Source organism: Arachis hypogaea, chromosome 8, assembly GCF_003086295.3.
Source record: "Arachis hypogaea cultivar Tifrunner chromosome 8, arahy.Tifrunner.gnm2.J5K5, whole genome shotgun sequence".
NCBI lineage: Eukaryota > Viridiplantae > Streptophyta > Magnoliopsida > Fabales > Fabaceae > Arachis > Arachis hypogaea.
The window spans coordinates 11,008,627-11,080,715 of NC_092043.1; the positions used below are offsets into that span (position 1 = coordinate 11,008,627).

Sequence of the window (72,089 nt, forward strand, 5' to 3'; positions counted from 1 at the left end):
AGGAGGGATTTCTTTAGAAAGAAAGTAGGTAACGTTCTGTTTCTTTCTATATGCGCCATGCATGCTTTTGTTTTGAGCAATAATTGCATTTTATTTGTACGAATTCGCAAAATAGATATGCATCCATCTTAATGTGCTATTCATTCGTGTCCAATTAAGTTTATAGCTACCCAATTCTACTTTTAATGATAAAGCATTGCCATTATTGATACTAGCGGCTCAACAGGCACTATTATTTTTAAAAAATTAATTTTATTTTTTTATTAATATATTATTTTTTCTTTAAATTTATTAGATAAGTTTTTTTATTTTAATATTGATATGATCTTATTTATATCATATTTTATTAAAATTAAAATTACTATAAAAAATCTTTAAATATTAAATTATAAGAGCTCGCAATAGAAAGGTATATATATTATCAGAAAAAATATAATTTAAAAAATGATAATAACATTATCCTAATTTAAAAAGAGTATACATAAACCAAAATATATGTTAGTTATTTACAAAAAATAATTTTTACTTAAATATCATGAATATTCATATTTGTCTTCGTATATTTTAAGTGGTAGGTCAAAATATGAATCAAAATATGAAGAGGCCTTCATTTTTTTTGAAAGATAGAAGAAATATGAATGCTTATTTTTTTCGTTTTAAATATCAAACTGTAAGAATAATTAATAAAAAAAATAGGAGAGTATAAAAATTGTGTATTTAGAAAAAATCATTCATAATTCATTATACATCTTCTTATCAATAACTTTTCGAGTTTTGAAAAACTGTCAGATTTATTGACCATAAAAATAATTATATAACCGCTTCAATATTATTCAATTAAAAATTATGTGTAACAAAATCAAAATATAATTTAAAAATATTATTTACAAATTTAATATTTATAAACGTTATTAAGTTTAATTATTTATTTTTAATAGTATTTAATTTGAGACCGAGATAAAAATTTATATTCAAAAGACTCTTTATCTTCGTGCATAATTCCAATTGTTAAAAAATATTTTATTTTTTTAAATTTTATATTTAATTTTTAGATTTTGTTAATCTCATTAATTTTTTAAAATTTTTAATTTATATTTTTATTATATCCCCTTACTATATTAAACACTATTCTTTCTCTTACTATCTTTCTCTAAACACATACTTGTCATTGTCTCATCACCATTATTATATTTCCTTGTTTTCCTTTCTCATTTTTTCCTTCTCCTTCCACCTTCTCTTCACCCGACCGTAATTAATTATTACCAAGTATTATTATCGCAACTTTTAATCTTGTCTATCACTTCGATTTATAACCATCTATTATATTAACTTTTATGAGTTGTTAAAATTTCGCTAAAAGAAGTAAGAAATAAAGCATTTAAAATTTTTATCCAAATTATCAAATTAACTTTTAGAACGTATAAAATTTATAAATTTAAATTAAATAAGATATTAAACAAATTTAGTATGTTGTTATTATAGGTAACAAAATCAAAATAAAAATTTAAAAGCATTATTTACAAATTAACTATTTATAAACGTTATTAAGTTTAGTTATTTATTTTTAATAGTATTTAATTTGAAGTTGAGATAAAAATTTATATTTAAAACACTATTTATCTTCATGCATATTTCTAATTGATAAAAAATATTTTAATTTTCTTTTTAATTTTATATTTAATTTTTTTAAATTATCTTTAATTTTGTTATTTTTCAAAATTATTACTTTATATTTTTATTATATCCTTTTACTATATCAAACACTTTTTTTTCTTATTATTATTCTTTATACACATACTTGTTATGGTCTCATCGCCATTATTATATTACCTTGTTCTCCTTTCTCATTTTTTTTTCTTCTCCTTCCACCTTCTCTTCACCCGACCGTAATTAATTATCACCAAGTATTATTATTGCAACTTTCAATCTTGTCTATCACTTTGATTTATAACTATCTATCCTGTTAACTTTTATGAGTTGTTGAAGTTTTGTTAAAAGAAGTAAGACATAAAGCATTTAAATTTTTTTTTCAAATTATCAAAATTTGATGTCAATAATTCTAAAAAACAATATCAAAATATATTACTTTTAACTAAAATAATAAAAAAATAATAATTGTAAGTTTTTAAACTAATAATTATAAATTTAAGTCGCAATTTAATATAGTACATTGGGACAAAAAGGCAACCATTGCTATTCATATTTGACTGCTATTATCTAAGTTTTACATTTATTTTATTGTGCACATTAATTTAAGTGTACTTTATTATTTTATTTTACATGTTTTGAAATAATGCCATTGTATTATAAGGATGAGATTAACTTTCATAATCTAATGCGAATCTTTTTATTATTTTGTTTGTTATTTGAATACTATCTATTTAAAATAGTTACTTAAAGTGAAACACTATATAAAGAGAGATAAAAAAACTTTTAGATTTATCGTTCTGGTTTGCTTCTTATTAATCCTCACTTAATATACTCAAATTTAATGGCTTTGATGGTGGTGAATTTTTGTAATTAGTTAAAAAATTTTAACTTTTTCTTTCTCTCTCTCCGATCTTGAACAAACTCAATTTTATTATTAAATAATTTTTTAAGTTCAGACTTCAGAATATTTTTAACTTTTTGTATAAAGGTTAGACTTAATAAATTACCAAAATTCAAACCTATTCTCTTAAACTACTTCTTGATCGTATAATTAGAATCGTTTAAACGGAAGATTATTAGACCCTTAAAGTTTTTAAAGTAAAAGAAAAATACAATAAAATAAATTAATTAAAAAATCTATTAAAATAAAATGGTTTACAAAATAGAATATATATATATATATATATATATATATATATATATATATATAAAATAATAAATTAAAACTTACATTACATGGCTCATGAGTTAGACAAATAAAGAGAAGAAAATAATTATAAAGGTTGAAATAATAAAAAATGTATAACATAATTTTTATTTTGTCACATTTAAATGTTATTATACGTAAATCTAATAATTAATAAAAAATAATATTATCTAATGTAAAATAGATTAAAAATAAAAAAGAGATTAACAAAATCAATTAACAAAATTCTAAAAAATTAATTAACAAAGTTTTTATATTGCTACATTTGTTGTGTTATATGTCGAACTAATAATTAATAAAAATAATATTATCCAATGTAAAATAGAATACAAATAAAAAAAAGAAGTTAACAAAATATGTGTGAGAAATTTTCATTCTACTGATAGGTGTAGGCTTTTTTTTTATCTTTTATATGTTAATTATGTGACAAATAAATAATATAAAATTAACTAATTTTTTTGCAATACAATTTAGGAAATTAATAAATGTCAACCATAGTACTCTATATAATTAAATATTAAATCCAGTACTCTACATAATTAATAGCTTAGATAGTTTAGGAAATTAACATATTAATGTTTTTAACGAATGTTTGATGGGTGCGAATTTTCTTGCGTCCTATATATATGCCAATCAAATAACTTAGCCAATATGTAAAATAAATAATATTGTGGTAGACAAAATTAATAATTTAATTTATTTTCAAAATAAATATTTATGTATTCAAATTTTGAACATAATACTCTACATAATCAATATTTAAAAAAATAAAAAAATATTATTACAAAGTAATTTAAAACAATAAGTTAACAAAATATTTATAGAACTCTTTCATTCAATTACTGATAGGTAAGGACATATAAAAAACATAAAACACATATCAAATAAAAAAAAATGTTTTCTTTCTGCATCAAATTGATAAGACAAAAAAATATTTCTTTCTACATTATAATTGATAAAAAAAAGACATAGTAGTATTTTCATATGTCAAAATTTGAGAATAAATTAAAAAGGCAGATGAATGATTGAAAATATAGATTAGATAAGTAAACTAAAGAGAAGAAAAGATATAAGTGGATGTTATATGTGAAAATAGTAACCGCTGTAAGACTAAATGAAATTAACAACTGCAGTTGATGAAGGCAATGAAAGAAGACGAAGGCGAGAGTGTTGAAGAAAGGAGAATAATAGAATAGCAAGAAAAATACCGAAAAGTAAAAACTAAACTACTGAAAGGATAACGTACTCAAAACAAAAGGATATAAATTAAAATTAATATAAGATTAAACAAAATATGAACATGATAAAAAATGAAGACAATGACAGAACAAACGATATAAACTAAAACTAACATAGAATTAAACAAAGCATGAAGATGATGAAGAATGTGAAGATATTGATATTCATACCAGTCCATTTTCTTTTTATTTATTAGTAATTTACAGACTGTCTTACATTTTTTAAAACTGTCATTTTAGTGGGAAGTTATTGGATTTTTCAAAATAAATTTTATGTCTATTTTGTCATTATAATTTAGTTTCCAAAATAGTTTATTGTAGGATTAATATAGTCCAAAAAATTGGACACCAAAATCATAGTCAACTCTCTGTATTGGCTTTATATATTGTTGTTAGACGTATATAATATATATATATATATATATATATATATATATATATATAGAAAAAATAATAAATTAAAACTTACACGGCTCATGAAATAGAAAAATAAAGAGAAGAAAATAATCATAAAGGTTGAAACAATAAAAAAATGTATACCATAGTTCTTATCTTGCCACATTTAAATGTTATATGTCAATCTAATAATTAATAAAAAATAATATATTATCTAATGTAAAATAGATTAAAAATAAAAAAAAAATTAATAAAATCAATTAACAAAATTTTTATTTTAGGTCGTCAAATTATTTGAAAAATCAATTAACAAAGTTTTTATATTGCTACATTTATTGTGTTATCTGTCAAACTAATAATTAATAAAAAATAATATTGTGGTAGACAAAATTAATAATTTAATTTAGTTTTAAAGTAAATATTTATGTATTCAAATTTCGAACATAATACTCTACATAATCAATATTTTAGAAAATTAAAAAAAATTATTACAAAGCATTTAAAAATAATTAACAAAATATTTATGAAACTTTTCATTCAATTATTAATAGTCAAAGACATATAAAAATATAAAAACAGATATCAAATAAAAAGAAACTGTTTTCTTTCTGCATCAAATTGATAAGACAAAAAAATTATTTTTTTTACATTAAATTGATAAAAATAAAAGGAGATACAGTACTATTTTCATACGTCAAAAGTTGGGAATAAATTAAAAAAGCAGAGAAATAACTGAAAATATAGATTAGATAAGTAAACTAAAGAGAAGAGATATAAGTAAATGTTATGCGTAAAAGTAGTAACTCAATGAAATTTGCAACTGCAATGGATGAATGCAATGGAAGAGGATGGAGGCGAGAGTGTTGAAGAAAGGAGAAGAACAGAACAGCAAGAAAAATATAGAAAAGTAAAATCCAAACTGCAGTGGATGGAGGCAATGGAAGATGCGTTGTTATATTTATAGAAGTAACAAAATTGTTTTCATTTTAGTGGGAAGTTAATAGAAGTAACAAAACTGTTTTTATTTTAGTGGGAAGTTATTAGATTTTTTAAAATAAATTTTATGTCTATTTTGTCCTTATAATTTGCTTTATTAAATAGTTTATTGTAGGGTTAATATAGTCCAAAAAAATTAGACACCAAAGTCATGGTCAACTCTCTGTATTGGTTTATATATTGTTATAGATATTAATATTATACATTTTTTTTATTAATCACAACTTAGGTGATTTATTCAAGAAACTGACAAAAGCGTAAAGTTGAAGCAAATTTTTTTCATGTAAATTTAATTTTAATGTAATGACAGTGTAAAATATTTTATACAATATTTTATATAAATTTATAATTTTATTTATTTTTTTGATAATTATTTATGCGATTAATTAAAAGATAGTTATTTTTGTTGATTAGACATCATGTTATATATTGAATGTATATATAAAATTATTTTATACTAATTAATAGTGTATTAAAATTAAATTCTTTTTTATATATAATAAATATGATGAACTTATTACACTCTCATTTTTAGGGATATCTTTTGTAAAGGCTCTAAATTAAAGCCATTTGATAAATATTTGAAAAAATATCTTTGAATGGTTTTTAATATATTTAATACGTTCAAAAGTTAATACTTTTAATATCAATACTACTTGTGATAATTTTGATTTTTTTAACAAGTGGATTTTATTTAAAGATATTTATTAGGTAAACCATACCCTACTTTATTATTAGAATTTTAATGTGATTTTACAGGAAATTCTTTACTAGCATAACAAATTATAATGGGCTGAAAACATTTACATCAATACCATATATCAAATTTGATATGAAGAAAAAGACTGAATAATGTTATTAATTTACAATAATCACTACAATAAAAATAAAGTTAGTGGCAATAACATAATTATCACTGTATGTCTTATTTAACATATATTTTTACGATAATTATATATTTATAGTTATTATTATATGTTATAATTTTAATTATATATTTTAATTTTTGCGATCATTAAAAAATTTTTTATCAGCAATTGTATTCGCTAAAATTTTTTAACGACAAAACATAAGATGACTAATATTTAATTGTCATAAAATATGTTAACGGGTATTTTATTGCTATTAAAAGCAAGAAAAATGAGAGATAATCCAATCGAAAATTGGAATGCTACATGTGCGAAAACTTAAGAGTTAGATTTTATCTAAACTAGACCATATACTTTTTGATAACATGAGGTTACGTATTTTCTATTTTTCTTGCTTGCATAATTGCTCCATTTTCTTTTTCCCTTAAAAGAAATTGGAAAGAAGGAAACGTATCTTAATTATGGCAAAGTTTTTCTTTGGAGTTGATGCGGATATCTAATTCAAACACGTTTTATAAATATATTTCTTTAGAAAAAAAAATATTAAGTGATCTAATAATAATACTTTTTTTTATCTTATCTTATATTTAAATCAACAGTAATTTCCTCTCTTTTTTATACAGTAAAAGTGTTCATCCTATAATATTTTCTCTTCTTAAATTTCGATGGAAACTATATATTAGTATTCTCAATTCAAACTAATCATCAAAGATTTTGTATGAGACATTTTTTATATCGATTATATTTAAACTCATAAAGGCTACTCTAGTTATCAAAACGAATAAGATGTCATGTGTTAAAAGGTTTTGAAAATTGAATTTGCATTGTCATTAAAGCGACAATTTTAAAAATTTTAAGGTTTAAAAATTCAACCGAATTTCAATCGAAATTGAATTCGATATAATACACTAATATGTTTATATGTATAAAGTATATAATTTTTAAAAAAATTAATTTTCTTACATAATTTATTATTTTAAATTGATTAACCATTAAAAAATTACATTGATTCAATTGGTTAATTAATTTTTTAACCTATTTTTCAGTTTTTTGACTAATCTATAGTCAAATGATTTTTATCTTGAACTAAATTGGTCTAATGATCAATTTTTAATTAACTAAATTGAACCGATTGATTTAATCCAGTTCTCATAATCATGCATTATGTATTAGTTTTACCAACATATTTCTAAATTCTAATGAAAGCTAAGAAATTGTGGTGTTGACTATGCATGCAAGTTACGTTAAATGATTTGACTCAGCTTCACTTTTTTGTGATAGATAAGGCAGCAGATTTGGTAAGCATATGGAAGAAGGGACCTACAAATCAGCAACTAAGACACGCAACTTGGAAGTAATTTTTGCTCACTTGCAATTAATTGATTGATCAAAATTAAAGAGGTTGGATATGAAGACCAATCAGCCACTTGTCCATAAGAGGAATGCCCAGACAAATATAAAGGGAATGCTTTTTGAATGCCTGCAAATTGTTAGAATAAGTTAATTAATAGAGACTTTATTTTTTGATTCTGTATTGAATGTGAAAGAAGCATGTACGTTCTTGTAATTCTTTCATATTATATGGAGATAGGATGAGATGGAACGATGTGAAATTAGAAAAGTATGGTTAGAATGTTACGGAGTTTTGTTATATGCGTGGTCAACAGATATCTTTAATATGTTAGGAGGTCAATAGAAGAAAGTAGTCGGTTGTGACAAAGTGACAGAATCGTACATGTCTTTTAATATTGGACGAGTGTAAATTGATACTTGTATTATGGATATTATTAATGAATGGGTCCATATCATAATAGGTATAAGTGGATTTGATGTGCTAGTAAAAGAAATGGGACGGGAGGCTTTTGGATTGAATTATTATGAAGAAGCTAATGAAAAAAGTGACTATAATTGTGAACAACGAAAAACAATTACGGAAAGGGAGTGTGTGGGTACGAGCTTAAGGAGTGCACGGGCTACAAAATCGACGATTTTCAGCGACCAGGTTGCCGATGTGGTGATGGAGGAGCTGAGGGAAGGCGGAGAAGATAAGGACAGGTTGGTAATTCCTAAAATTATTTTGAATGAGTGGATTAATGATCATTCAAAACAAAATCAGGTAAACGGTAACATATCAACCAATTTATGAAAGAATTGAAAGGAGAGTGGATTGTGTGGGATGTGATTATATTAATTATGAAGCTGATTCTAAAGATACAATAACATGGATTTATGAAGGTAACTTTAATGGATTAGAAAGGAGGGACAAAAGGAATAAAAAAAAGAAGGTTCGTTGTAGGCTTACTTGGTGCTAGGCCCAACAATTTAAAGATGTCCAAAAAAGATAGAGAAGGATCTTTGGACCCAACTTCCTCAATTAACCGGTTCGATGATGTTGGATTGGGTCTAGAATCTGAGTCAGGCTTGATGGAAATAGAGCACGGTTTTCACGATAGGGATGAGCATGCTAGAGAAGGGTCTACGACAAGTGTGCAGGAAGCTGCATCTGCAAAATTTGCGCTAGAAACCGGCGCGGAGAAGATCGAAGGAGACCGAATCGGTGTTGAAGGAGGAAAGCTAAAGACTGACCACGACAAAAGAAGTTCAACATGGCAAAAAAATGCACAACTCTAATGCCACCTATGTTGGGTCATGAGATCGAGGAAGAGTTGGTGGCGGAGAACCAAGCCGCTACTCTCCCGGTGATGACATTGAATAAAGGGACTGGTGGGTTGGGTGTGTATGTTGATGATGATGGTGCAGAAGACGTTGATGAAGAAACACGTGATAGGGATGACATTGTGAATAATAGTGATATGAGTCTCAGCACAAAGGGAACAACATTGACAAAGAGACAGGAAGAGCTATCGAAAAATGATGAAGAAGTAGTTGGAAAGAGGGTGGTTGATGATGGTGGTTTCGACAAGAATGAAGGAAGTGAGGAAAACATAAATAATATTTTAAAAGAACAGATGCTTGAAAACAGAAAAATTTAAAATTGAGTGCAATTTATCAATTTTGATATGACCTAAATTAAATAACCCTAATCTTACTTTTAGCATATGTTAATATGACCTAAGTTAAATAATGGTATTTATCAATTTTGATTTAATCAAGTTATATGAACAAAAACTATATCTATCAAGTAACTGTGACAATATCAAAATGATATTTAACTGTCCACATCAATAATTCAGCAACAAATATGTGATTAGGGTTGATCTTGATGAACTAATGAAAATCCCCATCTTTGAAAATGGAAACTTAATTGATTATTAAAGGACTCAATGCAGTTTCAAACACTAAAATGCTTTATCTTGTAATGTATATGACCAATAAATTCGAATAAAAATAAAACGTAGCATTGTAGGATAAGCTAGCTAGGGACATTTGAGGGGGAAAAGTAGCACACCAATTGATAAAAAAGTGAACAAGCTAGGTGGAAAACACAAATAATTCATCACCCCTTTGGGATGCAAATGTTCATCTTATTGAGAGAGAATCTAAAATTATTCTAGATTTCTAATACATGCATAGCTAGGTCCTCATTCATTATAGCATTATACTATTATTGTTTTAGGCCTCGTGAAGTTGACCAGTCGTCAGAGAAGATATAAACTAATGGATGTACCAACATTTCGGAATCTAATGGATTTTTTTTTTTTTTTTTTTGGCTAGATGGAATCTAGTGGAACTTGATTGTATCCTGCTTTGCGCTATAATTTGTTTTTTTATTCTCATGAACGTAATGGAATTGCCTGATACAAGCATGCACCACCGCATAAAGATTTAATATTCTTAAAGTATTTTTTTTCCGATATGTTATTTATTTATTGTTAATTAATTAACATTAAGAGAAAATATCTGTAAGGCATAATATACATCCCCAAAATTATTATTCCTCATTCTTTCGCATTGGAAAAGTCAAAGCTTCTCTAAACAAACAAAAAAAAATGTTAAAGACAGAAAATTTTTTTGCTCTATATCTTAGAGACGAAAATCATACTTAACCTTAATAAAATTGATTACAAAATATTTTAAATGAGATGTAATTTGAAATATTCTTTCCATTTAAGAAATATGACCCATAGTAACAAATTGAATGGTTACTAATCAATTTAAGTTGATCTATTCAATAATTAATTTATTTGTCTATTTAAATAAATATTAAAATTTAAATATCACATTATGTATGTAATAATTTATTGTCTTTTTAAAATGAAATTCAGATTTACCGAAAAAAAATTGTGAGAAATAATTTTTTTTTTGAATGGTTAGTGATGAATTAGTCGACACTAATAATATATATTTTCTCTAGTTTATTATTATTTCTCCTTCAGGTGCTACTAAAAAATTTATTTTTAATAGTCATTTATTTTATTTTTAGAGATAATAAAATAAATGATAATAATATATTTAGCGTCAATTAAATATTAATTATCTTTATTTTGTTGCTAAAAGGTTGTCAGTAAAAAAAAATTTAATAGTCGCAAAAAAAATATAATTGTCACTATAATATATAATAATAATGAGAAATACATAATCATTACAAAAATAATAGGTTAAATATAATATATAATAATTATTTTGTTATTATCGATAAAAAAATTTATCACTAAAAGTTGTTTTTGTTGAAGCATAGTGTATGTAGGGTCCTGAGTAATAAGTTGCATAAGGAATCTGAATTTGATTCTGTTGGTTGGATTCATCAATGGAAATTGGGAATTGCTGACACAAACACCACACTGTCAAATCCTTGAATACTTTGCCATATATGAATCCAATGACCTCATCATTCATGGAATAATATATGAATATTATGTGTAGGATCATAGATCAATCATTCTTTTTCTTTTCCACCTAGCTAGCTAGCTTCTAAGTAAAGTAATTAAGGAACTATACCTGAATTGAAGGATCTTTTTTGACCAATTTTAACTGTTTAAGCCTTTGATTTGATTTCATCTTGTTTCTTCAGAAACTAATTTTTTTTTCAATAAACAAAAAAATATATTATTTTAACTTTGTATTGCGAAGAACATATTTATTTTATTTCATTAAACAATATTATTTTCATCGTTTGATTAATCATTGATTAATTAAGCACATCCCATTAGATTATATATATTGGATTTTAACACATGAATTAATTAGGAGGGAATAAAGAATGAAGAATATGAGAAAGAACATTCGGACAATAATGACAGAGACAAAATTAAAGCCTCATTACATTATTTGATGCACACTATAAGTTCAAGGAACAAGAACAAAAAAAAAAAGAAGAGGGTTAAAGAAAAAGGACAAAAAAAAGTTACATATATATATAAAGATGACTGAAAAGCCAGTGAAACATGTGGGTTAAGAAAGATTTTTGGTGTCACAAAATCTTTCTATAACCTCTCTATCTTAAGTAGTAATTAATAATGGGGATGGAAAATTTAATTGATTGTTACAATATCCATGATGATTAATTAAGGACACCCCCAGGTTCAAGTTATTCATAATGCTGGTGCATGAGGTGGAACACCAGTACTACTCTTATTCCCTGCACCTTTCTTGAACATCGTTGGATCATGGCCGTTGATCTCGATGCCGTCGAAAACGTCCGGTTCTGATGATCTTATACCATCCTTGATTGGCAACCCTTGATCTTTACCTTTTCCTATCTCGCTTGTGTTATGGTCTTTGCTTTTCGCCCACACAAACGTGTACAACCCGCACACTATTAAAATCGCTCCAAACACACTGCAAAATGATGTATTAACAGTGTAAAATATTTTATATAAATATTAAAAAAATATTGTGATAATAATAAAAGTTTTTTTTTGTTCTTTTACCTTCCCATATGAACTTTTTCAGCTAAGACAAGGGAACCCAATGCAGCAGTGATGATCATACATAGAGGGCTGAAAGAAGTCAAGAAAACTGGTCCACGCTCCCTGCTCACAACACCTTGTACATAGTATGCCATTCCAGAACATACTACCCCCTATATTTATTGTTACAAAAATTAATTAATCTTTTATTCTAACTAGTATTTAACTCTAGAAATAAATAAAAAATTATACTAAAAAAATAATAATGTCATAAAATTATTCATTTTAAAAATTTAAGATAATAAAAAAAAAATATAAATAGTTATATTTTTAATAATTTTAAATTTATTGGGACACAAATCTCAAATGACTCATTTTAAAAACTTAAACTGATAGAAGAATATAACATGAATAATACTCACAGAATAAACACAAGCAAGGAGCCTTGAATCCCAGCCTATGACCCAAACGCTTAAGTCTCTCTCAAATATAAAAGATGCAATTGAACCTTCAATAATACCCATCACGCAAATCCAAGCTGTAAGGGATAATTCAGCTGGGTACTTCTTCAAAGTGAATGACTATAATTCAAAAAACAAATATATGTATTAATTAAAATGGTGAAATATTTGGATAATATATATGACATATGATATGAGCTTATTACTTGTAAAATAAAGAAGCCGGCCCAACTAACTAAGCTGGCAATGAGCTCAAGTGTTCCCAAGGCCCAGTGCTGATCGGTGGGCTCGGTGTCGGCGCTGCCGTGGTGGGCGAAGGCTCCTCCTCCCTTGATGAGCTGAAAGGCTGGGCCTTTGTACAAGGTCATAACCATGGCTCCGGATACCGTTATTGCCGTTCCAATCACCTTGGCTACACTCTGGAATTTTTTGAAGTTCACTGACTCTAACCTGGTTAATTAATTACCACAACAAAATTTAACTTATTATGTTAGACGGAAATATTTGATAACAAAAAAAAATAGTCAAAATTTATCTTATTATTTAATATTTATTAATTCTAAGAACAACTAATAAATATTAAATAATACAAATTCTGACTATTTTTTCCGTGATTAAGAATTTAAACTTTATTTGAAATAAAAGGTGTTTGGTGACAGATGCAACTATACATAAGAATATAGCTTTAATGTTATGGCGAAGAAGTTATAGAGAAATTGTTTTACCTGAAAATGAGTGCCATTATAAAAGTAATGGCTGGGAGGACATTAACTGTGGCGGATGCAAACGTTGTTGAGGTTGTCTTCATCCCCATGTTATACAAATTCTGATCTAGCACTGGCCTGTTCCATTTCCATTGTAACAATTAATATTTTTCATAAATCAAAATAAAAATAATTTTTAATAACTACAAACTACAAATAACTGCGAACTGTTAAATAATTTTTAATAAGTACAAACTATAAATATTCTTTACGTGAAGTTAATAAGTGAATACCTAAATTTCTACTTAAATAAATTTTATAATAAGTAATTTTTATCTTTATTATCATTAATTTTTTTTTAAATTGCTATAATGAAATTATCACGCACCAAAGAGACAACTTGGTTATCTGGCGCCTCTACTAATTATCTAGTCTTTAGCCAAAATTAAGAGTAAAATTATAATTGATTGTAATAATTATAATGTGTTTCTATCACAACAAACACGTTAGTTATATTTATATTTAGGAATCCTTGTATGATCCTACGGAGACATCAAATTGGCCTTATTATGTAAATATGTGGAGCATGATATATACATATTACTAACGCCAAATCTAAGTGCCTGCCTACTAGCTTTTGCATGGCTTGATTAATATATTAATATTATTATTGGCAGCAGGTGAGAAATGAACATTTCTTGTGGAAACTAAACGCTGCGTTTTGTTGTTTTCTTACTTTCTTCAACATCATCTCTCCACTATAAAAAGGTGTGGGCCAATAAGAGACGTCATTTTTATTATTTAGTTATTTATTGTTAACAAAGAAATATACTTTAAAATAAGTTGCTACTATACGATGTACAAAACTTTTTAAAAACTATCATTACAAAAATTAAGTATTATGTTAGATAATTTGAAGTCTTAAAAAAATTATTTCAAATATTAATATAAAAATAATAAAAATACACAAAAAATTCTTCTATAAAAAAATCTATTAAAAATATAACCATTCATATATTTTTTTATATTAGTTTAAATTTATATATAAAAAAACTTTTTATGGCAATTTTATATTAAACAGAGGTAGACAGAGGTAGTTAGTCCTGCATGCATGCATGTGAAGATAAAAACATTTTTGACACATTTCATGAAGATAATCAGAGAGAATGAGGTAGAAGATGGTTTTTGAGGAAGAGAAACTTACTCAAGTAAACCAAGCGCCACTATTCTGAGGAAGATTGGAAGGGTCATCTTTGGCCTTATTTTTCTGCAAACATACAATGAAATTAAAACGAAGTTACCCTAATTAACTTAGAATTTAATTTTGATACAGTCATATTATAAAATAATTTTACACGTCTATTTAATTATATTAAACTATTTTAAATAATTATAAAAAAATAAATATGATTTAATTATTGTATAAAATATTTTATAATATTAGTGCATCAAAATTAAAGTGCGAGAAAGAAGAATAAGGGTATATATACTTTTCGAGAACAAGAGCAAAAGGGGTTATGATGACAGCAGCAACAACATGGCGATAAACAGAGAGAATCCAATGACTCATGCCATGCTTGAATGAAACCATGGTTATTATATACATCCCTGAATAACCAAATTGCAGGGATATTATTGCTAGGTATGGCTTCAATCTATGAAACCCCTCACTCCATTTTCCACCACCATTTTGCTCCTCCATGTTGATGATGGATATGATATCACACACAAAACACACCTCTCTCTCTCTCTGTGTATATATAAATGGGAAGGAGAGAAGAGCTTTTAGTTTGTGTGAGTTTGTGGGTGACACAATGAAATGAGAAATGGGGGTTCTTATAGAACAAAAAAGGCAATTAAAAAGAAGCACCAGTTTCACACAACACTACTTCTGCCACTAACTCTCTCACCTCAATATTTTTTCACCCCCAACACAGATTCCCCTTATCCATTCATTTTTCCAATTACATTAACCCGCTTCCTTGTTCCTACAAATTACTAGAATACTCTTTTAACCATTACAATTACAAGCAAGATCTCTATAGTGTCTGCAAAAAAATATAATTGTTAAGCAACTTAAATTGTTTTAAAATATTAGAGGAGTGTAGGGCCAGTAGTCATGAAGTAACCATCAATAATTCAATAATGTTTGTAATGGTGTGAGATTTCATTTAATAGTGTAGAATTATTCACTTTTTTTTGCTGATTATATATTGGCCAGAATTTAATAAAATTGCTGGCCTCTAAACTTTTTTTTTTGTTATATAATATATCAAATTGCATGACAAAATATATTAGATATATAATTATTCATAAATTTTCATTTAAAAAGTTAAATGTTTAAAATAAATTATTTCATTAAACTCCTTTAATTTAATTTGTCTCATATCACTTTTTTATTTTAAATAATTTGATATTTTATAAAGATATATTTTATATGAATGGTTGATTTAACAAATGATATTTGTGTATATATACACTAAATAATTTTATATGAACTAACGTTTTTTAGCCAATGAGTTATAACTCAAACGACAAAGTCTCTCTATACTCACCTAAGAGATCGCGGATTTGAATCTCCCAATTTTCAGTAAAAAAAAAAAAACTTTTTTAAAATATTTTGTTTGATAACTTAGCGAGGTCTCTCTATAATCACATGTTACTCTAAAGTCTAAAGGCTTTTTGTTCTAATTTAATAACATATGAGCTAGAATTCAATAGTTTTTTACTTTTTTTTCACATAATCTGTATCATGTCTGTGTGCTCCTATTGTGTAAATTTGTTATTATTCTATTTCTTTCTGTGTTTGTTTCATTTTGGGAAGTGGGAGGATATTATTGACCACCAAATGAAAATTATGCTTAGTGCTGGATCCATGACGCAAGCAATAATTAATTTTGTGTTCCCAGCAGGTGGTGTTAAGTAAGTAGAGTGGGTGCTGTATATGTGGACACCATTTAGAAGAAAGAAGAAGCTAAGGATGAGTGAAATTTTTCATTATTCGTTTAACTTGGTGGATGCATTCTAGCATATATGTCTCTTAATTATTGAGCATATGATAACATAATTTAGTGTTTGTCAAAAAGTAATGTAATATATATGTCTGTATCTCATTAATCTTAATTTTATTTTTATACGTAATGCGTGTTAAAGATATAATCATTCAGATATTTTTTTTATTAATTTAATTTTTTTTTAAAATAATTTTATGATATCGTATCAAAACTTCTATTTCAATATTTGTTAAACTTAAAAAAAATAGCATAAAATAAAAACAAAAATAAAAAAAATTATGAAAAAGTTTAAACAAATTCAAAAGGAGCTCTTTTAATTTTCTTAGATGAAATAGTTTTATGACAATATAAAATACTAATTTATAACAATTAATCATGATTTTAATTAAAATAATTTAAATTATTTTCTTATAATAGTTAGTTGTTAACTTTTTTATAATCATTATAAATTAGATTTTTTTTTATAGATATACGCACGTCATTATTTGTCATCATAATCCAGCATAATAATGGAATTATATTTTATTTGAGAATATGGAATATTACTCAAATCTCATTTTGTGGGAGTGTGGATTAACCTAATGAGGTTATATTATGTATATTATTATAAATATGTATACAAGATAAATATAAGCATTAAAGCATATTAATATTAATGCATGGTACATATTTTGACTTTGGAGAATTTGGTGCCCTCACATCATCTTATATTCCTTTCATCCAAAATGCGACACGATGGAATCTGATAGATGCTGATGATGATGCAAGGACTTACCATTAATAATGGAGTTAATGATAACTGAGCCACAACATACATATGAATGGAGGAGTCTACACAATTTACTTAATTAGGGTTCATGGCCGTTCTTTCCATTGCTATGGTTGAAATAGTTAATTAGTTGTTTATAATTTAACTTACTAAGTTAGTTAATTTGTTAATAATTAGTTGCACTTGTTAGTTAACATGTTAGTTATATTTTACCGATGTAATCTTTACGGTGAAAACTCAAGTGCAGTTAACTTTACATGAAGTTAATAACTAAGAATGATTACATGAAAATTTAGTCAAATCATTCAAATTATTTAACGACTCTCATCTATTAACTTCACGTAAAGTTAACTGCACTTAAATTTGTACCAATTTTTATATAACAACACGTATTTTAGAATCAATTATACTCTAATTTTTTTCTACTTTGAGTTCAATTATCATTAATCTTTAATTCAATATGTTATCAGAAGATATTTTTTTTAATCTTCCGCACAATCAACTATCTTTCTCTGTCTTTCATCTTCCTCAATCTCTTATCTCCCTCTTTTTTCTCTATTTTTTTCTTTTCATTGTCTTTCTTCAGTGCACACGATAAAGTTTGATGAAAATTTGTTAATGTTATTCTTTCATTATGATATGACAGTTACAAATACGAGTTATAATTCGACCGAATGATACCCACGATCCTAACGTCTGACCAAACAGTACAATAATCGAATACATTACGAATCTTCTCAAGACCGATATAATTACACGAAATATAACTGACAAAGACCTCGCCGTATATAAAAATAAGATAAACAGGACTAGAACATAATATTAACTTAAGTATTAGAGTACCTTTGCAGGTACACTTTCCTCCTCTTCATCGCTCACAAGTCACATCTTGTTGAAAGAAAAACTCAGACTAGTAGAACTCATAATTCGACATTGAAAGTGGAAGTTCGGCAATCGTTCGTCACTGAAAGCTGACTTGTCTCTCAAAACGTACAGGCAGAACACATTCTATGGAATGAAACCTTCTGTCCACAATGTTGTTGCCTCGCAGCTAATTTAAGAGTAAAGTGGAACCTCATCTCAAAACCTCGCCCCAGCACTAGTCCAACAATGTCTAAATTTGTTGAACAATCACAATATTAAATTTGTCTAGCTTTGTCCTGTATAAAATTTTATATATAAAAAAGTTAAATTATTAAATAAAAACACATAAATAATAATATATCAAACTTAGAACATATAATATTGGAGGCGTTCTATTATTTGATGTTGTATTTGTGTTGCTTTTCATGTTTTTTTTTTAATAATTTTCTAATCGTGTTATGATTGAAATCAACAATGTTTAATCGCAGCAATGTGTATTAAGAAGATAATAATTTAAAATTATTTTATTTAATTTAATATTTATAATTTTATGCATGTAATATTTATAATTATTATACTTATTACAACTAATACTACTCAATTATTTCAACCGCAATTAAGGAATGCAAAATAAGATAGATGGTAATTAAGAAATACTAAATAAATAAACTTTGGATTACTTTTGGCTGATTTTGTATTATCTCTCAAATATTTTTTAGTTTAATTATTACTTTTTTATAGGAGTGAAAAATAGATCATCTAAACTCCTTATTAAGTAAAATGTGTTGCACTGTTTATTAATTAAATAAATTTTAATTTTTTATTATATTTTATATCAATAATTTAGATCTAGAATCACTACAACAATATAGATTATTTTTTAGGGTTATAATGTGTAAAAGAAAATTAAAATTTGTCAAAAAAATAAATTTTGACACTATTTTAACTATGAAAATATGTTAATAAAAGTTTTGTCAAAAATAGTATTTTTAACATATAAGCGATTGTGAAAAAAATTTAAATCTTATTTTGATAAATATTGGCTGTCAAAAATAATTTGTTAGAAAATTTTGAGAATATATTTTCTGTGATACTTATTAATTGTCAAAAATACTATTTATTTTGACATTTATTGACTATAAAATATTCTCAACAAAAAATTTTAACAAAGAATGAGATGTGATCTTGAAACTAAAGAATAAATTGAGATTTTGAAAATAAAGAATGAGTTGTATAATCCTAAACTGAGAGCAGTGTGATGTCAAAATTAACAGAACCCAAAGAAGAAAAAAATAGTAGAGTAGATTGAAAACAAATGAATGTTAAAATTGAGGAGTAATTTTCTACGGTCAAATTTTTCGTCAAGAAAATATAAAAAATTTGACATTTGTGATATTTGTCAAAAATATATATTAATTTTGACATTTAATTATGGTCGGTGTTAAAAAATAAAGTGTCAAAATAACTCTATTTTCTTGTAGTAAATATTGGTTTTTTATTTTATGTTTTTTACTTTTTTTCTTTTTTATTTTTAATAATAAGTTAATTCTCAAAAATTTTTTGCACTTTTTAATTCTTTTTTTTTTGTAGCGAATTAGCATTAGCCAACAAAAATATTTAAAAGAAAAAAAAACTACTTTAATAAAAGCAAATGAACTCTTTCGATCGAACTTCAGACACTTATATAATATTACAAAAAAAATTTATTAATCCAATTTAATCTTACTAAATTTTTTCAAAAAAAAAAAAGGAAGGAACTATTTTTTTCTCTCTCTATTATTTCACCTTAACTTAGCCTTGGAATATCTAGTTAATTAGTATACATTGTCAAATTGTTAGCGTCTATATGATACTCTCTTCTGGTTGATATCTAACCCTAATTAAGAAAATAACAATTATTGGAGTAAGCAGTAAATAACAGCGAGTGGATTTGGAAAAAAAACATGTTACATGTAATAATAATGATAACACACATGTTTATCAACATCTGAGGGGTCATAATCAGTTAAATTTAAAGAATGAAAAAGGAACATTAAGGTTGAATTTTATTTTCTTAAGCATGTCTTTTCTAGCCAATTAATTACTCTGTGGCCTCTTTGGATTTCAATTATTACAACAGATCCCACACTCTGGAAAATATAAACAAATAAATAAACAAAAATATTTAATAACAAAAAAAATTTGACTAAAATCAATCAAAACTTATCTTATTTAACAATTAATGAATATTAAATAAAACAAATTCTAACTGTTTTTTTTTTCTTTAATATCCCGACTCACCATTATTTGTGTTCATATACGTGATGTCATTTTCGTATGAAATTATTCATAACTTTATTAGTTGCCTTCTTTTCGAAACAAAATTTAATTTAAACCAAAATTTCTTCCCCCTTTTTTTGAGATATGAAAATAAACATTTTTTAAAACATTATGAATTTGTAGAATGCATAACTACGTATATTGCTTTTCCCTTTCTTTCAACTTTGATTTTCCTTTATAAAGTTCAGTTAGGCTTCCACTTATAATAGAGTTGCTAGAGGCATCTAAAAAGGAAAATGGATATATCAAAAAACGACATTTTCGTCCCATTGTGATTATTGATACCTAATATCCTAATAAATATGAGGATAATTTACTTATTTAATCGAAATGAGTTACAAATTTGTCAAATTGCTCTAAAATTCAATTCATTATAATTTTTTCTTCTCATTTATTATATAAATTGTAGACTGTAGATTCTCACCAAGTTTTAAAATATTATGTAAAACACCAAAAATCACCATAATTTATGTGCTGAAAACGATTCAATAAATAAATGGTACCAATGGATGTATCATAGTGTTTAGAAATCTGAACTTAAAACACATGAAAGCACCACGATTTAGGTGCAGCATAAGCGTGTCAGAAATTGCCATGGGCTACACATAAATAAGTCGTGGGATATTCTTGGATTTTAAAAGAAGGAGAAGCCACCAATGTTGTAGTAGCTAATTGTGCCCACGGGCTGAAAATTTGGAGCCGATCATTGGAAACTTGCAATCACATCTTGAAGTTTCGGATATGAATCTCCAAAAAGTTTCTATGGCAATGAAATATTACTTGCAAACTAAGTCATCGTCGTTCTATAATTTAAAGGAATTACTACGAGAGAAAAACGTTGAGTACTATTGGATTTATTGTCGGATTTAGTGTCGGCCGTTAGCGACGAAATTTCTGTCGGATTTATTGGCAGCAATGATGTCGAATTTGTAAAGTTTAGTAATTACTAGCGGATTTTGGAATCCGACGGTAATTATTGGAGAGAAACAAAAATAAAATGACGCATTATTTACTGTCGGATTTATCAGCGAATTTTTCTGACGGTAAAATCAATTAATGAAACGATGCATTTTGGTGACCGCAAAGTTTTATCGTCAAAAAAGTTCGACGGTAACTGAGATGTAAATTCAAAATACGAACTCTCTTCCCCCTCGTTCAGATTCACTCCTTCTCTCACTAAACCACCATCTCCTTCCCTCTCCCTTTCCTCTCCCCAAAATGATCCTCTGCCGCCACCGACACTGACATTGCCACCACCAGAGCCCCTCTCCGTCGCCGTCAGCCCACCCATCCCCGACGAGACCCCTTCATTCTTCTTCTTCTCCCTCTTCTCTCTGTTCCACTTCACCGTTAACCTTTTCCGTTCTTCGAACCGCCGCGCCACACCATAGAGCCACCACCGTGCTCCCCAGCTTCGCCTTTCTAGTGTCTGCTCGTCACTGCCACCACTACCGCCACTGTCCAATTTGTCCTCTTCGAATCAATTTTGCCTCTACAATAATAGGTAATAGATTCAAATGTGAATATTAAAAATAGAAGCTTGTATTCTTAATGCTGATGCATGTTGAAATTTGATTAGATTATAATTTGTTTTGTTCATTGAAATCTCTATAATAGGCTAAAATATTTTGTTGTAAATTAAAAAAATTGCTAAACTATCCATTTTAACAGATCCAAAAATAATGAGAAATAAAGTTATATTGAAGCATATGTTGCTTAATAAGGATGCATATTTGAAAAAGAAAACTAGTTTAACCTATTCTTCTGTTTGATGAAAGTAAAAATGGGTATTTATGTATGATTATTTTATCCAACTGCTTTTCTTTTAATATATTATATCTACATGTATGTAAACTATATATTGAAAGAAATATTTTCCTAACAGATTTTGTTTATAGAGTGAAAAATTTTTTGTTTTTTATTTAATTATTTTTTCCTTTTTCCTATGATTATGGAGACTGTATTTTTATACGTGTTTAAAGATGGTTGAATTTGAGTTTACAAATATGTTGAAGTTTTATTGATTGTTGAATTGATTTTTCTTATTTTCATTTTGAATTTGAACTTTGAAAAAATGTTTTGATTATTGAACTGAATTGCTGAATATTGTTGCTGGAGTTATTTGACATTATATGGAAGATGTGCATTGACTGTGTTACGACTAGTTTTGATACATGCAGATATGGCGATAGGAAGAGGTGCAGCGGATCAGGCTGCCAGTCGTGGTCGCAGCTGTGGTTGGGGTAGAGGTAGGGTTTTCTCCAGTATCCCCAAGACTTCTGGATCCTTTCCCTCTACTCTGACCACCCTGGTCATGCCACAGGTTGCAAGTTTAGCAGACCAACCTTTCATCATGGTCCCTCACTCAAACTACGTTCCGCCATCCACAGTGATGCCACCGCCTTCTATTGCTCAACAGCCCGCATCCACGATAATGCCGAGTCCAGTGACGGACGCCGCGGCCCCGGAGTCTATCCATGGCAATGAGGCAGCAACTGATGCCCCTCCACCACCTACTATCGTATAGTTGCGCATTTGGCCTGATGACGGCACGGGGTAAGTATCACGTTCAATGCTCATGTATTTCCTGTTTATTATTTTCTAGTTTTATTTATTATGATTCCTCTTGTTGCGTAGATTTCCAGAAAATTGATTCCTTTTTATTGGATTTAGGTTGATTTGGAATGCTACTGGCTATTATTTTCTAGTTTTATTGAATATGATTCCTGTTGTTGCTGATATTTCCTAAAAATTTATTCTTATTTAGTAGATTTATGTTAATTTGGAATGCTGATGGTTATTATTTTCTAGTTTTATTGATTATGATTCTCGTTGTTGCTAAGATTTTTTGAAAATTGATTCCTATTTAGTGGATTTAGGTTGATTTGGAATGCTGCTGGTTCTTGTTTTCTAGTTTTATTGATTATGAATCCTGTTGTTGTTGAGATTTCCTAAAAATTAATTCCTGTTGAGTGAATTTAGATTGATTTTGGTTTGTGGGTTGTTGTTAGGTTTTTGTCGAACCCAAACGCATGTACTTAGGAGATGACGAATGTCATCAAGCTGATGTACGACCAGCCCTAGTCCAGCTATACAAATATCTCCGCTGAGACCAGACAGTGCTGGTTTGAGAAATGGGCAGTAATTACTTTTATTGTTTCTGTTTTAATTCTTTTTAGCTAGTTTATATCCTCTATCTTGTCTAAATGAATTTAGAGCTTCGTTGTGCAGCTGCACTTCATTTGGGATGCTTAGCATGACCTGGCCATCTGGAATATATTCGACTACAGGATGGGTCGACGGTTCCAGCAGATGTTGGATGATGTTCACCACAGCCGGGAACAGTAGACGTGCTGCACTACAAGAAATAGGCGCATTTGTAACAAAACATATTGTTACAAAACGTCAAAATTTTAAAACAAAAGTTTTTTGTAACAAAAAAAGGGTCCATTGTAGTAAGTCCCGTTACAAAAAGTTTTTGTAACGAAAAATGGAACTGTTACAATTCAATACCATATTTTGTAACAATTTTTTCTGATACAAAAAACCAGAAACTTTTACAAAGTGATAATAAATTTTGATTTTGAATGTATTTTTCGTGACTGTTAATTTTTTTCCTATCAAAAAATTTTGTTACAAAATGTAACATGATTTTGTAACATTTTTTTCTTTAGTTACGAAAGCAAATTAATTATTTTGTAACAACTTTTTTTATTACAAATTACATGCATAATTTACTAAATTATTTTTTAAATTAACTAATATATTAACGATTTTAATAAGCAAGTTTACATGTATATAATATGCAAAAACATACATAAGTCAAACAAGATCTTTTTAGCTAAAATTGTCTTGAAACAAAATAACATTAGCTAGTGAGTACATTGATTAGTTCAACCAAAACATAAAAGTTCTAACATAGATTAGTGTCTCTATGCATCAAAACATTCTTGAGCCCTCAAGGTAGCATATGATCACCATTTCAGCACTCCTGTAAATAAGAAAAATTGAAACAAAAAAGTTAGAAACAAGATATAATACTAATTATAATTTTTCCACTAAGTTTTATCCAAAATATTTAGAAAAATTTTGGCAAAACCTCCCCTAAAACTTGGATATTTTCACTGTCCACGGTTCCAACAAACACAACCAATTCACAACTTATGTCTCAGCCATACCCAACCAAATTTATCAAACCAAATAATAGGACATTTGTCATTTTTCAACCATGACACAAGTAAAATGTGATAAATAGATCCATATACAAATTAAAGTATACTAATATAAAATGGGAATCATCTGCGAAAATGTATTAAAACTATAAGCAACTTTAGGAGTACCTTTAGGGTCTAGTTTGTTTCATTGTCAAAGCGCGCTATGAGAGAGTTCACAACAGCTTGTTAAGCTTCCAATTGAGCTTTCACTCGAGCATATTCTTCCTTTTGGCGTGTTTGTTGCTTTTTAAGTTTTTTTTTAGCACATCTATTTCTTTTGTTAGCTCCTCACGGTCTTGTATTGCCTCTTGAAATTGTACTTGAATCCTTAACTTAGATTTTTAAGCCTTTATGCCATAACCTAGCATCACAGCGACTATCACTTTTAAAGGGCTCTATGTAAACTAAATTTCAAGGCGGTTCTCTATAACTCCACAATACAAACTATCCTAATTCAATGCATTGTAAAAAAATACAAAATCAATAACAAAATTGAATTAATATTTCTATGTTAATAATGATGATGTAGTTACCTAAAAATAAAAAAATTTAAGAAAACAAAAAGTATCAAAATCACCAAAAAAAATGCAAAAAATAAAATCAAAATAATAAGGCACTAGAGTAAAATAATAAGGCACCATAGAATTGTCAACTTTCTGATAAAACATAATTGAAACAACAGAAATTGAAAGCGTCAAATAAAATGCTTGAACATACTCAAGAACATGATAAAAGAAGAGTTTGCTAGCAGGCTTTCGTCCAAACTCAATAGCCTACACAACCAGACAACAATCACAAAGATAGTAATGACACCTAAGAATTGTATCAAGATAATCAATTAAAATATTCAGCAAATTTGTCTGATCATATGATTAACAAATATAAAATGATCAAAGAATATGAAACAATAACTACATATGAGGATTTCTGCATGGATTTTAGTTGTATATAGGGTAATTAAATCCATACCTCTGGTCTTTTTAGATATTGATCTTTAGACAAGAAATCTACAACTTCTGACTCAAGAAAATAGTCAGTGAACCTGCGCATTTTGTGAAATCTGTCCTTACTCTCATCAACATTAATCAACTCAGATTTCACACCTTCAACCTCATTCATCTTATCCCGATCTTCAGTATTGCTAATCTATTGTGTTAACCAATTAATTAATTTTGGTAACTGTAATAACAAAAAAACTCAAAGCTGCCAAGTAATATTGATAAATTAATTAATTCACTAAATGTATAACATCCCATGCAAGCTTAAGCATTATTGATAATTAATTAATTCACACACTTGACAGAGCAGCAATTAGCTTGGGATTCCAATTCAAATGTTGAAACACTAAAAATAAGATATTTTCACTTAAATGTCCTTTTGTGCATTGACAGCTAGCTGAGTGTATGCAGCGAAACTGCTTTTGGGAGAATCATTCTCATCACCTGGTAGAAATGAAAGACAAATTGAAAATAATTTAATGATACTAGGTTCATGAAGAACACTAAAGCACATACCCCCTTTAAGAATTCACTGGATCAAGCTGATTTCTATAGTAGTTCAAGACACAACATAAAATAAAATCTTTCTTCTTCCTCTAATTACATGGTATATCTCCAACTTGCAGTGATGGTCACTTCAGTAGCTTAGTCTTACACTCTTACCCTCCACAAAACAAAATATCACCTATCCTTTCTCCTTGAGGAGATGTGAACTTATCCATGTCTAAAATCCCTAACTAGCTGGAAGACCCTAAAACAGATGACAATTTTCAACTCCAACAACAGAAAAAATCCATCCACATTTAAAAATATAAATAAAATAAAGCCTTTTTATTTTTACAACAGCAATTTAGGAATGTCAGTCACCTAAAAGAAACCGAGAGTGGAATAGATCATAAATCACAGTACAACTACTCGAAATTAAAGATCCAAACAAACAAATAAAGAAAAAAAAGAGAAGAGCTTGTGGCAATTAATAGTGACTCACAATGAACTCAAGTCAGCTTTGGGCATAGCCACCAAACCCTAGAAAAGATAGATTACTTGATTATTCCCATTAATTTATCAGAAAATATCAATTCATCTTTAATATTCATAGTGTTTTCTTCCTCAGAAGAGACTAAATCAAAGGCAAACGCTAGTTTAATCCCAATTAGCTAATTACACGCTAAACACCTGCTTAAATTAAATAAAGAAACACCAAAACAATAGTAATTACTTCAGTTGCTTCTTCCTGAAATTAGAATGGAAGTCAATGAGCGAAATCAGAGATCAGCATGAAAAGAACTTACAGATTGATGTGAGCGAGAAAGTCGGCTCCACTCAACTACTGCGCGTTATCCTTGAGCTCCATGATAACACCCTTAATCAACAGCAATGAGGCTTTGATGACGGTGGCTAGGCAGGATGCGAAGGAAGCAAGCTCGCTTCAACGGCTCCTCCTTCCACGTCTCCTTCTCTCTCGTTCGCTTCAACGACGGAAATGAAGATCCTTCCAGCGGCGGTGCGGTGTTCTGACAGTAACAGAGGTGCGGATGGCCGCGACGGGCTTCATTACTGACAGCAAATGGAGGCCGCGACTCAGCAGTCTCAGCAAAGTGGGGAGAACGTCGCTGATGGATCTGCGGCCTCAATCGTTGACCCTCATACAATTTGGCGCCAGACCGCCTCAGCACCGTACAAGAAACCGCGTATACAAAATGTGGTCGTTCTTTGCCAGCATCCTATGCACCTCGACGTTGAGGTCGTTGTCAGGCTCCACCACCAATTGAGCCGTCGATCCCGAGAAAGGCATGGATTTGAGACTCCAGGTGCATGCAGGAGCTCTAGCATAGTCTTCACCAACAGGCTCAAGAGCTTAATGATTATTGGAAGAGGTATCAGAAGATCCTCACTCGCATGACGTCTACGGATGAGTTCAGGCTGGAGTTTAGAGAGTCGCTGGAGCGGATACAGCGTATGGAGGCTTAGATGGAGGTGTATCAGGCCTAGATGCCTGTTGCTGGCATTGACCTTGCTGGTGGCAGCACCGCTACTGATGGCAGTGGTCCTACTGCAGGTGGCAGCGGTGGCGTTGGTAGCACACGGACATCATCACCACCTTCTGTACCGCTGACTCAGGACGAGGGGACTAACAACGATGACGATTACCTGGATTTGTAGATATTAGGTTTTAGTGTTATTGTTTTATACATTTATTTAGTGTACTTGACTTTTATTTAATTTGCACATTGTATTATTTATGAATTGACCACCGATTGTGTGAAAAAAATTTAAAATTAAAATTAAAATTGATCATTTATTTCAAATTGCAAAAAGATAAAATAAAATAACATTACCGTCAGAATTATCGTAGGAATAATCTGACAGTAACATAGCACAAAATAACATATTTTGGCGCTAAATTACCGTCGGAAAAATTCGACAATAATAAATTAGTTTCCTGAACTGATAATTCGATAATAATTAGCGGTGTATAAAATAAATTCGATGGTAAACATTTATCAACGAGATTTATATCATTTGATTGTTTTCGATAATAAATTCGACGATAAATTAATTATCGTAGGATATATTTAAAGAATTCGATGGTACTCAATATTTTTCTTGTGGTGAGATGAAGTTCACATGCAAATCCTTATCCGATTACGATTAGAATCATATATAGTAATTAACCCACTTTTTTTCTATATACCTTATTTTTCTATAAAATATTATTTTGTAACTTTGCAAGTGCTGTCGATGGTCGGATAAATATAGTAAATAACTTCTTCTTGCATTGTGAGTAAAAATGACACCTTTTCTAATCTTTTTAATAGTTTAATCTCTCCCTTATAATAAATAAGCGCTAAAAAACTATCACCCATTTCTTTACTCTATTAAGCTCACATGCTGGTCCAGGTAAGGATTTTTTATTTTATAATTGGGGAAGAGATGGTGTTTTGCGTTAAAATGGAAGATAACGGAGTTTTACAGGAGACTGGGGGCGCCGTCCTGACGGATCTGCAATACGCCCCGTTTGTAATGCATCAACAATCCGCCCCCCTTATATTGATTGCATGTATGACACGTGTTTATGGCCCCCCTCAACCTGTAAATCTCATCATCTCTCTTGGTCTCTCTTCATACTCACGTTCTCTCTCTTCCTTTCACTTTCAAATCTTATTCTCTCTCCTGAACACCACACTCGGCCCCTCAAAGTGACTCAACAATTCTTTCTTTTTTCTTCTATAACTTAAAACAACCCCTTCCCCCATACTAGAACTTCTTCTTTAGATTTATTGATTTCAACTATATCTCCATCAACACCACCAAGTAAGTACATTTTTTAGTAATAAGGTTTTTAGTGAGTTTAATTACTTTAATTAGTGTAAATAAAAAATAAATTAGATTAGTTTTTAAAAATTAGTTTGGGTTCATTAATTCATTGTTAGTAATAATAGTGTTGAATCTAGTATTAGTTAAGATCACAATCTTAGTTAGATTAAAATAGTACTAAAATATATTTTTAACTTATAAACAGTACTTAATATATTATTAAGATACTTACATTCTTTATATATTATATATTTTTGTAGAAAAATTTAAATACTTAAATATATACTACAATACATACATTCGAACATAGATATGTTAAAATTTAAATATATATTTTATATATTTTACAATAAGTTAATCATATTTAATATAATATATTAATATATATTATTTACATATATTATTTACAAAAATATAAAATATAAAATTTCATGCTATGTTCAGAATATATTTTATTTAATGTATTATTAAATTTATGTTGAATAAATGTTAAAGTGGGATATGTTGTTTATTTCAAACAGAATCGAAAATATTATATGTAAAATTATTTAAATATGCTTTATTTATTTATTTAATATTAGAGAAATATTGGATATATGTTAGATATAGTTTAAATAATGTAATAGTCTTTTGTTTCAAAAATAATACAAATAAAAGATGGTTCGTGACATTACGCGTCCTGAAGATCACATTGTTGAATACCTTGAACGTCCACCATATGTAAATATTTTTATGTTTGTATATTTGTTAATATTGTTGTTGTTATTATTGTACTTAGTATTATTGTTAATATTGTTGTTGTTGTTATTATTATTATTATTTATTATTATTATTATTATTATTATTATTTATGTTTGTTTATTTTTTTTGTTTCTATTGTTAATTATAATTTTTTATTTGTTTCAGAGTTCAAGAAATTTAGAATCAAGACATCTGAACCAAGATTCATATGATCCCCGAGTTGAGATCGAGTTACGAGATAGTGGATTCTATCACATATCTCAAATTGGGAGACTTGTTTTGCACAATGCACTTATAAATGCCTTAATCGAGCGATGGCGTCCAGAGACTCATACGTTTCATCTTCCACACGGTGAATGCACGATAACCTTAGAGGATGTTGCAATGATATTTGGACTCCCGATAGATGGTATGCCGGTGTCAGGATTTACAGATAGCAGCACTAATGGCCTCGAAAATGAATTCATGACACAATTTGGTACTGTACCTACTGCCGCTGATCATAAAGGAAGCGGTGTCAAGCTTGCATGGCTCCGCACCCTAAAGCGGCGCATGCAGTTGGACACCGCACTTGGTAGACAAATGTACGTCAAGATACATTTATTATTGTTGTTTGGCACAAATTTATTTTGCGACAAGTCAGGAATGACAATCCACTGGAAGTTCTTGCCTTTACTCCGAAATTTTTCTGACATTAGAGGCTTTAGCTGGGGATCCGCTTGCCTTGCACATTTGTATAGGGCATTATGTCGGGCATCACGTTATGATTGCAAGGAGGTGGATGGCCCATTGGCACTGCTTTGTATATGGGCTTGGGAATGGTTACCGTTCCTAGCACCGGTGCGATCGTTTCCTAGTTTTCCGCTTGCGTGCAGGTAAAATTATTTCATATGTTAACATATTATCGCTTATCTATTGTTTAGGTATATTATATAACATATATTGGTACTGAGTGTTAGAGATTTATTTTATTTCAGCTGGATGTTTTGGCGCTTGCAGTTTCACGGATACCAAAAGTGGACCATTTCTCACATCAGGCGTTTACTAGATGATATTCCCGCAGATGGGGTTAGTTTTTTTTGTTGTATTTAACATTGTTGTTATTACCATTGGCATTATATTTGTGTTTGTATTTATGCAGTCGTTTTGGAATGTTTTTGCAGTTTGTGTGGAACCCATACAGTCCTGAACATCTAGAAAATATTGTAGTTCCAAATGACATTTTGCAGCATCGATTGATGTGGAGTGCAGTTGTGCCACTAATATCGTTTAAATGCATTGAGTGGCATGCATCAGACCGGGTAATGAGGCAATTCGGTCTGGCGCAGGAAGTTCATGGAGAAGCTACTCGTCTTGCAGAATCTCACAACGTGGTTCTTACTGGACCAAAGAACAAAGATTGGAGAGTTGAGCATTCTGGATACATAATGAGCTGGACAAACCGTTTGAGTTCTGTTCTGGTTGGTGATCCTGCACTACACCATCAAGCATCCGATCGGTATATGCAATGGTATACAGAAGCATATGAGGATCACCTACGATTGACTAGTTATGTTCCACAGCCACAGCCACAGCCGCAGCAACAGCCACAGCCACAGCCACAGCCGATCATACACCCATACCAGCTGCCAACTTCCTTTCCACACCAGTACCCGTACACACAACCAAACCCTGAGCCTGGACCATCATTCTTCATTCAGTTGTTCCCTGACTCACACTCACTACACATGCCTCCCTACCAGGGATATTATCGACCTTTTATGTCACAGCATGTAGACACAGCTGCACAATCATCAAACCGCTAGCTATATCAGTGGGTGGCTGAAACAGAGACATCTCAATGGGTAAATGACTTGTTCTTTGACCCTCAGCTACAAGTGCAGCAATCCCAGCCTCAACCTCCTACAGTTAACGAGCAGGCACCACAGCATAGTCAGCAATCGCCTCAAATTGTGCCTGGTCGGTCATCTGTGGATTCGAGACTAAGACGTCGCAGTCCATCTCCATGCTCGGGGTCTAGAAGGTCTGTTGACTCGATCCAAAGTGTCGCTAGAGGGATTGGTCATAGTAATGCTGTTAATTTTCCTCAGGTGCAAGCACCAATGGCTGCGGTTGATAATGATAGTGAGGACGACAATGAAGATGACAGCGATGGTAATAGTGTAGTTAATATGAGTGTATTTAATATTAGTCTATTTATTATTGTTAATGAATCCTAATACTTGATTAGTGTATTTATTCTTGTGGTTGTTCATGTCATGCAGCTGCGGCGGAAGATATAGATGGGGTGGAAGGTGCGAGAAGTTTCTACACTACTGATGTACAAAGTAAGGGGTATAACTTGAGGATTGACCCAATACGTAGGAGCGCAAGTAGATATACCCCTTCCACAATAAAAAAAGCAGTAAAAAAATGTACTAAATTTGTGAAAAAGACATTTAGCAAGTAATCTTTATATTTATTGTTCACCTATTGTTGTAAGATTGCTATTGTGGTAAGATTGCTATGGTAGTTTTTGTTTAATTTAATTCATAATGTAGTACATAATCCAATACAATAAGTAAATAAATGCCAAAAATCCTAAGAATTATGAGCACCACCACTAGCACTTGACCCTGGACGCTGAGGGCATCTACTTCGACTGTGACCTTGGCCTCCACAAAGCCTGCAATGCCTAGGACCACGCATATCACGCATATCCATTTCATTCAAGAAACGAGTTATTTTGGGACGTCCTTTGGATACTCGCTTTAAGTGCGGATTAGGTATATGCCTTGGTCCTTGATACACAGGCCATGTTGCTGGATTCCCTAATGGCTTAAACCTTGCTCTATACACCTTCTTTATCTCTTCCATCCTATATACGTCATGAACATATTGTTGCCAATCAAGTCGTTGGTTCGCACAACACGCAAAGACATGACGACAAGGAATTCGATATGTCTGAAACTCACCACAATCACAATGTCGTTGACGGAGATTCACCGCATACTCTAAACCACTGGGCATCTCGCGCACCTCAAAGACCTCATTCTGCCTATCAAACAAGTTAACTTGGATGTTTCCCGCTGCTTGCTAATTTGATTGAAGTTTGTTGATTGCATATTCAGAGAATACATGTCCCGCATTCGTTCGAGCCTCAGCCTCAGCCTTCTTCCTAGTGAACAACTCATTTAACCTATAAAAAGTTGCCTTGACAAGTGATGTAATTGGAAGATTTCGCGCCCCCTTTAATACCCCATTGATGCACTCGACTAGGTTTGTGGTCATATGACCCCAGCGATATCCATTATCGAACGCCAAAGCATATTGCTGACGTGGGATCCGATCGAGCCACTGAGTGTAAGCCTCACCACGCTCACGTAATCTTGCATACTGCACATTAAATTCACGCACAGTCCTACAATAACCTGTAAAAAGAAAAAAAAAGAAAAAAAAATAAGTATCACCACATAACACTAACATCATTATTTAACTATAATTTACGTACCCATATTTACAATCAACTTTTGTAAATACGGTGCCTTGAAATTCCTTAAGAAGTTGGATGCTATGTGCCTAACACAAAACATGCGGATAGCTCTCGGAGGCTCCCATGATCCATTACTACGTGCTATTGCTGAGGTAATAGAGTCGTGTCGATCAGAGATAAGCCCAATACCATCCCGCGTCACCACATGTGTGCGCAAATGAGTAAGAAAAAAGTGCCATGCATCAGAAGTCTCACCCTCAACAACGGCAAATGCAAGAGGCACAATATTGCCATTGCCATCCTGAGAAACTGCAACTAAGAGAGCTCCTTTGTATTTGCCATACAGATGTGTGCCATCTATTTGGACGATTGGTTTGCAGCTCCTAAATGCTCTAATGTAAGGGTAAAAGCTCCAAAACACTCGTGTCAGTATCCTAATATCCTGGACCACCTCATCCCCTAGGTAAGCTGGTGCAGTTTCGATCTCAACTACAGCTGATGGATCTTTCTGTACCATTGCTTCAAACCACGACGGTAAAGCTTCATAAGAAGCTTCCCAACCACAAAAAATATTCGCAATTGCCTTTTTCTTGGCCAGCCATGCTTTGCGGTAACTTATCGTATAATTGAATTTCGATTGTACTTCAGCAATCACAGATTTCACCTTTAAAGATGGATCAACTTCAACCAATGGCTTTATAACCTCTGCAATCATGTCTGAGTTTATCTTGGCATGATCTTGAGAGATTGTTGTCCTGGAGCATGTGTGACTACCATTGTACCGCCTTATAACCTAACAAAACTTTCTCTTAATAAGACTAGCCCTGATAAGCCAATCGCAATTTGTTCCATAGTGTACACACTTAGCATAAAATGTGGTTGGCTCAGATCCACACACTCGATAATCCACACCCCGACGAATGGTATAATCTTTAATTGCTGCAATCACAGTTTCTCTAGAACTAAACTCCATGCCGATGACAAATTCACCATCCGTAACAACAACAGGATCTACAACAGCCATAACAAGAAATAAGTCTTACTGTTACTAATAATGGTAACAATAATAAATTAATAATAATAATAACAACAAATAATCGTAATAACAAATAATAACTATAATAGTAATGCGTGATATAATAAAGGCTAATAATAATTATTATAATACTAATCACAATAAAAATAGAAGACTACTTACCTGCATTGACAAACTCAGGAAATTCTGGTGCATTCATAGCATCTAGATCCAAAGCATGCATAAAAGAAGGCTCTCTAGATAGATGTTGGCTCATTAGTGCATTTGTCACATCTGCAACGTCAGGCTCAACTATGATATCATCTTCGTCGACATCTTCAACTGGACCAACAATATGATAAGTGCCCTCGAATTCCTCTTCACTTTCAGTGTTATAAACCGTCCAGTCGATGTTAGGTTCGGGTAAATTAACCTCAACTAATTCTTCGAACTCAACATATAACTCGATAACTGACACTTGTGCCCGTGTTTGTTGGTAGATCGAAAACATCACTTGCATACTTGTATCGTCAACCACATACATTATTTGAAATTGAATAAAACCCCCAAATACTAACACAGGTTGTCTATAAAAAATATTTGTGATTCTCTTTAATATTTGATTATCAACACACTGACAAAGTATACGCTTAAATTCCTCGTATGTTATTCCAAAAGGAATAACAAGATCATATGGATTTTCACATACAAAACTCACACCTTCAGATGTTTGTGAAAAAATTTGACCATTATAATATATTTTCAAACTAACACTTTCTTCCATTTTTCTTCTCTTACTCTCTCAACGAAATAAACCACACTCACACTCAACAAATTCGTTCTTCTTTTTATAATACTCGATGTATATTTTTTTAATAAAAAAAACAATACGCCCCTGCATAATGTCATTCCGCCCCATGCGTTCTGGTAATACGCCGTTCTTGTATTGTCAATACGCCCCCTTGTATTATATTTTTAATATTAAACTAATACAATCTGCCCCCTTGTATTGTGAGTTTAATATTAAATTTATACAATCCGCCCCCTTGTATTGCTTTTTAAAATTTTTAAAAAAGCAATACGCCTCCCTTCTACTGTCTTCTTTTATTTTTTTAAAAATATTTGGTTAAAGCAATTCGCCCCCTGCAAATTATCAGCCCTCATAAACATGCAAAACACCACTACATCCAATAATAAAGTATTACACCAAATCTTAACCAATATTAAAAAAAATGATCCGCTGGTCCAAGCTATTTATATCATCAAAATATTTTAATACATTAACTTAATCGTTGGTTTCTTTTGAGTTTTCATAGGTCTGAACCTAAATTGTGATTATCCAATGGGTTTAACGTTTAGCTGCTGTAAATCGTGGAAATTATATGGGTTTCATTCTTTTGGATTCGAAACCCAAGAATATCCCACGATTTATACATGTGTAGCCTATCACAATTTCTGACACGTCTATAGTTTTGTGTTGCACCTAAATCGTGATGCTTTTACGTATTTTACACCTATTCGTTATTAATCGTTTTCAGCACATAAGTTGTGGTATTTTTAGTGTTCTTACTTCTTACACATAATATTTTAAAACTTAATGAGAATCCACGATTTATACAATAGATGAGAGGATGAAATTATAATGAGTTAAATTTTAGAACAATCTGATATATTTATAATTCATTTCGATTAAATATATAAATTATCCGATGATAATGATAAATTCATAGTTGGTATATATGGAAATTGGAAACCTGGTTTTATGAATTTTTTTTAAATTAGGAATAGAGAATTAGCTTTCAAAACCATATCTGATACTATACTCTTAACATAAGTACACGTGTATTATTATCTTTCTTGATAATTAAGTGCTTGATGGATTTCTCAACGTATGATACACACACACTTACATGTATGTCTACTAGAAGGGGGAAATTATGGAGTTGTCATTTTTCTCTTTTTTTTCTTTTTTCACTTTTCTTTTACAGAAAAGGAAGTTAAGATATAAAAGATTAAATGCATCAATCTATGTTTAGATTAAAGAGGAAAGAAGAAAGTTTTGTATAATGGGTTCCGTGTAGTTATATATATATTTCATATGAGTAATCTTAGATAATCAATAATTTTTTAAACAACATGAATAATCACTAATTAAATTAAAATATATTATATCTTTAAATTATCTATTTAAATTTTAATATTAGAATAATTATCCGCACATCTAGTGAAATGAACATCCAATATATCCGTTATTCACATTATTTAATATTTTTATTATTTATTTATATTTTTTCATTTTATATTTGTGTACGTAGTACTATTACTATTATTTGAAAAAAAAACTCCTATATACACTACAATATTTTAAATTTATGGCCACGATTTTGAGAAGGAGTGACTATAGAAGCTATAGTCACGGCTAAAACCGTGACTATAAATAGACGATGGTCACAGTAAAAAAAACATGGTCTAAAGTGTCAGAATTTGAACATTACAACCGTGATCATAAAAACCGTGACCATAGATCTATGGCCATGAGAAAATAGGCCACGACAAAAAAACCGTGATCATAGACCTATGGTCGCCCTTTTCACTAGCTATGACTGTGACCATAGACTTTTTTTTGGTTATGATACTTTCTCTTGATGTCATTATTAAGTTTCCTCTCTCCCGCTTCCTTTTTCATAAAATACTATAAGAAAAAGAGTTATAGAATATCATTAAAATTTATTATTTTTTATTATTATTATTTATTATTATTTTTAGTCATTAATTTAATTTTTTAAAATTTAATAACATAATTTAGTTCATATTTTTAAGCATCAAAAAATATTATTGGTATATTAAAATTAACCACTAATGTATTTGTATATAAATATATATATGATTTAATTTATTTTTAATGTGTATTTATATTCTAACATGTATTTTCTATTAATAACTAACTTTGGTAAATAATTTTAGTGTATACATAATATAATTGTTTAAATATTAATAACTAACTAATAACAAAAAATAATAAATTCTAATAATTCTCTCGCATTTCTCATTTTATAATACTAAATTGCTAAAATTTCTAACGTTGCATTAACTAAGAAGACTCTAGTTTAAAAAAAAAAAAAAACTTGTACAACTGAAGACTTAGTTAAAAATGCTCAAACCATAAAGATTTGATTAAAAGTTGTGGTAGTATGACACTCTTTGGCATAAAAAGTATTAGTGTATGTACTTTCATTAACACGTATAATAATGCATGATGATTACGATGATCTATGATAATGAATTAATGATTAATGATAGTATTATTATATTCACTTATCTACGAATAATAATGTGCATTCACGAAAAGATTACAAGTTAAGCTGAAATTAATTTTGAATTCATTGGTGCAATTTGGAGCAGAGACATGGCCCGGGAATCAAAGTTGGTGGTTTCGTGTTTGGATTCCATGAAGCAATCAGGTTTAGGTTGGTGGAATCCCACCATACGAGAGGGATGAAATGAATTCAAGCACTTAGCAAAATAATAAATGTAAGACAAATACAATTTGCTATATGGTGGGGCTAAAGGAACCCATGCCACACTCTACATCTCTTTTTCTAATCTAAATTCTAACACTATATCTCTATATTCTTATTTCATATATATAACTTAAGTATTATATATGATTAAGATACATATAATAAAATGAGTTTCTATGGTTTTTTTTTGTTCTATTGTATTTCTCAGTCCAATAAACAGAAGACTGATTAATAATTTTGTTACCAACTAATGAATTATTACATATATAAAATAAGATTTAAATTTCGACATTTATTTAAACGAATAAGTGAATTGATCATTCGACTAACTCAAATTAGTTAATTGAGTTTCCATGATTGATTTTTTAAATTTATTATGATTATTATTATCTCCAATAATGATACACATATCTATTATTGAGAATCCGTTGTCAACTACACTAGCTAGTGGCCAGTGTTCAATCTTCAACCTTCTTCAGCTTTCTTAATTAATATTTTGTTCAGAATCTAAAAATCAATACCAACACATGTTATGCTGCATATTATATGGTTAAGTTTGCATCTCTTATAAAAGTATTTATCCTAAACATTTAAATTAATAAAAAGAATAACATAAATAATTATATCTTTATTAACATTATTTTTTATATTTTAAAATTTAGTTAAATTTTCCAGCGAATAACAGAAATCATATTCATATTCTTCCACCCAATAAAGGTATATATATATAGATTGCTGGCTTGTATCCATCCGTCGCAAGTCAAATCATTGTTGACAATTAGAAGGGATCTCATTTTTGTTTTCGTACAGTTATTTAAAGTTGTGGAACCTGCAGAGTATATATATATAGATGAAAACTCAGTTGCAGTCGACTTTACGTGAAGTTGATAATAAAACTGTTAGATAATTTAACTGATTTGACTAAATTTTTATCAAACGGTTCTCAAATATTAATTTAATTTTACGTGAAGTTGACTATACCTGAATTTTTACCGTAAAATATATATATATATATATATTAGTAGTACTACTTGCACTTGTCATTCTTTTTATGGTAGGCGATTTTGGTTTGGATTTTATTTCTGAGTTTTACATTCCATTTAATAATTAATAAGAGAGCATATTATTATTGAGATAATATCTTACTGTTACAGATATTGTGCTCAAATATTCATTGTTGTGGATTCAAATTCTTTTCTACGTTTACATTTAGAGAATATAAAGTTCATGTGTCTGAAAAACTCTAAGCATTTATATATAACAAAAGTTACCTAAATTTGATAGGTTTTGGAGATTGAATTTATTATTGAACTCGTAAAATTAAAAGTTCAAAAATTTGAAAATTCAATCAAAATTAGATATATTAAAATAATGTATTCATAAAATAATATTTTGTTAAATTGAACTAATTCAACGACTAGTTTATTTTTTACTTATTCGCTTGTAATTAATTTTTTTATTATGAATAAATTAGTCTAATAATTAATTTTGAATTAATACAAACTAATTCATTATAGTTTTGAGAACCATAACTTATCTATTTTAAATAAAATTTAAAGGAATATAGATTTTTTCAAATTTTTCTCTCATGAGATATTGGAAAGTATAAGTGTGAAACATATAAGAGATAATATTATTATTAATGCAATAGAAAATCGAATAATTAATAATGTTGTCTAGTGGAAGCTAAGTGGCTATGACAAAATCGAAACAGTAATTAAATATAATCTGTTTACCAATAATTTGCATATCAACTTACATATAAAAGGGCAAAGCATAATATTGGAAGTCCATATATATATAAAAAAGTTAAAAACTTTACATTATGCTAACTTTTGGACTGCTAATTTGTATGGACATACAATACCGCAATTAAGCAGGTGCATGTGTCGGTGCTAGGGAGCCAATGGCTTAAGTGTACAATGTCCATCCGAATACCAGGGATAATAAACATCTCATCCTAAAAATTTAAGTTAATTTTGGAGTTCACCAAGGATCGAACCCTTGACTTTTTGGATCTAGAATTCTAATACTATATCATGAACCCACTCATTCCAAAAATATAACCTGACAGGACAATATAACACTAATGATCATATCTCTAATACTTCCTAAACTTCCATTGTACACATTGTACGCTTAGATCATTGGCTCTCTATACTTTTCCTTGAATAAAACCTTTATTTTTCGATAATCTTTGTATATGCTTAAAAGAATATATTAAATTGAAATATCTTCTATAATATATATCCCAACTTTTTTTAATTATTATTAACTTCATTTAATTTGTTGTAACGATCGATCACTATGCATATTTCCAATTGTCAATAAATAAATAAAATTATGCATATGCACGTTTTATTTTTCTCTTTCTTTTAATTTATTCTTCAATTTTAGTAACGTTGATTTGTTGTCTTATTACTAAAATAAAGGAAATAAAGTTATATTTATTCATATCAAAACGGATCGGGATCATGTCTTAGAATCTTAGGTAAATGGTTCTGAAGAATCGCATACTATGCTCAATAAGTGTATATGCTTCCTTTAATTAATTAGCTTCTATTGTTTAATTTCGTGATTAATTAAGATTTATTATCTAAGTGTGCTTACTGCCTAGGAAGGTTCTTAATCATCACAGTTACGTCACCTCGACCACGTAAACGTTAAAATCTGAAAAGTTAACCATTACTATATAATTACTGAGAAAGTATAGGGAGTCATTATTTTTATTAAAATTTAGTCTATATTTAATTATAATCCTATATTATTATATGTTATCTCACATTATTAAAAATATTAATGATAACTAATTAATGATTACATATCACAAATTCTATTGACTTTTTAACACTCCTCATAAGTACTCGCTCGAACAAATATTCTTCCTGAAAAATTATCAAGAGGAAGAAAAGGTTAGAAAACTAACTATTTTTAACTAAAATACATTAATTAATTTTTTTTAAAAAAATATTCTATTTATTTTAAATTTAAATTTCAAATAATAAATCTTTAATTCTAAATTTAAAATTATAAACTCTAAATCTTAAGTCCTCTAAAAAAATAAAAAGTAAAAAACTAACTATTACTATTTAGAATTAAAAAAGGCTATATATACTTTCTCAATTCTGAAACTGTTAATCTGAAACAATGTTGACTCTTTTTCTTCTTAATTTTGGAGGTACGCGTTTTATGTATTTTAGTGATGCTCGTCTTGTTCAAACTTTTACATTCATAAATTAATTTAAAAATACTAAATAAAAAAAAGGTAAAGACAACCATCACCAAAGAATGGAGGAAATATCTATAATACCGGTTTAAATTTTTTTCTTAAAATTTATCTTCCGTAGCTCTCTAAATAATTATTTCATATATTGTTATATTAAATATGATTTCTTTATTCCTTATACAAAATTATCAATTTATCTTTTTTTTATTAAAATTAATTATTCATTAGTTAACATATTATTTAAGTATTAGTTTTACTAGTATATAGAAAGGTGAAGACTTGAATACAATTGTATCATTGTAAAATTAGTAATTGAGAATCATTAAATAATGATTTAATCAAATTTATTAAATCATATAATAATTCTTATATACTAACTTTACATGAAAGTAACTGAAAAACAGAAAATCAAAAGACACCTATATTCAATAAAAAGTAATCAAACTACAATGCCTCCTAATTATTAATTGAGTTAATATATCTTATTTTAATTTATCCATAATTTACAAACAAAACTACTTATATTTAACACACTTAACTTACATTATACACACGTACACTTCAGGATTGGATTTTTATTTTATTTTTTTTTCTCTCAATCAATCTTCTCATTATTTTTCACTATATAAAATCTTCTTTTTCGTATTTTTTCTAGGTTCTATTTAGAGAGAATTAGACAAATATCCACTTAACAAGACTTAAGAGGATCTATTATTTTAAAGTTCAAGATGTACTATATATATATATATATATATATATATATATATATATATATATATATATATATATATATATATTATCGTTATATCAGATGAGATTCGTGATAAAAAAAAAAGAGATAAATAACATGTGAGTTATGATTTATTAGCAATATGCACTAATTTAAATATGGGTTTATTGGATATGGCCACTAATTTAACAAAATGTAAGCATGATGCATGGAAGCCCATTTATTAGTGGTGGATTTGTGTATTGCATATGACTGGTAGCTGTTGACAAATGCTCCTATTAAACTAATCATAACAATAATTCAATCCAATCAAAAAAGGAAAAAGTAGTTCAATATTTTTACACACAAAAAAGGAAAACACTATTTTTAGTAGGTGCAGTTTTACCTTCAGAGGTAGAGTTTTTCAGAGAGAATGATGCAAGCCAATGCAGTAACAATGACCATTCGCAATGGATTAAAGTTACAATAACTGGGCCTGGTCCCGGGCCCGGGCCCATGGCCTTACTAACTATCCCTTGTATATAGTAATTGGACCCCTGATGTTATTATTCTCCGAAATAAAAAAACACTTCTTAAATGGACCTTTATATTGTAACTTGGGCTAGGCCAATGTGGCCTGTTTTCAAGCCCAATTGAGCGATCAACAAAAAACAAAAAAGGTAACTTACGGTATAGGCGGGAGCATAGTAGCTAGAAGTAGAGATGGCAAAACGGGTCGAATCCGTCAGGCCGATCCGCTAAACCCGCTAAAAAAAGTGGGTCAGACCAGAATTTAAAGTCCACCAAATAAAAAAATCCGCCAAACCCGCACCGCTAAATTGGCGGATTTTGGTGGGTCAGTCCGCTGGGCCGAAGATTTTTTTTATTAAATAAAAGAGTGATTACTATTATAAAATTAATAATTATAGAATTTTTAAATATTTTTTATTTTTGTTTTTATTCTTCTTTTAGTTATTAACTTTATTTATTTTATTTACCGATTTCGTATATATGCTCAAATGATGTGATTTATTTTTAAAAATAAAGATAATTTTATTGACAAATATTATTTTGAACAATTTTATTGAAGTTAAAATTTTTAAAAAATAGTAAAAAAATTATATTATAATTTGATTATTTTTTATTTATATTTAATTTTTAAATTATTATTTTTTTTGTTAATTTTAATGAATTTTTAAAAAAAAAAAAGAGTCAAGTGGGCTAACCCGCCGACCCTCCAATTCGCTATAAAGCGGGACGAACTAGCATTTTGAACCCATTTTAGTTAGCAGGGCGGGTCGATCCGTCCCGTTTATGGGACGGACCTAGGCAGGACGGGACGAATTGGGATGGACCGACCCATTTTACCACCCCTAGCTAGAAGCTTAGAATCTCGATTTAACTTTTAAAATTTTTCGATATTACAATTTTAAATGAGTCTATTAATTTTATAAAATTTATATTAAATTTGATGATTTTATAATTTAAATCTTATTAAAATTTTACGTTTTACGTTTTTAACTTACTTTTTCGATTTTTCGTGAGTACAGGAGGAAAGAGCCTGATGTTCCAACCGAGAGAGCACCATTATGATTCAATTATAAGTTTATAACTATAGTAATAGTTGCGTTATATTAGTATATAAAAATGTAAGTTATGTACTATGTGTGCATACAAAAATATTACGTAAATAAAAAAAATCAGTGACTGTTTTGTTCATGAATTTTTAATATTTATTTTATATTTTAATATATATTTTATATAATTAATTAGTTTATTTGCTAATATTTAATATGTATATAACATAGTTGAATAATAAAATAAACAACAATATTATATGTATATTAAAAATCAACCAGTCACTTATATAAAATATATATCGAAATATAAAATATACATTAAAATAAATTAAAAAATATATATATTTATACGCATTATAATTTGATCATATTATGTTTTATTTATATAAATAAAAAATAATTAAGACGAAAATAATTACTCGAAAACAAGGCTGTGCCATGATCTCCAAAAATACCCGGGAAGTCATCTTTGGCCTTACTTTCCTGAAAGAAAATATAATTTTTATTTTTACTTTAAAACAAAAAATAGATATAGATACATATAAACGAACACTTGTGTGCACATACATCAAAGATATAAAATCAATGCAATTAAGTAACGGTTAACAATTCAAATTCAAATTTCTAATAATACCTTTTTGATTTGGTTAGATTATCTACCTTTCAAGGTAAAAAGCGAAAAGAACGAGAAATATAGAGGCAATCACTAATATTAATTAAATAAACATTGCGGCAGATCCAAATTGAACCGCCCACAAGAAGCAGATATGACTTTGCGTTTCTCAACCATCATCGAAATATAATGAATTGTGATGAACTTAGCTTTAAACTTTATGTTTGTCTATACTTGCTAGAACTCGCTCAGAAAAGAAATAACGACGTCTTCTTGGCTCTTGAATTGATCACTAATATTAATCAATTAAATGAAGTTAGCTTTGAATTTATATTATTCTCATTGTTTGGTCTTTTTTTTTATATATTTATGTTTTTTCATCGGTATTTAAACCTAAAACTATTGATTATGACACTTTTACAATGGGTAATTGGAGATTAATGGGCTAGATTCGTTAAGTTGGCCCAATCGTTTAGGGAGGGAAGCCTTCGAATGGGTTCGCACCTTTGGGGCCTCCGTCTGACTTGTGAGCGTGAGTGAATGGGGGGTGGTACATGAAAAGACACTCCGATACCTAAGTCAGCAAGGGTGTGAGCAGGTTTAGAGAGTATTGAGACTTAGAGATACTTGAGGGGTGTCAGTGTATTTATAATGGGGAACCAATAACCACCGTTGAAGTAGTTCCACCTTTTAAAGTGGATTACCGTCCCTTTATCTTAGGGAAGTTGAGATATGGCTCCTGGAAGTAGGTTGAGAGATTTTAGGGGCAATTATTTTAGTATTATCTGCTATCTAATCCTTGTTTCCGACTTCCTTAAGGCAAGTCGTGGCGAGAACCGACTTCTCAGGGGAAGGTCGACGTAATGTGAGGCTCATCCTTGTGGGTTGGGCCTTTCGTTTGGACCTGGGCCCTAGTGTTGGGCCAGGGTATGAACAGTGCCCCTACTTGAGCCCAATTTCTTTTAAGAGTTGGGGTCGAGTATTTTAACTCGGGACCGTAGCCGACCTGATAAGGAACCGACGTGATTTTTTGGAACCGACGTGTTTTAAAAATTCTCAACAATTGCGTCTAATCAAACGTCGCGTCTGTTAGAGATTTGTGTATTCATACGCGAGGATCAGTTACATTGGGAACGGTGCCTTTCTTTAAATGATGGCCTCCGTTTTTACCATTATGCCCTAACGTTTTTATAAATACTTTCCCTCTCTTTCCTTGCTTCGTTTCTGAAAACTTTCACACTTCCTCTACTCTGTTGAAAAGAAGCTCTTGTTCGAAGGAATTCCTCTTTCTCTGCCCCTGCCCTTTTTCAAGCAAAGGTTAGTTTTTCTCTACTCTCTTTTTTCGAAGTGCTTTTGTTTGCATGTTTTTATTTTAGAGAGGAGGGTTGGCTCGTAGGCTCCTAATGACTCTGTTTTGTTTGATTCTAGGCCCCTTAGAGACCCTATTTTTGATCCTTTTTCTTTTTCCTTTGTAGGTTTCGCTATCCCTTTCTAGGAAAAATGTCTTCTGTAGAAACCCTTGCTCGATGGGTGGATGTCATGGTTCTGGGGGAAGAACCTATTGTTGATACTGACTTCATCACCAACCTTCGCACTCATCATAGGCATGTACTTCTAATGAGGATGAGTCAAAATATGAACTGATTGTCCCGGGTCCGGAAGACCGGGTTTGTTTTGGGATTCTGAGGCAGCCCCTCATTTTTTCTATATGTATGAGAGTATGATTACCCGCTTAGGCGTTTTTCTTCCTTTTTTTCTGATTTTGAGATAGCTATTTTATGCCACTGTCATGTTGCTCCTACCCAACTTCACCCTAATTATTGAGGTTTTCTGAAAATTTATCAATTTATCAGCCATGCTTTAGACTTTCCGACTTCTTTGAAGATTTTCTTTTATCTCTTTCACATGACTAAGCCTTTCAGTGGGCAAAATAACAAACAGCAGTGGATGTTTTTCCGGGCCATACAAGGCCGGAGAGTTTTTACCCTTTTTGATGAATCCTTCCATGACTTCAAAAATTTCTTTTTCAAAGTTCAAGTTGTAGAGGGTCACCACCCCTTTTTCCTAGATGAAACTTCTTCTCCTCGTTTTCCCCTGTACTGGATAGAGGCCTCTCCTTGTGAAAAATACGATTTTGACGATTTGGATGAGGTGGAGGCGGCCATTGTGGGGTTTCTCCGAGAACTATGGGGGAGAGCCCCCTACCTGGATACAAAAAAGATTCTCCAGGGGTCTCCGACCTTTGTCCAAGCTCAACTAGGTAGCTTTTTGTTTGTTCATCATATTTTCCGACTTGATGGTCGCATGACTTGTTTTTTTTACCTGTTTTACTGACTTTAGCTTCCTAATTGCTTTTACAGAAATGTCGAAGAAGAATTTCAGGGAGTCTTACTAGAGAGTTCAGGAGGCCAAAGCGAGGTCCCGTGCCAGAGTCGGCGGTTCCAGGGCAGCTGGTCCTTCTCTTCCTTCTCCTCCCCCTCCTTCTCACAATTTGGGGACCCCCACTCGTCCTATTGTTATTTCTTCCTCAGCCTCTTCTCTGCCGTCCCCTCCTCCCCGATCTTCCCCTGAGCCAGAAAAGAAGAAGCGCAAGACTTTAGAGTCTAGCTCTTCTTTTGAAGGTGAGGCCAATGTGGATGCGCCTCAGTTTGTTCGGAAGCATATCTATCCTCATACTCGTATAAGTATGGATGATGCTTCTGTTCGAAACCACCTTACTATTCTGGCTCAGGAGAGTATCAGGACGGCAGGGGTGTGCACAAAGTTCCTTGATATTTTTTAGAAGACTCTCCTCAGCTCTTTGGGTTCATCCTGAGGGTTGAGGAGCTAGAGGGGATGATACTTTTGTACCAGGAGGCTGAAAAGAGTTTGAAGGAGGAGGTCGTCGGGTTGAAGGAGGAGAGGGATAATCTTCGGAAGGAGGAGAGGAAGTTGATGGGCCGGTGTGCCATGGCAGAGGGTCTGAGGGAGAAAGCGAAGCAGAGCTATTCGAGCTTGTTCCAGGACCTTGTGGAGGTTAAAAAGGATTTGGTAAGAGCTCGGGATGCTTATGCAGATCTAGAGGACTCCATTGCTGAGGGAGCCGAGGAGGCGTGGAGGATCTTTAAGGAGCAGGTCGGGGTTATTCCTAACTGAGAAGAAAAAATTATTTGTGGCTATATGGGGGCCCGGCTTGTGGGTCCCCCTTTTTTAAACTATTTATTTTGTGGTATTCTACTGACATTTTCTTGGGCTTTTATGGCCGTAAACAAAATATTTTAAAAATACCCTTTTTTGGACAAGGGTTTATGTTATCTTTGTTGGTTATGCGCATGCCTTTCTGTTTAGGTTTCGAAAAACCTTTTTGATCTTTGTTTTGAAAAAACTTTTTCATGGCTGGCTGTCCCTTCTTCTAAGTTTTTCTCAAATTTTCTTGACGGCTTGGGACAGTCTTTTCCTTAGTGCTTTCTACAAGTTTTCTGATATCTTTTTGGTATTCCTTGTCAATTTTTTGATTTATTAAGTTCTTATAACTTAGGTTATTTTTGCGATGCATTTTTCTGTTTCTCGATTTTTTCCGATTTGTTAGTTAGATAATTTCCGAGTTTATCATGATCGACTTTTATAACCTCTTTACACTGACTTGTACCTCGTCGTTTTATCCTGACGACCATCTAGGTCAGTTCATGGGATTTTCATGCTTTGTCGAGCTTAAGTCGGCGCGTTTCGTAGAAAGAAAGAAAGCGAGAAGGAATTTATAAGAGATATTGTAAAAGATCTTTGTTTATTTGCGAAGGTACTTTACTGCTACTAAGGGTTTTTGACTATCTATGACCCCTTAGTCTCTACTATGATGCCTCCTTAAAAACCTCCCTTCAGAAAAAACCCTTTTCTTTTGGGAAAAAATCATGAAGTTGGGAAAATAGTACATCAGGGAGTAGAGTTCGCTTTTAACTGTAGTACCTTTTCATATTACAAGCATGCCACGACCTAGGTAGCTCGGTGCGATTTAAGTTGGTCACTTTGTAATAACATTTTCCTAATACCTCACTAATCTTGTATGGTCCCTTCCAATTAGCAGTGAGCTTTCCTTCCCCAGACTTGTTGACTCCTATGTCGTTTCTGATCAAAACCAAATCGTCTGGGGCAAAGCTTCTTCGAATGACCTTTTTGTTATATCTGTTTGTCATCCTTTGTTTCATTGCTGCTTCTCTAATGTGGGCTCATTCTCGGACTTCGGGGAGTAGCTCAAGTTCTTCTTTGTGTCCCTGTATATTTCCAACCTCGTCGTAGAAGCTCACCCTTGGGCTTTGCTCGTTGATTTCGACTGGTATCATGGCTTCTATGCCATAAGCAAGTCGGAAGGGTGTTTCTCCTGTGGCAGACTGAGGTGTGGTCCGATAAGCCCAAAGTACTTGTGGGAGCTCCTCAGCCCAGGCTCCCTTTGCATCCTGCAATATTTTTTCAACCCTGCCAGTATGATCTTGTTTGCTGCCTCGGCTTGTCTATTTTCTTGTCGATGTTCCACCGATGTAAACTGATGTTTGATTTTTATGCTGGCCACCACGTTTTTGAAGGTTGAGTTGGTGAACTGAGTGCCATTATCGGTAGTGATGGAGTGAGGTGCTCCATATCTGGTGATAATGTTCTTGTAGAGGAACTTTCGACTTCTCTGAGCGGTGATGGTGGCCAATGGTTCTGCCTCTATCCACTTTGTGAAATAATCCACTCCCACTATTAGATACTTTACTTGCCCTAACACTTGGGGGAATGGTCCTAGCAAGTCTAACCCCCATTTTGCGAAAGGCCATGAGGAAGTTATACTAATGAGCTCCTCGGGAGGAGCTACATGGACGTTTGCATGCATCTGGCATGGTTGGCACTTTTTCACAAATTCTGTGGAATCTTTTTGAAAGGTCAGCCAATAGAACCTAGCTCGGATTACCTTTCTGGCTAACGACCTTGCCCCAAGATGGTTCCCGCAGATTCTATTGTGCACCTCCTCTAGCACCTCAGTTGTCTTTGAGGTCGGAACGCACTTTAGTAGTGGTGTTGATATTCCCCTTTTATAGAGGATATTTTTCACCAGCGTGTAGTTTTGTGCTTCCCTCCGGATCTTTTTGGCCTCTTTTTTCTCTTTGGGGAGGATGTTGAATTTCAGGTATTCAACTAAGGGCTTCATCCACCTGAGATCTAACCTGGCGACTTCAAAGACATCTTGAACAGCCTCCGTTTTGACCACAGAGGGTTCGTGGATAGTTTCTTAGATTAGGCTTCTGTTGTTCCCTCCTGGTTTGGTACTTGCGAGCTTGGAGAGGGCGTCTGCCTTGCTGTTGAGGTCTCGTATTATATGCTTCACCTCGGTCTCCTTAAAGTGCATAAGATGCTCCAAGGTTTTGTCCAAGTACCTTTTCATGTTAGGATCTTTGACCTGATACTCTCTGTTTATTTGGGAAATAACCACCTGAGAATCGCTGAATACCATTACTTTGGTTGCACCAACTTCTTCTGCCAGCTTTAACCCTGCAATCAAGGTTTCATATTCTGCCTGATTGTTAGAAGCTGGAAACTCAAACTTGAGGGAGACTTCTATTTGCGTTCCCCCTTCGCTGATCAGTATTATGCCTGCACCGCTTCTAACCTTGTTGGAGGACCCATCTACATATAATTCCCATGTAGTGGATTTTTCCTCTTGATCTCCGGCGTATTCTGCTAGGAAGTCGGTGAGGCATTGGGCTTTTATTGCCGTCCGGGCTTCGTATTTCAAGTCGAATTCGAAGAGCTCTATTACCCATTGAACCATTCTATCCACAATGTCCGTCTTCTGGAGGATCTGCTTCATGGGCTGGTTCGTTCGGACTTTTATCGTGTGCGCTTGGAAATATGGCCGTAATCGACGTGAGGCTACTACTACGGAGTATGCAAACTTTTCAAGTTTTTGATACTTTAGTTCAGGGCCTTGTAAAACTTTACTGGTGAAGTACACAGGATGCTGCCCGACCTCATCTTCCCGTATTAGAGCTGATGCTACAGCTCTGTCTGCTACTGACAGGTACAGGATGAGCTCTTCTCCGACTATGGGTCGGGTCAGAATTGGAGGCTGGCTCAAAAACCTTTTGAGCTCCTGGAATGCTTCTTCGCATTCCGGAGTCCATTCGAACTGGCATCCTTTTCTTAGTAGAGAGAATAGTGGAAGGGATCTTAGTGCCGATCCCGCCAAAAATCTGGAAAGGGCGGCGAGTTGGCCGTTCAATTGTTGGACCTCCCTTATACAAGTCGGGCTTTTCATTTCTAGAATAGCTTTGCACTTGTCGAGATTTGCTTCGATCCCCTTTATGTTAGCATGAACCCTAGAAACTTTTCCGCTTCTACCGCGAAGGTACATTTTGTGGGATTTAGTCTCATCTCATGTAACCTTACGGTGTTGAAAACTTGCGAGAGATCTGTCAAGAGGTCATTCTCCTCCTTGGTTTTCACCAGTATGTCATCTACGTAGACCTCCATTAAGTTTCCGAGGTGGGGAGCGAACACTTTATTCATCAACCTTTGATATGTGGCCCCTGCATTTTTTAATCCAAAAGGCATTACCACATAGCAGTAGTTTGCTCTAGGTGTGATGAATGAAGTTTTTTCCTCGTCCGGCTTATACATCGGAATTTGGTTGTATCCCGAGTAGGCATCCATGGATGACAAGTACTGATACCCTGAGTTCGCATCTACTAGGGTGTCAATACTGGGAAGTGGATATGGGTCTTTGGGGCATGCCTTGTTCAGGTCGCTGTAGTCGACGCACATCCTCCACTTGCCGTTTTATTTTTTGACTAGCACTACATTTGCTAGCCATGTCGGATACTTGACCTCTCGGATGAAGTCGGCCTCCAAGAGGGCTTGTACTTGCTCCTCCACCACCTGAGCTCGTTCTGTTCCGAGCTTGCGCCTGCACTGCTATACGGGTCGTGATCCGGGGTGTACTGAAAGCTTGTGGGACATGAGATGAGGGTCTATCCCTGGCATGTCGGAAGCTTTCCAAGTGAAGATGTCGGAATTATCTCGCAGGAGCTTTATCAGCCTCTGTTTCAAATCTCTGTCTAGACTGGCTCCTATGTTGGTATTTTTCCTTCCTTTTTTTCGATTTGGACCTCTTCAGTTCTTCCTCCTGGCTGTGGCCGTAGCTCTTCATTAGCTTTTATTCCCCCGAGCTCCATGGTGTGAACTTCCTTGCTCTTTCCTCGGAGGTTCAAGCTTTCGTTGTAGCATTTTCTTGCTAATTTTTTGTCTCCCCGTACCGTCGCTATTCCCTTAGGTGTTGGAAATTTCATGCAAAGGTGAGGGGTTGACACCACCACTCAAAGCCGATTTAGCGTAGTCCTGCTGATCAAGGCATTATACGCCGATCTGACATCGATGACGATAAAGTCGATGCTCAGAGTTTTGAAATTTTCCCCTTAGTAATCATTTGTTGAGTGGCCATACATCTTATGGTACTCGCAGTAGTCGCCACGACTTCCTCCCTTTTTGTTTTTGATGGGTCTAGGGGGCGGCAATCTTTCAGTATTACAGATTTCTCTGTATACGTCTACTATGGAAACTTTTAGAGGAGTATAGGAGTGATATCTCCTTGGCCTGTCGGGACCGACCTCTTCTTTTTTCTTGGGCTCCCTTTCTTTCTCTTTTGCTGAGTGAGGGGGCCCCTGTCGCCAGCTTGGCTCCCGTAATCTGGCATTCTCCTCTATGTTGATGTACTTTTCTGCTCTCTCTTGTACATCGCTCAAAGAGGTGGGGGTGCCTTTTCGATATGGACTGAGAGAATAGGCCCTCTCTAAGTCCATTTACTAACCCCATGATAACTGCCTCTGTGGGCAGGTCTTGAATCTTCAAGCATGCTTTGTTGAACCTTTCCATGTAGTCTCGTAGAGGTTCTTCGACCTCCTGTTTAACTCCCAGGAGGCTTGGTGCGTGCTTTACTTTATCCTTCTGGATGGAGAACCTCATTAAGAACTTTTTCGAGAGGTCCTCAAAACTAGTAACCGACCTTGGAGGGAGGCTATCGAACCACTTCATCACCGCTTTTGACAGGGTGGTCGGGAAAGCTTTGCTGCGAGTTGCATCAGAAGCATCAGCCAGATACATCCGACTTTTGAAATTGCTTAAATGATGCTTCGGGTCTATAGTTCCGCCGTAGAGGTTCATATCAAGGCTTTTGAAGTTTCTTGGAACTTTTGCCCTCATTATGTCCTCACTGAACGGATCCTCTCCTCCCAGGGGCGACTCTTCTCGGTCGCCACGGGAGTTCCGACTTCTAAGGGAATATTCTAACTTCAAGAGTTTTTCTTCTAACTCTTTTTGTCGCTCTATCTCTTCCCTGAGATTTCGCTTTGCCTCTCGTTGTCGTTCTAATTCCTGTTCCAGCTGTTCCAAACGACCTTGGTGACCATGGACCAACCCCATTAACTCGGCTGCATGGGGGTGGTCCTTCCTTTCCTGATTCTCGTCCTTCCGAGGAGTTTACCTTTGGGTTTTTAAACCCAGAGGCGCCTTCTCTATGCTGGTCGTTGGCTCCCTGGTGAAGGGTCAGGTTCGCGTCGTTGTTTCCGGTATCTAGATTTTCTTATTCGGAATCAGACGCTGTATGACCATCCTCTGGTGAGTTGTCCGCCATTACTGGTTGATATCTCGGTTCTCCGGCAATGGCGCCAATGTTACGATAGATAACCGGAGATTAATGGGCTAGATTCGTTAGGTTGGCCTAATCGTCTAAGAAGGGAAGCCTTCGAATGGGTTCGCACCTTTGGGGCTTCCGTCCGACTTGTGAGTGTGAGTGAATAGGGGGTGGTACCTGCAAAGACACTCTGATGCCTAAGTCAGCAAGGGTGTGAGCAGGTCTAGAGAGTATTGGGACTTAGAGATACCTGAGGGGTGTCAGTGTATTTATAGTGGTGAACCAATAACCACCGTTGAAGTAGTTCCACCTTTTAAGGTGGATAACCGTCCCTTTATCTTAGAGAAGTTGAGATATGACTCCTGGAAGTGGGTTGAGAGATTTTAGGGGCAGTTATTTTAGTATTATCTGCCATCTAATCCTCGTTTCCGACTTCTTTAAGGAAGTCGTGGCGAGAACCGACTTCTCAAGAGAAGGTCGGCGTAATGTGAGGCTCATCCTTGTGGGTTGGGCCTTTCGTTTGGACCTGAGCCCTTGTGTTGGGTCGGGATATGAACAACACTAATTATATGTTAATCACTATTTCATACACTAATTATTTTTAAATTATAATATAAACAAAAGTGTGGAAACACGAAAAAAAAATTAGAGATGCTAATATGTTTTATTGCATATTGTTTCATCATGATTCTCATAGAATGATATGTATAACAAAATATAAATATAATTTGTATCCACTGTAAATATAAAAGTATTTTATATAAATATTAATTATTTATTACATAATAATAATAATAATTAGATACCAAAAATTAGCCAGAAGACCAATTTGGGATAAAATGTTATTTCTATGAGTGCAGTTACTTAAAGGCCACGTGGCTCGATCTTAAACACCATTTGAGTACCATAATTTTTAAAGTTTAAAATCGAAAAAAATTAAGGGTGAGTAATTTTAATTTATTTTGGTTAATATTTTTTAATATTTTAATCTAGCAGTCTATTATTATTTTTGTAGTCAATATTTTTATTTTATTAGAGAAATAATAAAAAAAATAACTCAAATAATTAAAATTTATTTTATTTAATATTTATTAATTTTAATATTTATTAATTACAAATGAAAACAAAATGAATGTTGGCAAATATATTTATTTGGTCTGGCTTTCTGTGCTTGATATTTGTTGATGAGGCTGAATGACCAAAAATTGGGGTTTGTTATTAGTATCATTATTTGTGAGAGCAATGACAGGTAGTTGTTGTTGTTGTTCAGAGTTCTCCTTTGCTTTCTGCTCTTTATATTTTCCCCACACCACTGCATATAGTCCTCCAACCACCACTATTGCCCCAATTACACTAATCATAACAATAAACAAACACATCAGCTTCGGATAATTGATTTTGATGAGTGATTTTAGTATACATTGTATATGATTAATAATATTTAGTACCTTCCGAGGTAGAGTTGCTCAGAGAGAACGATGCAAGCCAAGGCGGTAACAATGACCATACGCAATGGATTAAAGGCAGTTACAATTACTGGACCCATTGCTTTGCTAACCATCCCTTGTATATAGTATTGCACTCCTGATGTTACTATTCCCTGAAACAAACAATTAAACCAACAAAGTTGAGTACATTAATCATTCAATCAGGAATATGGTATTGTTTTTGTTTCTCATGGTATCTAAAGTTTCGTTTAAAAATTTGTCATTAGTTAATAAATTGTTATATGTTACTATTATACCAATTCAATTTAGTTGAAATATGTTGCAACTTTGGATTGTGATCCATTACAAGCTATTTTACTAAATTAAAATTAGAGAAAAAGATAAATTGATCTTTAATTTTTTAATTTGTAGATATTTAAGTCTCTGAAAGATTTAAAAATATATTTAAATTTTTAATCTCTTTAAAATTTGAATATATTAATCTTTGAATCTAATTTGTCCAATTTTAAAAACTCTCTCACGTGTGTATCTGTTTCAACGTTTCAACTAAACTAGTGCAACGGGAGTCATGTTTGATTTTTTCGTTGAGTCACAGACCCAAGTGAATATAAGGGATCGATATATTCAAGTTTTGAAAAGGTTGGAGACTTAAATGTATTTTCAAATTATCGAAAACTTAAATGTCTACATATCAAAAGGTCAAGAACCTATTTTTCCTTTTCTCATAAAATTATAAAATAAATAATTTAGTCAAATATATTAAATTATTTTTTTATTTATAATTTTTATATGACGTATTTAATTTGCTTGAATAGTTATAGCCTAAATAAAATAAAAAATATATGTAAATAACTCTTAACTAGCCAGCTTTAAACAACTGTAATTAATAATTATTAATTATATATTTAAAAAAAATAAAATTTAAATAATTACTAATTAATAACCAATTTAAAAATGCTTATTGACGTTGAAATAAAAGGATTTGGATTCTCTAAAATTTGAATTTCATTTTAGAGAATAAAGTGTGATCTTTTATCTTTAAATAGTTTCTCTTTTATATTTATTCTTGATCTCACCTATAAAATAAATAATGAGAGATCACACTTTACTCTCTAAAATGAAATTCAAATTTTAGAGGATCTAAATCCAAATAAAATAGATAACTAACCGCGTAAGCTGGAGCAAAGAGTCTGATGTCCCAACCAAGAGCCCATGCATGAGGACGGTGGCGCTCGGCAAAAGCCGCCACAAGTGAGCTCTGAAGTGCTCCGGCGAAGCAGACCCACGTTGCGAGCGACATCTCTGCTGGGTACTTGCGCAACGTTATGGCCTGCAATATGTAAAAGGCAGAGAAGCCGATGCAACCAATGATAAGAAAACATGTTCCTATTGCCCAGTGGCTGCCGGAAGGGTTGTTCACATTCTCCGGCCCGTGGGCCGCTTTGGTTGCCCCTGAAATGGTAACTGCGGTGCCTTTGTAGAGTGCCATAACTAAGGTGCCTCCAAAAGTAACCACAGTTCCAATCACTTTTGCTTGGCATGCTACCTCCTTAATCTTCATGCGCTCCATTCTACATACAAAATAACATGAATAAATATTCTTTCTGTTCTTCTCTCATCAAATATGTTACATAAATTAGTCTTTTCTAGAATGATGATTAATTAATGTGTTAAATACAAACCTAAAAATTTAGGTACAATCAATTTCATTTCGTATAAAATTGATAGTTAAAAATTATTAAATAATTTAATTAAATTATAATTTAACAATTCTCAATTATCTACATGAATCTTTACAAATATAAATGGTATGTAAAAATAAATTACAAAATAAGAACAAATAAACACTTCCGAAAGATCAAAACATGATAGTTTTGTTTGTCACCTTCTTGACATTAAAATCTTATGATTTTCAGCCTTTCAGTCTTATTTGGTGATACGTGATTATTCACATAAAATTAATTTTATGTGAATATTAATATTAATATTTTCATGTATTATTTTTATGTGAATATTAATATTTCATGTATTAATATTTGGAATAAAATATATTTTTTATTTTTAAAATATATTATAATTTTTTTAAAAATTCGTAAATTTTATTTTGTTTTAATTTTATTTTTAAAATTTTTGTTTTGCATCAAATATATTATTGACAGTTAAATTTTTAAAAAATTTAATACCAATTCAGTAATAATATATGACAACTTTGTTTGATTTGTTTGTATTAAAAGTTGTTCTTGTAAAATTATTACTGAATTATTTCTAAATTTTTGAAAAATTAATCGTTAGGAATATGTTTGATGTAATTCAAAAATTTTTTAGACAAAATTAAAATAAAATAAAACTTATGAATATTTTTAAAATTTTTAACAAATTTAAGTATATTTATCATATATTTTTTTTTATATTTCACAATTTCTTTTTGTATATTTAGTAGATTAGTTTTGAAAAATAAAATAATAATAAATTATTGGAATAATTAATTTGACTACCCCTAACGTACGAGAACAAGTGATAGATAGTGGGATCCGTGGAGGATATTCATTTAGCTCTTCTGGCTTGCGTCACACCCATTTTTCGTCAAAACTTTTGATACATGATACTTTAGGCAAGACGTATTAATGGAGAATTTTGCAAATCTAAGACGACATTAATGTACTTGATTGCAAATTATTACTTACTTACCGAAGAATGACCGCCAATAGAAAAGTAATGGAAGGTGCGGAATTCATCACTGCTGATAGAAATGATGCCGATGTGTATTTCATCCCTAGCAGGGCGAAACATTGATCAAGTATAATCCTGCATTATCATAATATAATTAAGTTACTTAACTATTAATAACAAACTAGAAATTCAATTAATTGTATTAGATGTGACCATTACTCGAAGAAAGCCAACGCCATTATCTCTACAAATACCCGCACTGTCATCTTTGGCCTAACCTTCCTGCAAAACATATATACACACAAAGATGTTAATACGAATTATATTAAACAGTTTAATTAAATATATTTATTATGAAATTACTTATTTTAAAAATTTATATTGATAAAAAGAAATACATTTTTTGGCATAAAAAATATTTTAAGATTTGTATAAACTTTTATATAAGTCTTTTTTTATTATCTGTCTTTATGCTAATTTTTTCATTAACATAAATCAAATTGCAGACCTTTAAGTCATAAAAATTGTCATAATATGTCATAAAACTACTTCTCGTAAAAATTTAAATTGATAGTATTAAAAAAATATAATTATTCATGTATCTCTCTTATCAGCTTAAGTTTTTAGTAAAATTAATTTTATGATATAGTATTAAAATTTTTACCATTAAACGTTCTAGAATTCAAGTTTTGTTAAATCTTAAAAGAAAAAAATAGTATAAAATAAATTAAAAAAATTATGCAAAAATTCTAACAAATACAAAAGAGACTCTTATTTAAAAAAATATATTAGAGATATATAATTATTCATGTGTCTTCTTTTAACTTAAATTTAAAAAAAAATAATTATATGATATAAAGAAAAACATTTGAATAATTATATGTCTAATAATATAAAATCATGGTAGAAATTTAGAAGAGTTGATTTTACGTAAAGTTGATATTTGAGAGCGGTTAGATGATTTGACTGATTTGACTAAAATTTCATCTAACGGCTCTTAACTATCAACTTCACATGAAATCAACTGCATTTCAATTTTCACCTAAAATCATTTGAGGGGAAAGAGAAGTAACAAGGGTTTGTGTATGTGCATGGTGCATGCATGGTTGAATAAATTAAAGTGAAGGAAAGTAAGAGAAACTAACTTTTCAAGAAGAAAAGCAAAGGGAGCGAGAGTAACAGAGGCGATGGCATTACGGTACACAATGAAAACGTAATGGCTCATCCCTTTGGCAATTGCATCCATGGCGAATATGAACATTCCCGCTGAACCAAATTGCACCGCCACAAGAAGCAGATATGGCTTTGCATTTCTCATCCACGCACCCATCTTGATCGCTAGTAGATAGGTGCGTGAGAACTCAGAACAACTTAATTGCTTTCTTTGTTTCGTATTTGCAACACTCTCTGCAAAGAGCAATGGTGCCTCCCTACTATTTATATATACCACCCAACCACTTATCATATTCAATCAATTTTAATTATACTAAAAGACAAACTTATGTTATTGGAATAATTAAAATCACGTGTTCATTTAAACCACATCTTTTACTAGTAATAATAATGGTTCTTATTAAAATCAATCAAGTCATCATGTACCTTCATATTTAATTATGGGTAAAAAAGTTGTTGTGCATTTAAATGATCACTTTTAATGCTTCAAATAACACAATTATTTTTGTAATTAAATAATTGAATTTTTATATTGACAATATATTATTATTATTATTATTATTATTATTATTATTAAAAAATAAAATTGTAAAACGAATAATGATTGGTGGAAATTCTAATTACTTTATTAATTATATATTCTTCTGATACTTAAAAGAATAAAAAATTTAAATATATAAGTTATTTTTTATAAGCATAAAAAATATAGAAAAAATTCAAATTTCTTTATTTAGAAGTTCTAGGAGAATGAATTAGGACTTCTAGTCATTTTTCTAAAAAAAATTTACATAAATGATTATATATTCATGATTATTAATTAATTATGTCAATAACATTTTAAATTTAATTAGGATAATTGAACAACTATTCAAGATTTTATTATGAAGAAAATAAAAGTTAATCAATAATTAATTAAATCACATTTAAAAGTTTAAAATTTACATATGTAAATTCTATGTTGGTGAATATTATAAAAAAACGTTGAGTACAATTGAATTTTTTGTCGGGAAAACAAACAATATTCAACGGTAATTAAGCTACCGTCGGAAGAAATCGGACGGTATATGTAACACCCTAATTAACCTAAGCCTTATCTCGCGTCGTAAAGTAAATGTTAATCAAAGGTTGTGACAGTTCTAAGCTCATACATATCATATATAGAAGGAATTAATAATATCTAGAAGGCCGATGAAGGATATAGCTCAAAGACAGGATTTGAAAAGCGCAAAACGTACTAGCAAAGCTACTAACTTAAGGCACAAGGAATAGGTACGGCATAACAAAATATCATAGTATAATAGTATAATATCATAAGACGCTAGCCACGGCTTGCGGAGTTTAAGCCGACTAGCCATATACAGGTAATACATGAACCTAGACAGTAAAAACTGCTTATACAAGTTTTGTTCTCTCAGGGGAATTTCTAATCTAATCAAACACCGCTGCCCCACAGCCTTCACCAACCAATCTTCCATGCGAATCCATCGCCACCGCCTCTCGAACCTCCTCAATCCCAGTAGAAAACACAAATACATACAATACAAGTAAAACACATATAGAAGCATATATAGCAATTAATTCAAATAGCAATTAGACATGTTATACAGATAGGAAAACAATATCAAGTCGGCAAAGCATACAAACAGATAGAAAATACACACGATGAATGCATGCCCTACTGGCTGTGATATCACATTGCCGGTTCAACTGCCAACCCGACACATTTTCATGGAGATGTTTCTCTTCGGATTCATGGTGTGGGAACCCTCGAGATATAGTGCTCGGATCACTATCCAGGGTTTTGCGCATGTACGCTCTGATGATCCGAAGGGATGCGAGCGGGATCTATTGCCACCGAACTCATATCTAAGCGCAAGCGGGACAAACCACCGTCCTTATGCCGCCGCCGCTACCTCGACAGGTGGGATCCAACCTCAGCCCCTACCGGGCGCATAGCGTCTCATAATCTCAATATGAATCAATACTTCAATGGTTTTCAGAAAATATTTTCAACATCACATGGATCCATCATTTCCTTTAGAGTCCTCGACTCATCTCAACCATTGCCAATTCATATTTCCATTCCTCTTCTCACTCTGCCAACCCATCCTCAGTACACCAGAAACCTAGTACTCCGTTTGCTAACTTACATAATTATGATCAACTAAAACCCTTAGGTAAAACCCCATATTCTCAGACTCAAAATTAAGCCCAAAAGCATTGAAATGGTGTTATAGAAGCTTACAACCTTGTTGGGGAGGTAGAATAGTTGAAAACAAAGCAAAAATTTGAAAAACAGGACGTGTGCGTCCGCACAGGGGTTTGCGTGCGCACGCCCAGAAAATTTTTTAAAAGTGTGCGTACGCACAGGTGTCAAAACTTGCAAGGTCTATTTACTCGCACAACCTGCCAGCGCCCCCAATAGACTGGCCTCTCCAACGTGTGCGTGCGCACAGGTTGCAATTTTCCATTGGTGTGCGCGCACACAAGCTGTGCTAGCGCTGCAAGCAGATTGCCTGCCTCTGTGCGTGCGGACGCACAGGTCTGTGCATGCGCACAGGTCACAATTTTCACAGAGTGTGCGTGCGCACAAGGCTGTGCGTGCGCACATACCAGAAAACATAAAATTCTGTAACTTTGCAGAATTTCAGATTTTCAACACCAATGATCATAACTTCCTCTACAAAATTTCAAATTTCACAAACTTTATATCGATTTAAAGGGTTTTCAAAGATCTTTAATTCTAAACAAATTTCAACCAATTTTGGAAATCGAGGAAAAAGTTATGATCAGACAAAGTTCACTAAAATTCAACTTTTACCCAAAATCATAATTTCCTCAATTCCTCTATAAAACACAACCAAACCAACTCAAACCATTCTAAACTCCAATTCTCATCACAATCAACACTCTATGTCATGTTACACCAAGCTTACCACATATTTCTTCACCTATCCTCATTCTCAATCTTGACATCCATATATCACATATAATCAAACATCATCAACATTTTCCAATTTCATTACTAATCAATCAACATCAATATCATACATATATCAACACACTTCACTTCTCAACTTCACAAATCATTCATCCTTAACATTTCCTTATCAATCAAATATAATCATACCCAACAATCATCAATTCATCATGAATCACCACATACCATCATTCAACAACTCACATCCATTCAAATTCAAACTTATCCTATGGGTCACTAGCCTAAGTGTCCATGAATATTATATACTACATAGAGGAAATCGAAATCATACCTTGGCCGATTTTCTTTATAAACCAAATGAGCTTTCAACCAATTCCAACCACCAATGTAACTCCAACAAGCACCAACAAGCTCCAAACTCACAATAATCAAGCTATACACATATAATCACCATAAAATCAACCTAAGGTTCCATTTAAACATAATATCACAAGGGTTTAGTGGCTCTTACCTTTTTCAACAGATTTGATAGCAAAAATCCAATGCTAAGCAAGGATTAGAGCAAACATAAACATCCAAAATCACAAAAACTCATTTAACCCAAAGCCCTAATAAATCCAAAATTTTGAAGAGAGAAACTGAGAGGGATTCGAGCTTTTCTTACCAGTTTCTTATATGGGTTTTGTAGAGCTCTTCACAAGGAACACGTAGCCGCTGATGGCACGCAAATCAAAACACCGTAGTTCAAGATATTAACTTGGAAAGATTGAAATGAATAGTGCTCAAGGGTTTCTCTTCTTCCCCTTCTCTTCAGCTGAGTGTGTGTCTATGTTTGAGTGTGTTATGAGTGTTTGGGTTCATTAATGAACCCCTATATATGTTGGACTTGGGCCCAATTTGAGTCCGGTTCAACCCGTTAGCGTTTTTAGTCCGTTTGGCCTAATTTCGGGCCAAACTTTTAACACTAACGCCCAGTTTTTCATCTCTAATATTTTTCTAAAGTTTTTGACTGTTTCCACTTTTTCTTGTGCGGTACCGGGCAGACTTGAACCGGTTCACGATTTTTCACGGTTTTTCGCAGAAAATACATTTTCTGACTCGGAAGGACCTACTGAGTTCAAAAATCACATTTAAATCTCCAAATTCTCATCCTAACTTTTCGAAATTTAATTTGGGCATTTAAATGATTTTATTTGTGAAAATTCTGGTTCTTACAGTATAAACATCACCATCGGATTTTTTTCATCTGACGGTAATTATCGTCGGATTCTGCGACTGATTATTTACTCGAAAAATCATTTAGTCACCGGCGAATTTTTTTTATAGTAATGTTTACGTCCCAATATGTTGTTTTTTTCGCATTATTATCGTCAGATTATTCCCTCGGTAAATCCAACGGTAATGTCAATTTTCTTTTAAAAAAATTGTGAAATAAATGGTCAATTTTAATTTATTAGTTAAATTTATTTATCACATAATTAATGGTCAATTTATGAATAATAGAAACCTACTAGTTAAAATAAATGATCAAATCACTACCATAAATATGAGAAAATTATTGTAAATAAAGAATTTTATAATTACAAAAAACCGTTGTCGAAAGTTACAAAAGGAAATGGTGTTAAAATCGTTGTCAAAGGCAGTTATAAAATGGCAATGATATTTAAACCGTTGCAAAAAACAACTTCGAAGGCAACGCTTTTAAACCGTTGGCTTTGGAAATAATAAAACTGAAACCGCTTAAAACCGTTGTCTATCCAGTTATGGTTTTAAATATTTCTGTCATGGAAGAGAACGGTTCTAATCCGTTGTCTATCTAGTAATGGTGCTAAACTGTTGTTTAAAAATGGTTGTCAAAATCGTTGTCTATGCCCGTCACTATGGCAACAGTTTTTTTGGTTGCCGTTGCCTTAGGTAAAAAACAGTTGCCTATGAGTATTGGCAACGCCCGCATATACCACAAGTCAAAAACCATTGCCAAACCGTTGCCTAAGGTTTTAGAAATGGTTTTTTTATCTATGACAATGGTTTTTGATCATTGCAAAAACTCGTATTTGTTGTAGTGAATGTTCAAATAAATTAAAAGTCAAATAAATATAATGAAACAATAAAACACATCACTAATCTCTAAAGATCCAAGTAGTCATCGTCGTCCTCGTCGTTGTTCCTGTGGCCCTGATGAGGCGGTGATGTCTGTGTGCCACTAGTAGGGATAATGCCAACGGCGCACATCTAAGCCTAGTACACTTCTATCTGAGCCTCCATCTGTTGAAGCCACTTCAGCTGCTCCCTTTGTAAAGCCCGGTCTAACCAAAATTTATTAAATAATAAGTTAAATAGAAGCGAATATGGTTGGAAGATTCGGCAATTGGAATTTGATAATTTAAATATGATATTTGGATTTAGTGAATTTTTCTTAGTCGGAAAACATAGTTTTCTGCGTAAAAGCGCGCAGTAGAATTTTGACCGTCAGTACCGGCTGAGATCTGTTTGGTACTGCAGCTGAGAAAATTGATTATGAGTAAATAAGATTAAGAAATGAGGAATCATAATTAGGGAAAGTAGAAATATTTAAAGTGCGATTTAGAGCCCTAATCTTAAAATTTTTTGCCCAAAATTGGGCCAACGGACAAAAATAAATGAACCGGACCTAAGTGGGCCTAAGACCCAACATATATAAACATTAGTTATGAGAATGTCAGCTCATTTTACCCTAAATATAAGAAGAGGGGCACTGAATTGAGAAGAGAGAAAACCTAAGTCTCTTTTATCTTCAAACCACCATAACTTGAGCTACGGAGCTCCGATTGACGAGCCGTTTACGGTCACGCGTCGCTCTTCTCATCCTCTACTATTCTATCTAAGTTTTGGTGATTATTCCATTCATCTCTGCCCAATTTACGAAATTTACTACTGTTACACGTTTTTGGATAGTTAGTGTTGAAATCTTGTGATTTTGGGTGTTTAAGGATACTCCAATATGGATTCTAAGTGGGTTCTATCCCTTTTTCATATGGGCTCAGGTAAGAAGTACTCAAACCCTTGTGATTTATCATTTTCATGAGCCCTAGATTGATGTATATATGTGAAATTGGTTATGTTAGTGTATTTGGTGATTTTGGTGCACAATTGGGAGATCGGTGTTGCTTGAGGAGCTTTGGTGAGGCTTGGGACTAAGGTTGGTGGAGACTTCCAAAGAAGAGGCTCAATTGATTTGGCTACAAGAGGTACGGTTTAAGTTTCATTTAAGTACCGTGTGGTGTGATGAGAATTCCTAGGCTAGATGCCCCTAGGATTAAGTTTGGATTGTATAAATGGTTGGTGCTAATATGCATAGTTGGTGTGTATTGTGAATTAATGATTGGGTTGAGAATTGTGTGGCCTTGTATACTTGGTGTATTGAGAATTTGATGTATTGGGTAATGAGTATTGATTTGTGGTTTATGCATTTAAATTGTGAAATTGGGCCGGAGGCTGGAAAAAGGTAAGGAAGGTAAGTTGATGTGTGCATTATATGATGATACAAGTGATTGGATGAATTTCAGATAATGAATATATGAATGATCGGGTTGGTTATTGAATAATATGGTTTGAGGAGTTGAAGTATGAAATTTGGTAATTTTGGGTGAAATTATGTAGATGAGGTATGTTTGGTTTTGGTTGAGATATATTATGTGGTCATATATGTGATTATGATTATTGATGCCTTGATGGTATGATGATGCATGAGAGATATGCATATTGTGATATATGCTTGATGAATGATTAAGGTTGATTTGTGGGTGAAACCATGTGATAGTGAATATGATATTGATTATGTATAATGATGGTTGATTGAAAATAGTATTGTTGGAAATTGGGATGAGGAAGGATGTATGACATGTTAATGTGTTTGTAATTTAGCCATTTGTTTGAAATGGGTAAAAATTGTTATATGGCGGTTTTGTGAATTGTGGTAAAGTGTTAATGTATGAGTTGAGGAGGCTTGATGTTGATTTTGGTATATTTTGATTGATTTCAAAAAGGGCTGAAATTGGCATGCTTTGGTTGATTTTGAAAAGGGTTGAAAATGACTTGTTTTGAAAATGGCACTTTGTGTTTTTGTATGAAAATATGGTTTTTGGGTATACTTTGACGGGACATAACTTGGACAGTTAGACTCCGGATCCCCGTTTTGTGCCAAACTTATTTAGAAATAAAATTGGATCCGGGATGTCCATGCCGTTCGAAGAACGGGCGAAAAATGATTTAAAACGAGGAAGTTATGTTCGTTGAAAGATTGGAGGTTTAATCTGTGAATTCTGCAGCTTTTAACTTAGAAAAATTTTTAGCAGAATGCACCCCACGCGTAGGCGTGCTTGAGGCGTACGCTCGCTTTTCAAGAAGGCACATCCACGCGTGCGCGTGGTAGGCGCATGCGCATCGATGCGCTGCACCCAATGCCAAGCTATTTTTCCTAAGAGTTGTGCTGGAGTTGTGCCAGTTTTGTGCGTGGGACACAAACGCACCCACGCGTATGCATGGCCGACGCGTGCGCGTCCCTGTGCTGTTTTTCCACCCACGCGTATGCGTGGGCGATGCATACGCGTCGATGAACATTGTGGCCATCCACGCGTACGCGTGGAGGACGTGTACGCGTGGCCCTGTTTTCATGCCAAAGTTAATTTTTTAGTTTTAAAAGCCAAATCTCATACTTCTAAGCCTCCAATCTCACCCCTTATGTATTAAATTATTATGATATGCCTAGTAATGAGAAAGGAACTAGGGGATGTGGTAACTTGCGAATGAAGCAAGGGGAAAAGTTATTATCAATGATGATCAAAGATGATTATATGAGATATGGAGGATAATGGTGGAAGTGCCGTGTATGCCATGAGACGAAGGGCTACATTTATTAATAAATGGCTGGTTCTTGATTGAACCATGAGCCGGATGGCTGAGTTATTGCCGGATACGGCGGAGCCATGTTGATAAATTGGCTAGTTCTGGATTGAACTGTGAGCCGGATGGCTGAGCTATTACCGGGTTACAACAAAGCCATTATTGATTATGGTTGAGTATAAATGCATATATGATTAATGAACAAATATGATAAATGAATAATGACGGAAAATGTTGAATGTGAGTATGCTTGTGTTTTCTCTCTGGTTGTAAGGGTGACAGGGTACCGATACCCTCTAATGGCGACAGGGCGCAGATACCCTCTAATGACGACAGGGTGCATATAACCTCTAATGGTGACAGGGCTCATATTTCATCTAATGATATTAATGCGCAACAGAGAGACTGTGCCCTGGTTAGCTACCGGACACGTCGGATTGGCTTGATAACCGACAGATGATATCATCAGCCATAGGGCAGGCATTCATCATTTGCATATGTTTGAATTGTTTGGGTTTGCCTATTTGTTTTGGATTTCTACATCATATATGCTATGTTACCTGATTATGTGCTACTTGTTCTACTTGTACCTTATTTGTGTATTACTTGCCTATATTGCTTGTGTTTGTACAACTGAGAGGCCCCTCATGCTGGTATCGGTGGATGTTGAGGGCTGTTCTTGATGAGATGAATTGATGATGCGATTGCATGATGATGATGATTATTGAATGAGATAATTTGAGCTCCCTGGGTAGACGCAGTGATGTGGTTTCACTAGTTCCAGGCGAGGGTATGATGTATTGATATAGAATTTCTGAGGCAGAACAACTAGTGATGGTTTTATTTATGATTCCGAGTCTGATTTGTGGAAGAGTCAGCGAGTTGAAAAACATGTGAAACATGAATTAGATTTAGCACTCCCTTATGACAGTTGCCTATCCATGGATTAGCAAGAACCTAGGATGGATAATTGGTGAAGAAGTTTAGGATGCTTAGTGAGTTTTTATTGCAGTGCATTGTATTTATTTGGCACTTTTACCGTACTGGGAACCCATGGGCCCGGGGTTCTTATTCCGTATATATCTCTTGTTTTTCAGATACAGGTCCAGGTGCTCAGAAGTGAGTTGTGGGTCGTCTGAGAGACGGCGAAAATCTTTATTTTCTCTACTTTGTGTTTTGCTTAGAATCTCTCCACCTTTATTTTGAAAAGATTATATTATGTATTGAAATATTTTGAACTTTCCTATAGAGGCTCTCATGTTTCCTTTGGGAGAGGCTATTTACTTTTGTTATATATATCTATCTGTTATCTATCTCTTAATCTCCTTTATGCCTTGTCCGTATATCGCTTTCGGCTTCACGGTTTATCTTTTTGCTGTAGAAATGTGAGTGATATGTCTTCGTAATTTTATTTCTACTCTTTTCAGGCTTCTCGATTAATACTCCTTTCGAAATTACCTATATTTATATATTAAAAATCCACCTGAGAGTCGTACCACCGTAATATCATTGACTTATGACTCGAGCATAAGGATTTGAATATTAGGGCCTTACACCCTTCACTTCGGCCTGAGGTCATCCGTATTCGTCAAGTGTGTGAGGATCTCTTGATACCTCTCCCGATAATCGTTCAACTCCTGAGCTTGCTGCTGAAGGCTGCGGGTGAACTTCTACACTTGCAGCCTTAAATCTACGCCTTCCTCGGGCTCGACGGCTCAACTGGTGGCAGAGATAGATGACAGCCTCAATGTGAAGGTGCGGAGGCTGCTGGCAAAGAATGACCCCAGTCCGTATACGCAGTTCTTGTACGGCGCTGAGGTGGTCTCGTGCCAAACCGCATTGGAATCGATGACTGAGGCAGCAGAACCATCGGCGTCCTCCCTATTTTGCTGAGATTTCTGAGTCGCAGCCTCTAATCTCTGTGTGTAGAACTCTTATGTAACACATGTTATTGTGATTAGTACGACAACTATACAGTTAATATCTAATTTTATATCAGAAGACCAGATGTATGTTTACTAACATAATGATCCTGAGATCGCTAATAAGCAAATCTTGCTTTGTTCTCCTTTAGCGTGTGTGTGTACTTGAACATCTTCGCCAATGTCGCCTCGTGATCTAACGACTTTGACTACACATGTTGCATTAAAGTAATATGATTAGGATGCCTAGTAATGATATGTAAAAGAATATAACTAAGTTAATAACAAAATTAAAGAAACTACATACCAGCTTAGCCTTAGTCTTCATGAAGGTTGTTGAGCCACTGGTATACTTGGATGACTTAGCCGATGTCCTATTAGCGCTGTTGGTGAGATGCTGATGTCTGAATCCCTCATCGGTCTTCCAGTGAACTAACATAGCCTTCTTTATTTTCATTCGGAGCCAGATGGTCAGGTGGTCCTGCCCCTCACAAACATCCTCCAACATCTGCTAAAGTCGCCAACCTATTCGATGATCGTATATCTTCTAATGAGGGCATCATAAGAGGTGTCCCATATAAAGTGCAGCTACACAAAGAAATTTTAAAATTAGTTAATCAAAATAGAAGATATAAATTAGTTAAAAAGTTTGAAACTAAAAAAAATTAACTATCGCCTATTTTTGAAACCATCGCTCTCTGGTCTCAGAGAGGAATCTTCTTGGAGCTGGGCCAAAGATGGTCGTACATTAGTTTGATGACGTTGGTCATCTCCTGAATACATGTGCTGTTGTTTGGCGCAAACCTATCAACAATCCATAAACAAACCAATATGGCAATATAAATTAAAACTTCAAAAGCAAATAAGTTAAATACATATAGATTTTTATAGAAATTTGGCAGAGTTTCATCTATAACTAGAATGCACCACAAAATCTATCCATCAACAATTAATTAACTTAAACAGCACCAAATATCAACAATCAATATACAACAGGCAATTATCAAGAATCAACATCCATAAATCCACTAAACTAGAATAAATAATCAGACACCATATAGGATATTAAAATAGGAAGTGGTAGAGGGGCATCAACTGCCTCAATAGGAGGTTAAATCGTCAACCGTATTAAAAGTGATACTTACCCCTAGCCACCAACTGCCTCAATTTCATGAGAGGACTCCCGGGACGCGGCTTCCGTCACTAGAGGCGGCATCACCGTAGCAGCGAGCTGCTGAGCGGTTCGAGGTGGCGTCATTGCCATAGACGGAGGGACGTAGTTGGGGTTAGGGACCATGATGAACGGCTGGTTCGCTAAACCCACAACCTGTGACGTCATCGGGGTGGTCGGAGTATGTTAAAGATTATAAATTGACTTATTATACTCCTGAGTATGAAACGAAAGATACTGATATCTTGGAAGCATTCCGAGTAACTCCTCAACCTGGAGTTCCTCCGGAAGAAGCGGGTGCCGCGGTAGCTGCCGAATCTTCTACTGGTACATGGACAACTGTTTGGACCGATGGGCTTACCAGTCTTGATCGTTACAAAGGACGATGCTACAACATCGAGCCGGTTGCTGGCGAAGAAAATCAATATATTGCCTATGTAGCTTATCCTTTAGACCTTTTTGAGGAAGGTTCTGTTACTAACATGTTTACTTCCATTGTAGGTAATGTATTTGGGTTCAAGGCCCTTCGCGCCCTACGTCTGGAAGATTTGCGAATCCCTATCTCTTATATTAAAACTTTCCAAGGTCCGCCTCATGGCATCCAAGTTGAAAGAGATAAATTAAACAAGTATGGTCGCCCCCTATTGGGATGTACTATTAAACCAAAAGTGGGGTTATCCGCGAAGAATTACGGTAGAGCAGTTTATGAATGTCTTCGCGGTGGACTTGATTTTACCAAAGATGATGAAAATGTGAATTCTCAACCATTTATGCGTTGGAGAGACCGTTTCTTATTTTGTCCACTAATAGTGGACAAATTGGAGTATTACCAAATCATGCACCTATTGCTACAGCTGTAGATATAGGTATCTTGAGAATACGCCTTAATGACCAATGGGTAACAATGGCTCTGATGGGTGGTTTTGCTAGAATAGGCAATAATAAGATCACCATTTTAGTAAATGATGCCGAGAAGAGTAGTGACATTGATCCAGAAGAAGCTAAACAAACTCTTGAAATAGCAGAAGCTAACTTGAGTAAAGCTGAAGGCAAGAGACAACTAATCGAGGCAAATCTATCTCTCCGACGAGCTAGGACACGAGTAGAGGCTATCAATATGCTTTCGCAATAAGAAAATTGGTGTATACGAATAATTCTAAAAAGCGAAATAAAAAAATGAAATAGAAGAAAATATACAAAAAAAGGTATAGGTCGAACTTATTAGCTACCATTGACTATGGTAGCTAATAAGTTCGATCGATTTGTATACTTGGTGGAATTTGGCATATTTTAACCAAACCTTTTGCGTGGGCTCGGCGTGCACTTGTATGGTCCGGAGAAGCTTATTTGTCTTATAGTTTAGGTGCTTTATCTGTTTTTGGCTTTATTGCTTGTTGCTTTGTCTGGTTTAATAATACCGCTTATCCGAGTGAATTTTACGGGCCCACTGGTCCAGAAGCTTCTCAAGCTCAAGCATTTACTTTTCTAGTTAGAGACCAACGTCTTGGGGCTAATGTAGGATCCGCTCAGGGACCTACCGGTTTAGGTAAATATTTAATGCGTTTCCCGACCGGAGAAGTAATTTTTGGGGGAGAAACTATGCGTTTTTGGGATCTACGTGCTCCCTGGTTAGAACCTCTAAGAGGTCCCAATGGTTTGGACTTGAGTAGACTTAAAAAAGACATACAGCCTTGGCAAGAACGTCGTTCCGCGGTGAGAAGATCCAGAATTTTCAGGGGTACCAGAGGAAACTCTCCCTCTATCACGACTAGTAATTTGATCCGCAACACCTCTACCTGTCATCATGTCTGCAAATAACATACCAATTAATAGAAATTCAGAACAACAAATCAACAATAAATTATAATAATACCAATGTAATTTAAAGAGGACTTGGAAGTTAAAGTAAACAAATACGTCAAAAGCGCTAAAAACAGTTAAGCAATAAGAATTGATGCAGTTGTGATGGATTGTGCAAAAGAGGAGTTTTAGTGTGTGTTGTGTTGTGATTGAAGTTTCTTTTTTTTTTTTCAAAAAAAACTAACTTGACATTTATACACAGGATACATACTCACAACTCAATTAGCAAATAATTGTCGACATATTATAATTCTTTATCACAAAAAGATTTAATTAACTATGCCAAACAAAAATCAAACATCCTAAATCACATGGTATCTATAACATGCAATTTAAAACGAAAAATAGACATAGAGAAATATAAACAAATACTTAGCATGCACATACATCAAAGATCCAAAATCAACACAACTAAGTAGCAATTGACAATTCAAATTCAAGTCAATGCTATTCAACCAAATTTCAGCGATTATTCAATAAAACAAATAGTCTTTTAACATTAATTCACATAAATTCAGTATATTCAACACAAAATCGGCAGCATTATCCATCAATTTAGTCAATTTTTAACACTTCCAGCAATATAGCACAAACTAATAATCCTAAAACTAACCTATCTTAACCACCTAAAATTCACTAAAATAAAAAAATTAACTCTAACTAAATTAACTAACCAAAATTAGAATAAAGAAACAACCTAACCAAAATAAAATTTGAAGAAGAAAGAAAAATAGATTTTAAAAAAATCTGGAATGTAGAACAAGGAGAAAACAAAGAGGTGAAGATGCAGCGACACTATGATGTTGCCGAAGCCCGAGGTGGCGGAAAGGTGGTTGTCGAAGGCTGGGAAACTCGCCAAAGGCTGGGCAGCAGCGGTGCAATGATGGTGGGGGCGACGGTGGTTTGACGGCATGAGGAGGGGAAGAAAGAGAAGAAGGGAGGGATCGGCAGTGGGTTGACGGCGATGGAGAGGAGGTTGTGATAGCAGTGGTAGATGGTGGTGATGAAGAGAGAGGAAGAAGTGAGAAAGAACGAGAGAGTGAAATTCGAATGAGCGGAAGAGGGTTCGAGCTTCTAATTTATGATCCCGTTACCATCAAATTTATTGTCGAAAAAATTTGACAATAAACCATTGTGAGTCACCAAAATGCTTCGTTTCACTAAGTTGGTTTACCGCCGGATTTTCTGACAATAAATCCGACGCTAAAAGATGCGCTAATATATTTTTGTTTTCTTCTAAATATTACCAGCAAATTTACTCTCAAAAAATTAAATCTGATGGTACTCAATGTTTTTTTTTAGTGAAAACTTTTTATTTTTTTAATGTATGCCAAATTTATATATATAGTGTTGGAAATTTTTTAAATATTTTTAGAGTATCAATGTTCAAATCATTTTAACAGTTAATTTTAATTATTATATATTATATATTTTTATAATTAAAATTAATGACTAAAACTATTAGGACACTGATATTCTAAAAATATTTGAAATTCTTCCAATAATCATATAGTGTTAGCATAAAATAATACTATTTTACTTTAATTTAAGCAAAGTGATACTGCTTATATAACTTCTATAGAATATATATTTCAGTAAATCAACCATATTAATTACAATTACATATAATGAAGATCTTTTATACGAAATTAAATTGAAATAAAAAATTAATAAGTATGTA

The 72,089-nt window shown here is 32.4% G+C and overlaps 4 protein-coding genes across 4 annotated transcripts; all 4 read right to left on the reverse strand.

The window, feature by feature from the left end:
* Window positions 1–11,551: 11,551 nt before the first annotated feature.
* Window positions 11,552–15,381, reverse strand: LOC112706075 (WAT1-related protein At4g08300). Its single transcript, XM_025757170.3, has 7 exons — window positions 14,822–15,381; window positions 14,536–14,598; window positions 13,353–13,469; window positions 12,834–13,077; window positions 12,589–12,747; window positions 12,188–12,339; window positions 11,552–12,095 (listed from the first exon to the last, which is right to left on the reverse strand). Exons 1-7 carry the CDS (start codon window positions 15,031–15,033, stop codon window positions 11,849–11,851), a joined length of 1,194 nt encoding a protein of 397 aa, XP_025612955.1. The 5' UTR covers window positions 15,034–15,381; the 3' UTR covers window positions 11,552–11,848.
* A 16,767-nt stretch (window positions 15,382–32,148) lies between these two features.
* LOC112704994 (uncharacterized) lies at window positions 32,149–33,755 on the reverse strand. Its single transcript, XM_025755856.1, has 3 exons — window positions 33,059–33,755; window positions 32,686–32,978; window positions 32,149–32,643 (listed from the first exon to the last, which is right to left on the reverse strand). Exons 1-3 carry the CDS (start codon window positions 33,753–33,755, stop codon window positions 32,149–32,151), a joined length of 1,485 nt encoding a protein of 494 aa, XP_025611641.1.
* Window positions 33,756–48,848: 15,093 nt separating this feature from the next.
* On the reverse strand, window positions 48,849–49,525 carry LOC140174659 (uncharacterized). Its single transcript, XM_072200146.1, has 2 exons — window positions 48,989–49,525; window positions 48,849–48,881 (listed from the first exon to the last, which is right to left on the reverse strand). The coding sequence occupies exons 1-2, from the start codon at window positions 49,523–49,525 to the stop codon at window positions 48,849–48,851; spliced, it is 570 nt and encodes a 189-aa protein (XP_072056247.1).
* Window positions 49,526–53,404: 3,879 nt separating this feature from the next.
* On the reverse strand, window positions 53,405–57,884 carry LOC112706076 (WAT1-related protein At4g08290). Its single transcript, XM_025757171.3, has 6 exons — window positions 57,606–57,884; window positions 56,680–56,742; window positions 56,479–56,595; window positions 54,959–55,361; window positions 53,791–53,942; window positions 53,405–53,695 (listed from the first exon to the last, which is right to left on the reverse strand). The coding sequence occupies exons 1-6, from the start codon at window positions 57,788–57,790 to the stop codon at window positions 53,491–53,493; spliced, it is 1,125 nt and encodes a 374-aa protein (XP_025612956.1). The 5' UTR covers window positions 57,791–57,884; the 3' UTR covers window positions 53,405–53,490.
* Window positions 57,885–72,089: the final 14,205 nt, after the last annotated feature.

Coding starts and splice junctions, on each gene's coding strand:
- LOC112706075 (XM_025757170.3), bottom strand. CDS start 15,033: ATGGAGGAGCAAAATGGTGGTGGAAAATGGAGTGAGGGGTTTCATAGA. Junction 12,748..12,833: donor CCGGCTTCTTTATTTTACAA/GTAATAAGCTCA, acceptor TTTGAATTATAG/TCATTCACTTTGAAGAAGTA. Junction 12,340..12,588: donor TCCTTGCTTGTGTTTATTCT/GTGAGTATTATT, acceptor CAATAAATATAG/GGGGTAGTATGTTCTGGAAT.
- LOC112706076 (XM_025757171.3), bottom strand. CDS start 57,790: ATGGGTGCGTGGATGAGAAATGCAAAGCCATATCTGCTTCTTGTGGCG. Junction 56,743..57,605: donor TTTGCTTTTCTTCTTGAAAA/GTTAGTTTCTCT, acceptor TATGTTTTGCAG/GAAGGTTAGGCCAAAGATGA. Junction 56,596..56,679: donor ATGGCGTTGGCTTTCTTCGA/GTAATGGTCACA, acceptor ATGATAATGCAG/GATTATACTTGATCAATGTT.
- LOC140174659 (XM_072200146.1), bottom strand. CDS start 49,525: ATGAAGCAGATCCTCCAGAAGACGGACATTGTGGATAGAATGGTTCAA. Junction 48,882..48,988: donor CAGACGCCCTCTCCAAGCTC/GCAAGTACCAAA, acceptor TGAAGTCGCCAG/GTTAGATCTCAGGTGGATGA.
- LOC112704994 (XM_025755856.1), bottom strand. CDS start 33,755: ATGATTGCAGAGGTTATAAAGCCATTGGTTGAAGTTGATCCATCTTTA. Junction 32,979..33,058: donor AAAGTTGATTGTAAATATGG/GTACGTAAATTA, acceptor TTCTTTTTACAG/GTTATTGTAGGACTGTGCGT. Junction 32,644..32,685: donor CTCGAACGAATGCGGGACAT/GTATTCTCTGAA, acceptor CAATCAAATTAG/CAAGCAGCGGGAAACATCCA.